The sequence below is a fragment of the Pinus tabuliformis genome, chromosome 4_1 (assembly GCF_031772625.1).
Source record: "Pinus tabuliformis cultivar Carrire ecotype Pingquan chromosome 4_1, CPIR1, whole genome shotgun sequence".
Taxonomy (NCBI): Eukaryota; Viridiplantae; Streptophyta; class Pinopsida; order Pinales; family Pinaceae; genus Pinus; species Pinus tabuliformis.
This window is the reverse complement of record NC_142303.1, coordinates 454,758,152-454,830,240: the sequence shown is the minus strand read 5'-3', so window position 1 is coordinate 454,830,240 and position 72,089 is coordinate 454,758,152. Positions and strand designations below refer to the sequence as shown.

The following is a 72,089-nucleotide window of genomic DNA, read 5'->3' as shown; positions in this document are numbered from 1 at the left end:
CCATTTGGCTGCCTTATCTTCATCTTTCGGTTTGGTTTCTTTGCCTGAGGATATTTTTTAAAGACCTATACTTCTAAGTAAATCCACAATGTAGGACCACGATTGGAAGTAGTTGGTGTTGTCAAGAATAACTTGGCATGGATTTTCCATTTTAACAAAAACTGAAGCTATAGATGCTGAAACTAAGTGTTCCAATGGAAGGATCTCGAAAAATTATGCTGATTAAAAAGAACGGCTCTGAAAACGGCTTCCGGATGAAGAAGTTATGGCATTTTGAAGAAAAGTTGTTGAAGATGCTAACGAAGTGCAGGAATGTGCGGAAATGAATGATAATGTTATATTAAAAAAGAAAAATCCTCCCCCTTTCCAAACTTAATCTAATTAGCTCAACAAAGAGAAATACTTGAACTGAAGACCTCTATTCTCATAAAATAACTTTGGACCAAGTGAGCTAGTTTAAAAGGTTAGTAATTTTTGGAAAAGAGGAAGGGTTTTTTTTTTAGTCACTGAAGTTTTGGGGTGTGTGCTTACTTGAGAAAGCTCTTTTTTTCCTGCAAAACAAAAACCACAAAACCCAAAACGGACATACAAAAAAAAGCCTTATGGTTTGAAGTTAGCTTTACCTAGAAACTAACAATTTCCCTCAATGTTTTTTATTTTTGGAGATCACACTAACGCGCAGCGGAAAAGAGCATACGCATGAGAAAAAAAACTTCCTTTCTGTTTCTGATTTGCCCAGATCGCATAGAGTTGCGGAGCAAAGAGCATACGCAAAAATGAAAGGTGTAGGTCCAGTAATAAAAAACAAAGAGATAAATAAACTGAAATAAACAGAGAGAAAATAACTAGACACTGCAAATAAACACTGTATACCTCCAGATCTTAAAAATGACGTAGCTAGGGCTACAAGAAACCTTTTCGCATGAAACGAAAGGGGTTCCTCACTAGAACAGATGCTCCTAACACAATAGAGCAGTCCTCTTGGCCTGAAAGCAGTCAGAAATAGTAGATCTAGGAAACGGCCGTCGGATGCAGTTCTACCGGCTTCAGATTTGGATCACCAATGAATGCGGTCCTCAAATAGCTCTGATACCATGTAGGAATTTACAGGGTAAGTTCCTTATACAAAACACCAAAGGACACCGTTCACAAACAGATCATAGATCAATACACCAATATTCTTGACATGGTTAAAACCCTCAAAGAGGGAAACAGTTCACGGCCTGAGCCAACGCGGCCACTTCAGGAAATTTATTAATAAAAGAATGAAAATTTACATAATCTTCTCTCATGAACGGTTACCCTACAAATGACCCTCCATGCTCTTTAAATAGAGATCATGGACCAATCAGGTGTTAAGCCATGGATCAAGTGTCAGTAATACCGAGGAGAGAATGAACCGTTGGATCATTACATATCATGACCGTCGGATTGTAAGTTACAAAAGTACATAGTAAAGAAACACACTTTACCTAACTCTACACTAGACCAAGTTATACTTAACTATTTCCTATGTGTCAAAATATCCTAACATAGGCAATTTGAATTCCATGCATGTCTGGGATACTTTTAGTTGATTGACTAGTTTAGCTGAGAGATCATTGAGTTAACAACAATTCTACTACTCAACTAACTTTCAAATGAATTAATTAATGCCTTGAGCTTAGTTAACTGAGTTCAACTGAAAAAACTGAACTAGATTGCTAAATTTTAGGAATCACCATATGAACAACTCTACTCCAAGCCTAAAAACTCGAATTAGCTGATCTAACTAGTAGACAAGGCCATGTCACACAAGTTAACTTCAATTCAAGCCATCCTGATGATGTGGAAAATCGAACTACTAAATTGACTTGGGCACAGGTCAATTTTTTCCTTTCTTGCTACAATTACTAACACTCCCTCTTAGCAAGAAATGGATTTTGCAACACCCCTATCTTACACCTATGGAATTCCAATTTGCCTCTTGACAATGCCTTTGTCAAGATATTTGCATCCTTTTCCTCAGTTCGATTGTATTCTAGCATCATAATTCTCCTCTACACACAATCATGCAAGTGATGGTACTTGATATCAATGTGCTTGGACCTATCATGAAATACTGGATTCTCAGAGAGTTTGATACAACTATGATTATCACAATAAATAACTGTCGACTCCATCTCCTAAATGAAAATACCCAAAAGTATTTTCCTCATCCACATGGCCTCACATGTTGCTTGACTTGTAAACATGTATTTAGCCTCTATTGAGCTCAGTGCCACATACCTCTATTTCCTGTTATACTAGGAAATAGTTGCAGACCCAACATTGAAGATAACACCTTTTCCTGTCTGATGGACTCCCTGCCCAATCTACATCAGTGAAGCCTTGGAGCTTCACTCCCTCTATCCTCTTGAACCATAATCCATACTCGGTTGTGCCTCTAAGGTATCTCAACACATGCTTTGTTGCCTTCAATAAAACTTTGTAAGATTCACCATGGCTTGACTCAGTTGATTAACTGCATAACATATGTCAGGCCTTGTGTTCACCAGATACATCAAGGATCCCATAAGTTATCTGTAGATGGTAGAATCTACTGCCTCTCCTGAAGAAGCACTATCCTTCCTCTAGTTTGTAGCTAGAGGTGTGTCAATAGGCTTTCAGTTATCCATGTGAAATATTTGTAGTATTTCAAAGGAATACTTCCCCTGACTCACAAACAACTCACCATTGCCCTGGTATACTTCCAGCCCAAGGAAGTAATGCATCAAGCCCATGTCTTTCATCTCGAATTCTCTTTTAAGGTCCTCCTTGTAAGAGTGAATCAACTACTTATCCCCTGTAAGTATCAAGTCATCAACATACAATACCAAGATAAACAACTTGCCATCTATCACAATGTGATAGAGATTGTCATCTTCTTCACTTTTGGTGAAGCCCAATCCATTGAGATATGTGTCGATCTGAGTGTACCATGCTCAGGGCGCCTATTTGAGACCATAAAAGGGCTCTCCTGAGTTTACACACATGTGTCTCCCTTTCATATGTCTCAAATCCCTTTGGATGCTCTATGTAAATTTCTTCCTCAACAAGACCATTGAGAAAGGCGGTCTTCATATCCATTTGGTGGATCTTCCACCCTATCTGCACAGCTAATGATATAATGGTTCTAATTGAGGAATATCTTGCCACTAGGAAAATGTTTCCTCATAGTCCACTTCCTCTACTTGACAGATCGTTTGGCCACAAATCTAGCCTTGTACTTCTTGATGCTCCCATTAGCTGCATGCTTCACTTTGTTAATCCATTTGGAACCAACCACTGACTTGTTCTCTAGTCTCGACACCACCTCCCATACACTATTCTTCATGATGGAGTCATACTCCTCCACCATGGAATCAACCCACATTGGTTGAGAATTTTCTTCCTCAAATGAAGAAGGCTTTGACTCAATGAGTTCTGTCATGAAAGCCATATACCCAGTGTACCTGTCTGGTGACATCCCCTACCTGCGCTGAGATGTAGGAACTCCCACATGCTCCTGTGCATCTTGTACCAATATTTCAACTTCTCTAGTTCTCTTCCTCCTCTCTCTAGAAGATTATGGTTGAGTGGGTGCCTCCATTTGACCTCTTGTTTGATCCTCCATTAGTGGTTGCTCCACAACATCCTAAAGCTCTGTCTAAGACTCCTCCTTTAGAGCTAGAAGCTCCTCCTCAGATGGGATACTCATCTCTCGCTCTAGAGAGCATCTCATAGCCTTCGCCTCATCAAATTTGACATCTCTCATCACCACTGTCACCTTGAGTGAGGGAAAATACACCTAGTAATTATGTGGTGTCTTTGTGTATCCTACAAAGAATCCCATCTCAATTGTAGGCTTAAGTTTATTCATGCTATCCTTGTTGATATGACAATACACAGTAGCTCCAAAAATTCAAAAATGAGATACATCTAGGTTCCTCCTAGAGAAAACTTCTTCAAGTGTGATCATGCCAAGTATTCTCTTAGGGCTCTTGTTTTGTAAATAAATTGCGGTGTTGCATGCTTCCGTTCTTCCTTTCCACCCCATTTTGTTGTGGGTTATGGGGTGCTACCAGTTCTGTAGGATTTATAGCCATAGACAAATAGTAAGGGGGAATTTTGTAATTTTGGGAAAGAAAATTTTGGGCTTGGTAGAACATAATGTAAATTTTGATGCCCTCATGTGGATCTGCACTATTTTGTAAATCTCTTGATTTTTAACTGCGTACAAACACAGATTAATAGATATCTCTTATTCTTTTCGATTAAAAAAAAAAATTCTTATAAAAAACAAATCAAAACTTAAAATAATTAAACCTTGACTTTCACTAAATTTAATCCTTGACTTTCACTAAATTTCAAAACTTTTATACTTTAACTAGAATTCACATTATTTTAATTTAATCCTTCCTCCTTTGGTATATCGTCCCAAGCGTTTCACAATTTTTTGGGCTTTCACTAAATTTCACATGTTTTTTTAACGTAATCCTTCCTTTCTTTGGTATATCGTGCACATGTTTATCTTTGGTGAGATACAACTTAATGCCTCTTACAACGTGTTGGTGCAACTTTTATGTGACGACATATCACACCTCAAACTTTTATTTCTTGCGACATCTTTATGAATTTGATAGGCTTTGAATTTGGAAAGCCGTACACATGTCCCAACACGTCCTAGGGGTTGGTATTTGAAACACTTCGATGGTTTTTGTTAATTTGATGGCTTTAACGCTGCTATCTGAAAAGCCATTCACATGTCAAGTGTACAGTTTTTGTTAATTTGACGGCTTTAGCGGTATTTGGAAAGCCAGTTTTAATGAGACTGTGATCTGATCGAATAATAAAGACTAATTCGAAACTACATTTCATTTTTTCTTTTTTCAAATTAAATTTAGTTTAAACAGACGTTTACATCATCACCATCACCTTAGATTTGATGGTGGTTGAGATAGATACTTTTTGAAAATATTTCATAAAAACAATTTGATTATAAAATTTTATATAAAAATATTACCGAAAATTCAATTAATATATGTTTTTAGAAATATCTAAAAAGACAATTTAATTATCAAATTATATTTTATATAATAAAAAAATTTAAAACAATATAATTTAAAATATACATTTTTATAAATACTATTTCTTATTTTTTATTTTAAATTTAAATTTCTAATCATTTTTACATGTTAAGAGAAAATAATATATATATTTTTTAATAACATAATATTTATATAACTTGTAACTTAACCATGTTTTGTTTAACCTTTTTTCATGAAAAATCATACTTCACTCATTAAAATTATTAATAAAATTATATTTAATTTGATTTTAATATTAAAAATATATATATATATATATATATATGGGGACACTAGTGAAAAACTTAAAATTTTTTACTTTATATTATTTGAAATTATAATCTTGTTTTTATAATCATAATCTTATTTTTTTTCCTTTTTGTTTAAGTTGTCTCTCAACACATATGTTTAGCAACCCAATGAGGTTTGAACACAAGTCACCTTATTAAGGAAACTTTTTCTCAATCGAACACATATGTTTAGCAAGCCCAGTGAGGATTGAACACAGGTCACCTTACTAAGGAAACTTTTTCTCAATCAGTTGTGCTACTAAGACTCGTATTTGAACACAGGGCGCCTTACTAAGGAAACTTTTTCTCAATCGGTTGTTCTACTAAGACTCACATAAGTCTCATAAGTCTCCTCCCAGAATACATGTTTAGCAGCTCAGTGAGGTTTGAACACAGGTCGCCTTACTAACAAAACATTTTCTCAATCGGTTGTGCTACTAAGACTCACATATTTTTAACTAGAACCTAGCAATACAATTTCAGAGTAAGATTGTGATTTCTTTTTCTTTATTTAAAATGCACTTTTGAAAAACTCCTAAGGCACTCAATTTGTATTGTTCTATTCATTCATTACATCAAATCTCAAAGCCATTATATCAAATTTCATCATGCCATCCATGAATATACTTTTTAATTATTAATTTTTATTTTTTATAATAAATATGTATTTTTTTTAATTAATAACAATGATGAGTCAGCATGCATTCATGGTTATTGCTCAGTGATGGCTGTCCCAGCTTGTTTAACAACTTAATTTTGATAGATTTTCCTATTATGTAAAAAAAATTAATAATCAAAATATCCTGCAATGAACAAATAAGTTAACTATCAAATTCCATCCAAAACCACAGGGCAAATTACAATAAAATGATGGATAAATAAATAATTTCTCCCTACATTTAATATGTCATATATGTAAGTGTATTTCCTATAAAGAATATCCTAACACATTAATGAAATGAACACGCCTCACTCAGTGTTCAGTGTTTCCATATATAGGGAAAAGAAAAGAAAATAAGTCTCACTTTACAAAAATATCTTTATTTTTTCAATTTACTTTTTTTTGCTTAAGCAAGAGACGATCCTACTATTTCATTAATTCAAAAATAATGTTACAAAATATACAAAAACCGTCCAAATTCATGGACTCGGAAAAAAACCAAAGGGCGTCCTGCCATAGACAAGCCCCCCTCACCAACAGTGATTACCACAACTCTCAAACTACACCAAAAGTTGGACAAAAGATTCTCCATCCGCATGGTAAATGCCGGAAACTTCCTTACCCCACCGCCCAGAAAGTCAACAACAGTTTCCACCCTCGATACTTCTTGCACCAAAACAATCCAATAAGACTCGTGGAGAGAAAGCCCTGGCCCCAAAAAACAACACGGTTGTTTGTGACCGTCGATTTGGACAACTAGATCCAACAGTCTGGAGCAATATCGCGCTGCCAAGTTGACCGAAAGTTAGTGCGCGATGGAGGGTGGTATTCCTTACCCCTCCACTGCCACGTGTTGGAAGCCTAATGGGATCGCTTCCAAATCTCCAATACCATTTACCACTCAGGAGCCATGCGATCACCTAGAAACTGCTCTGCGCGTGGTTTTCCGTTCCAAGAGTGGACAGAAGGTAGATTGTCGCAGTGGTTAATCCCGCCAACTTAGAACGATGACCTGCACGATCAATCTCGGCCGTCAAAACGCTTCGCTTGATCCTACAGCTGAGGATTAAATCGTGCCGACCAATATCATTGACCATTAGCACATCCCGCCAACTAAACCGATAACCTGCATGATCCATCTCGGCCATCAAATCCCTTCGCCTGATTCAGTAGCTGAGGATCATATCGCACTGACTAATTTCACTGAACATTAGTGTGCGATGAGGGCAGTATTTTAGCCGACCCCATCGCCACGCGTAGTACTCTGTATGGTATCGCTTCAAAAATTAGCAATACCATTTCCTGCTTGTGAGGGCCGCGATCGCCTGAGAACCGCTCCCGGCCCGAGAATCTGAACCCGGACAGAAAACCCCTGGTATTGCGGTGGCCGTGATTCCCTAGGATCCCACCTGTCGTTTCGTTTTCTCTGCCAAAAGCCAAGAGGGACAAGACCCCTGCCAACCAGGGCTGCTGGACTGAGTATCCGCTGAATCAACTGGATTCTGTCTCCATAGCCCTACTCCAAAACACAATCCTGTCTTCATCTGCCTGGTCATAACATTTCGCTTTTAACCTGTTCTGCGGCATTTCTTACCAGTCAAATGCAACCCTATTCTCTATGTTGATCACCCCTTGATTGGCAAGAAGATCCGCCAGTTTATTTGCCGATATTTGAACATGTTTAAAGCTGACAGTCCGAAGGCTCTAGAGGTGCTGTTGAATCCATTGAAAGCACTGGATCAAATGCCAGTTTCTTGAGACTTTTTCCGGCCTTGTACCCCAGCTGATTCTCGACTGATTCGATGATTAACTCATAATCAGCCTGAACAATCACATTTTTCTGGTTATCCAGTTTCAGGAAATATAAACACTACTCCATAGCCATCAATTTTGCCATGTTATTGGTGGCTCTTCCTAAATGACATTAGAAGATGAACAGTACTCCTCCATTCTCATCCCTTAACACACCTCCATAACCCGCAGAGCCCAGGTTGCCCTTTGAAGCCCCATCAATGTTGAATTTCAAAAAACCCTTGGGGGGAGGATGCCAGAAATCTTGCTCTGAAACCAGGGAGATTACTTTCCTATCCCATCCCTGAGGTATAAGTCCCTGCAAACCCAGTTCACCGAGAGTTCTCAAATCCTCTGCTGAAGGAGGATTCTTGGGGAGATTTCGCACAATAGTGCCAACCATTTCCTTGATTTGTTTTAAGATCTGCGTAAAAAGGCATTGGGATGGCCTCTTTACATTCTTGAAGATTCTGTTGTTCCTTTCTTTCCAAACATTCCAAATGATAAAACTTGGCATGATGGCCCATGCTGAGTTGAGAATCTCATTGTTGGAATAGGTTCTTCTCCATCTGTTTAGGGTGTTGATGATGCTTCCTTTGTCCCTGTCAGTCTGTCGGAAAATGATGGCAAAAGAGTCCCACAAACTGGAGGTGAAGATGCAATTGTTGAGAAGGTGCTCCATAGTTTCCTCTTGGGCTTCACAGAGCTGACATCTGGAAGGCCCCAGGACACCCCTCTTCCTGATATTATCCCAGGTCAGGATTTTCTTATGTTGAACCAGCCACATGAAGAGTTTAATCTTCATCCAGCCTTGATGTCTCCATAAGTCTTGCCACGTCTTATCTGGAGCTTGTGAGTTAAGGTCTAGGAGAATGAGTTTTGCTTCTTTTAGATTAAAGGTACCCTCATTTTTGTTGCCCCATCTTAGCTGATCTTGCCCCCCTGATTTCAAAATCTTCCTTTGTTCTAACCTGTTTTTTAGAGTTTCTGCTTTAGCCTTCAGGGGGCTTTCATCTCTGAAATCAAAGTTCCTCCAGGTTCTCCATTTTTCAGTGTTGTTGGTTTGGACCCAAAAGTCTTTAACTTTATATAACCCTTTAGTATCTGTATCCTCCTTGAGATCCCTCAAGTCTTCCTTTAACAAAATAGGTTCTTGTTGCCATCTGTCCTCCCAGAATAGGGCCAGGTTTCCTTCTCTGATTTCCCAGAAGCTGTTTCCTTGGACTAAGCCCCTGTTATTCCAGGATTTATTCCAGATGTGAGAGCCCTTGTTATATCCTGACATTCTTATTAGATCATTGTTTTGCCACTTGTGTGCATATTTTTCTTTCCATATCTTTGCCCATTGAGCCTCAGGGTCTTTAACCCATCGCCACCATAATTTAGCTCCTAAAGCCTTACTTAAAATCTCAGGATCATCCAAACCTAATCCTCCATAGTTTTTGGGTTTGCAGATTTTATCCCATGCCACCAAGGCCCATTTCTTTTTTTCTTCCCCCTTGCCCCAAAGAAAGTCTCTTTGCACGTTTCTAAATTGCTGCAGAACACCTTTGGGAGCTGGGAGAGCTGATAGCATGAAAACAGGGATTGATTGAAGGACAACCTTGGTTAGCACCAACCTACCAGCCAAATTTAAAGATCTGAAAGTCCATTTCCTGATCTTATCTTGCATTTTGCTAAGCACTGGCTCCCAGATGCTCTTGTGAAAAGGTTTGGCCGTAAGAGGGACTCCCAAATATTTTGAAGGGAGGGTCTCCCTTTGAAAGCCCAAAATTCTGGAAATATTTCTCTGAATAGCAATGTGAGTATTAAAGAAAAAAATCTTAGATTTGGAGAGATTAACTTCCATACCTGAAGCCATAGCGAAGTCCCTCAGGATTTTCTTATAAGCTAGAGCTTCTTTGACAGTGGGGATGCCCTGCAGCATGGTATCATCCACAAATTGTTGATGTGTTAAGGCTTGACCATCTTTAGAAAGTTGGAGACCTTTGACTGTACCAGCTTCTTTAGCATGCTTGATAGATCTACCCAACCCTTCCATCATGAGAATGAAGAGAAAGGGAGAGAGTGGATCTCCCTACCTAAGTCCTCTTAAAGGAATAAAAGTTTCTGAAGGAGAACCATTAACAAGAATTGAAAAACTAGGAGAAGTTACAAGGGCCATAATCCATCTGATCCAATTGTGATCAAACCCAAAAGCCAAGAGAACTTTTCTGATATAGTTCCAGTTCAGCTTATCATAAGCTTTGCCGATATCCAACTGCATGATCATTCCAGCTTTCTTCTTGGTTTTTAGTGAGTGCACCACCTCATGAGCTTGAATTATGTTATCGAGGATTTGCCTGCCTTCCACATATCCAGATTGTTCCCCCGACACTAGGGTGGGAAGAAGAGGTTTGAGTCTATTGGCCACAACCTTGGATATAATCTTGTAGACAACATTGCACAAGGCAATGGGTCTAAACCTATTAGGAGTTAGAGCTAAATCCTGTTTAGGGATCAAGGCAATAAAGGTGGTATTAAGTGCCTTTAGAATGGTTTTGTCCTTTCTCGAGTCTTCCACTACTTTTAGAACGTCCTGTTTAATGATATTCCAGCAAGCTTTGAAGAAATCAACATTAAAACCATCCGAACCTGGTGCCTTACCATTTTGCATTTCTTTGAGGACCTCACTGATCTCCTCTTCAGACACAGGTCTATTAAGGTTGAAATTGTCCTCTTTGGAAACCAGCTTAGGTATATGTCTTGATATAACCCTAATGGATTGTTCTCTATCTGAACAGGACTCCTGAGCAATACTACGAAAGTGCTGAACCAGCACTGCTTCTATTTCTTCATGAGAATGAAGAAGATGACCTCCTTCGTCCTTGATAGAAGAAATCTTGTTGTGAGTTCTGTTCACCACAGTGGATCTGTGGAAAAATATGGTATTACGTTCTCCTTCTTTTAGCCATTGTACTCTGGATTTTTGCCTCCAAAAAATCTCCTCGTGTTTGCAGAATTTCTCCCATTCTTGTTGATATTTGGTTGCCTGTTCATTTCTATCTTTATCAAAACCCTCCCTGATAAGGGTTTGGTTGAGTTCCTGCAATTTTCCTTCAACAGATTTTTTTCCTTCAAAAATATTACCAAACTCCTTCTTGTTCCACTCCTTGAGTCTGAGTTTGATATGTTTTAGTATTTTTTGAAGTAGGAACATGCTTGTGCCCTGCAAGTTTAATTCTTCAGCCCACTAGATGGCTATGTTGCTGATGAAATCTGGGTGGGAAAGCTAGATGTTTTCAAATCTGAAGGGTCTATTCTTGGGAGTGCCAATGCCTTGGATTTCCAGTTGCACTGGCCAGTGATCAGAGCCCCCAAAGGGGAGAACTCTAGCCACTATGTCCTTGTCCTTGAACATAAGATCCTCTGAGATGATGAATCTATCTAATTTGGAGGCCACCTGAGACTCTCCTCCTCTTTTATTGTTCCAAGTAAAGGTACCATTACTCATAACAATATCCACTAACCTCATATTGTCTATGAAGGATTGGAAAGCACAAGAATCTTTATTTAGAGCTCTAGTGCCCCCTTTTTTCTCCGACAAAGATTTGATCATATTGAAATCACCCCCCAAGATCCAAGGGATACTTGCATATCTTTCCCTGAGCTCCTGCAGGGAGTCTAAAAGCTTGAGTTTGCCATCCATTCTTTGGGGACCATACACATTCGTGACCAGGTAGACTTCCTTATCTCCCACTGGTTGAATGACCACTGATAGATAATCCCTGGCTGCCTCTGCATCTATAATGTCAATTTTTTGGGGATTCCAAAGCGTGAGAATGCCACCAGCTGTATTCTCTGCTTTGACTTCCAGAAACTCAAATTTATTGAGCCATTTACTGTGAATCTCTTTTATTTTCTAAATGGAACATTTAGTTTCCTGGATGAAGATTACATCTGGTGCTGCTTGTTTCATTCTGTTACTAAGTAATCTTTGTTTTCTTTTACTGCCTAAACCTCTAATATTCCAAGAAGTGAACTTCATAATTAAATATTTGTAAAGGAGTAACTGGATAGGTCTTTCATCTTACCTGAGTCTATCATTAGCTTTCCACATTCCATCAAGAGCTCGTTCTGCTTTTTCCTGCCTCTTTTCTTCCCTGGGTATCTGGGTGCCAAGCCCGGTGTGGTTTTCATCGCTTTCACACCTTCGCTGCCCTGCCTTTCATGATTCCCTTGCTTTTCCTACTCTATGGTCTGAGTTTTCCATAAGAACAGCTGTTGAACTCTGTTGAACTCCTCTGGAGGTAACGAATCTACTCCCTCCCTAGTTCCTTGTTTCAAGAATCCTTCTAGATCTAGATTCTCTTTCTCAAGAATCTCCTGTAGTTCGTGATCTTCCATTTCCATCTCACTCTGGGTCATTTCTAGATCCATGTCCAATTCTGTGTCACCCATCATATCTTCTTTCTGTATATTAATGTTTTGTGTTTGCTCATCCTCTTCTCCGTTCTCCTCGTTCATTGGACTGCCTCCCTTGGTCTGATCTGCTTTCATAATCCCCTCTTCCTCTTCTAGTGCTTGAAACTTGTTTTGACTGGCTTGTTGTCTTTCATTTTGATGTGTCTTCGATCCCCTCTTGCTTCCTTTTCCTTTCTGGATCACTCTGTGAAAGTTTTCAGTGTCTTTCATAGTGTTGGTTTTACTGTTGTTTTCAGTTTTACTGAGAGGGAAATCTCTGAATAGATGCCCATGTTCATGACATTTACGACATCTAAATGGGATGTGCTCATAATCCACAGTTTGAACCCATTCTTCATCAAACACTTCCAATATTATCTCATCCGGCAGAGCTCCAGAAAGATCCATCTCCACACATATTCTTGCAAAGGATGTGTATTTTCCCCTTCTGGTGGCCTCAGAAGCTTTGACAAAACGTCCTAACTTATTTCCTATGGCAGATAGGGATTCCAGTTGCTAGTAATCCAAAGGTAGAGAGTAGAGTCTTACCCAAACCGGGACCAAGGTGAAAGTTTCATGTTCTGGGACAAAATTCATGATCCAAGGTCGCATATACAGGCCTGCTGCTGCATAAAAGTAGGGCCCTCCTTCAAACACTCTGTCCTTATCTTCAATGTTTGCAAAGACTACAGTAAAGAATCCCTTTGACCCAAGATGTAGTTCTATGCTTCCTTTTGGTTTCCAGTGGTATTTAATCCATGTTTGTAGTGCTTTTTCAGTGGGCCATAAACCCATGAACTTACAAATGATTGCATAAGTCTGCATGTGGTCCCTATGCGCCTGCAGAGCAGGATCATTCAAAACAACTCTAGGAGTGATAGTAGTCTTGGGTTTGCATGGTCCCTTTTGGATTTTGTCTTTTGTGCCCTGTTCCTTGTCCGTTTCCTTGCTGTCTTTAGAGTTGTTATTCTTCTTGGATTCAAAGCCCTCCTGCTCCTTTTCTCTGTTGTTTTGCCTTTCAGCTGAAGGAACTCTGTCCTCTTCTATTGGTTTTTTTCCTCTGCTGGCCACTACCTGCTTGTAGGAGGGAGTGGAGCTCCCTCCTTTATGGCCTTCCATGGAGAACGAACTCTGCAAAACTGTAACCCTAGCTCAAAAATCGCCCTCCTGTGACCTCCTGTCCCTAGGTGAAATCCTTCCTAGAAGGATTCTTTATTTTTTCAATTTACATTTAATAATATAATATATGTATTTTTCATGTGGGGTTTGTTCAAGTAGTTGGGAAAGTAATTTGTGATTCTCTCCAGGCAAATTCTATTTTAGTAAAGTGACATGTTGGTCAATTACAATAAAGCTAGAAGGGTAAATGTCCCAAAATGAGATGTCTCTTGCTAAGTTATAAATTTTCCGCTAGGTATTAGTTTTAGTTTGTAGGTTTTTGGCACTAACTTAAGGATTATAATGATACGCACATTAGAACCTCAACCTCGCCCAAATAACCCCAATCAATTAATGATTTCTATATATTAAATAAAATAATGAATCTGTATTACAATACTAATCCTTGATTCTATTTAGGTATTCTAGATTAGATTGGTCTAATGTAGGCATCAATCATGTTATGCAAGTCCTTCTTCATTGTCGTGGGACATCTCTGTAATAGGTGTCCCCACTAACATTGAACTTTATCCTCGATGGAATTTAAGGCTATATGGAATTGCAATTTATGTGGCATCATTGTACCCACCTAGATAATTTGTTGACATCATTTAGATTGATGGGTGTATATTGATGATGATCGATCATTCTTCTCCCTTGCGCACTTGCAAGGTTCCTCCAATGATCACATTACATTAGGTGACAATGATAGACCAACTTGAAGTTGTAGGTTGCAAACATGTTTAAAGTGTGAGGGGGGCTCTCGTTTAATGCATGACCTAATTCTATAAACATTTATCATACTTTTTTTTTATCAATATTTCTTTTTTCCATAAATTATACCCAATAACCCCTTTTATAAACAAGTGTGCATTATAGATGGTATATCTATTGAACAAATAAAATATATTATGACCAAATTGCCAACCACAACTAGATTATTACCTAGTAGGCTTTGGGATCTACAAAATAGATCATATATGGTAATTCTAATCAACTCACACACCATTGAAAATACGGAAATTACACTGTCTAGATAAGAACTTTTCATGGTTTGGGATTATTCCTATTTGAAAATTTTGGAATATTATTTTACATTGGATTGGGATTAATCCCATTTTAACATATTGGAATTGGATCATTTCACATCAAAGGGTTACAGATAGACATTAGAGAAATTTTGAGGTAAAAAATGGGCCTCAAAACAAAAACGTACAACAAAAATCAGCGTTGTAAGAACCAATAGGACTCAATATGAATATGTCAACCATGGGGATGATTCACCATTTTTAGAGTAAAAATGTAAAAAGAAAAACAACAACAAAAACTTTTTCAACTCGTATTTTCAACTTTTTTCCCTACGATTTTACTCAAATTTTGAGTGGGAGCACTCGTTGGATGCATAATTTAATTTTACATCAAAGTAGTGCCAATGTTGCATACTTTAGATGGACCCTACTACACTAAAAATGTGAAATACATGAAAAAATGTGCAATCAAATTTTTTCATGTATTTCACAGTTTTTGTGTAGTAGGGTCCATCGAAAGTATGCAACGTGGGTACTCGTTGGATGCAAAAGTAAATTTCTCATCCAATGAGTGCTTCCTCTCGAAATTTGAGTAAAATCATAGGGAGATAAGTTGAAAATACGAGTTGAAAAAATAGTTTTTTCCTTTTTTCCCTCCAAAACTTGATGAGGTAATTTAATCTTATTTTATTATTTCCACTATTATTTTAATATTCCTTACGAGGTCCATTTTAGACCTAAAAAATTCTCTAATGATACTGCTTTCCAAAGAACTTCTATTGAATATCCACTTTATAGAAACACTCACAATGCCTATGAAGGGGATGCCTATGCAACTTTCGACGACCTTAAAAGACTAATTAGTACAACATTATAGTGATTTGTTTATATATTTTTTTAATTGTAACTGGAAAATTTTGCATTAAAAATCTACATCAAGCATGCAATAGTACCTCATTTGTACATTAGAGAACATAATGAGCCATAGAGTAGGAGAATTTGTGTTTAAAATAGAACATAATAGCAAAAAATACGAATGCTCTTCTATATACAATTAAGTGGGTACAAATTTATTTTTTGTAACAAAAAAACAAAATTTACATTTCAGTGGGTACAAATTTATTTTTTGGGTTTTGTTGTTGATAATTCCCTTTTCTCCACTTGACCTTTTACCTCCTTTGTTGGCATGTTGAGGTCTAGGAGCTCCAAGCAATCTCCAACTAGCCAACCGATTACTCCACTTGTTTTCATATTTTGAAAGGCTCTTGTGCTTTTGGGCATGATGATATTCCATAACTTTAAGGAATCAAACATTTATTTTTTAATGTCCCTTTTATTAGAAGCTTGATAATACTAAGAGGGGGGTGGGAAGAGGGGTGAATAATTATTGTATCAGATGGATAAATTTTACTACTTTACCCTTTTGTTACTGATCAACTGAATCATTCATTAGCAGTTACACTAAATATAGAAAACAATTATTAAATCATGAGCAATAACGCATGTGCACATGTAAACCATAAGCAACATAATACACGAGTAACACATGAACCATCACAAGTAAATCATGAAAACACCAAAGAGAAACACATAAATATCATCATGCACATAGAGACATTAGATGTAAGGTGGAAACCCAAAGGGAGAAAACCACCATCTACTGTTTTGTTTCACTCTTATTCTTATTATTGCAAATATTATTTTTCCATCATATGCACTGACCACCACCAGTGTGCAAGCTACAACTTGCAAATCATGCGAGCAACTCTCACTTCAGGCCATTACCCGTCAAAACTTTACAGACCACCATTTGCTGGAAGCCACCACTCCCATGACTTTGTAGGCCACCACCGGTTGGATGCCCTAACACCTAATAGTCTACTCCCAAGTTCTTAGGCCACTACCTAAAGGATGTTGCTACAACCTGAAACTGAAACCCACCACTTGCTATCATTGAATTCCCCAACCTTCAATCTCTCTTGTGGACCTTGTTTCACATTGTTTCAAACTAGGATCCACCTAACTCAAACTCAAATATCATAAGGCCTCGTTTTTTCCATTTTAACACTAGACCCATATATAACTTTAAGCTCATTAACTGAATACAAACTCTCCTTTCTGAATCAACCACTCAATGCTCTCACACCCTCTAAACAATATTCTCTCTCACTCAACAACAAACTTGTAGACACCTCTCATCAAACCCTCAACATACATAACCTTTATTCTCACACTCAACCAATACAACTCAAACACATAATGGAAAGGTACATACAAAGCCATAAACACATGGCATCATATATCTCTACAACAAATGACTTAGCCCTAAAAAATCAACCCATTACGTAGCAACATTCAACTCTTACTAGCAACACTAAACCCTCAATACATCAACACATACTAGGCTAATCATTACAAGGCAATACATAAGCTACAACATTCTATAAGAAAACCAAATTATTAACTCAACCATGTAACACCAATCTCTAATCCCTTGCAATAATGAATACAATCATTAGATTCACAAGCTCTGTCTCAAGCACACGGGTTCCTTGATCTCATCAACTATAGGTGTCATGCATGATCAACTACAGATCCATACACAATTGTTACTCCATCGCCATGCACACTCTGCTACAGGACATGTGCACTTTCTCTATCACCAATTGACCCATCATAGGCTATATTCACTAAAATTGTTTAGCTACAGGCATCGTTCTGCCCTTCAACGCACTATCCAACCATGGGCAATGTGTATCTTTTCCAATCACACTTATTCTGTAAAATATTCTCAGTTATACACACATGTATCACTTTGGCTCAATGCACACACCTTCCCATTGTATCTAGCTCTCTTTCTCTGTCCACATGTGCACTGGTGTATGAACTGTCGATTTTTCTAGTGCAACTTATACAAGCACTTATTTCTGAAACTTGATAATTGCTTCAAATGATGTAAATGATTACTTTGAACTTTTAATGTATCATAAGTAATTACACATTCATAAATTGAACCATTCCACTTGGTATGCATTGATTGAATTAACTATTTTGGTAGTGGAATGAATTGATAATGGTGGTGATCTAGTCCATGGAGCTCAATTTGGTTAATTGATAGTGGTTGAGACGTGAACACATTGAAATATGTGAGCGATCAGGCTATTCGGCTTGGTCTTCAACGTGTCACTTTCTATTGAAATGATTTGGTCTAAGGTCGATGTGTGAATGTATTAACGGTTTGATTACTAGAAGTGATAGCTTGATCAATTTGAAATTACCCATGAAACTCGTTTGAGATTGAACTATTGACTTGGTCTTCAACGCACTATTTGATTTTTCCCTTCAAAATAATGTTAATGCAATGATTATTAACATTATGATTTAATGAAACACATTAATTCTCCAAGTCGTGCATTGATCTGATCATTACTCCGTGGATGTGGTCCTTATTAGTGTAAACCCATTAAAGACTAATGCAGTGGAATGTTCATTTCAAATTTGAGCAATTGGGAAAATGAAATAAATATATTATGTCATTGATCGATCTAGATCGTTGTGGAACACATTCATGGCATTGATTTGGTCCCTCGTTGAGTTGTTGTGTGTTATTGTTAATTGGAAAGGTGTTGAATCAATTGGTTAATAGTTAGTATATGCATGATTTGTATATATAGCGAGATGGTTCTTCTCAAGGGTTCTATGAAGTGAGAAAGGGTGTGATCTGCTAAGAATAATGCAACGCACTTTTGACAGAGTTTGTGTGATCACTGTGAGCATAAAGTAAGGTGCTATTACATGCAAATTGGTCCATCAATTTGATGTTTACGTAAATTGTTTTTGATGGATACATCTTGGACTAAGTAGAGGTGAGGTTGTACACACTTAATGCTTCAGATCAGTCTATTAACCATAGAGCCAGTGTGCATAACTTAGATATATATGCCGTAGATAGAGATGAAGTTTTAGGGTGAACAAATAATGGAATGCTGTGCGCATAGGGAGTGAAGTCCATGTTGAATTTTTTGTAGTTATGGTCGGTCTTCATAATATTTTATTTGTATGTGTAATGATGAAATATAAATTATATGTGTAAAAATAAAATTTATTTGAAGCATGTTCTTCATGCATGCAAGAAAAGAATTATTTTTTTTTTCAAAAATATTTTTTTTGAATTTTTGTTTTGGCGCCAGAAGTTGTCCAAGTCGGCCCAGCTATTCAAGGCACCCATCTGGCCTATGGACCTTTATATATTAGAGTCACTCTTCCTCCTCTCCATCATCGTTCAATATGAGCATCATTCATTAGTATCTTCTAACCATATGAAGCAAATCAAGGAGCATAACAAAGGAGATTAAAGAAGCATATTAAGGACAAGTTTATTCCTTGTAAATAAGTTGGAGACTCTTATTTATCTCTGTATAAGAGGAGCAAAAAATTTTGTGGTTTGTCTCTGTGGATATCGCCCGAATTTCTATCTTACATCTCTATGGAAAAGGGTCGAACATTTGTGATACATATTTATGGAAAAGGGTCAAACATTTGTCGAAACGAGAGTTGAATTTCTTTGTGTTATTTTTGTACTCCTGTGGTTGCAATCATATTGAGGAGGGCCAACTTGGACACTTGGTGGAGGACCTTGCTAGTTAGTTTGACTTTGATGTATTTCTTGTTGCATTTATGCTCTAAGGGAAATGTTGGTCCGTTTTTCCCCTTAGTGGGTTTTCCCAGGGTAAAATCTTGTGGTCTCTTTTTGCATTGTGATCCTTATTGCTCTATTGTATCTATGGTTCAATTTAAGAATGTGTAATTGCTTAATGATACATTGAAAGTGAAAAATAATCTTCTACATCACTGGAAGTAATTATCAAGTTTCAGAAATAAGTGCTTGTATAAGTTGCACTAGAAAAATCAACATGGTATCAGATCTATGGATGAAAGAGTAACCTCAAGCTAATCTCTAGAGGTTGATCCATAAACCCTAGCTCGAAGTCCTGTCTATAAAAGAGACTAAATTCTCAGTTGAAGACATCAGAAGAGAGTTGTAGATATCCAAAATACTTGACCAAATCGAAGCATAAATTCCATAGATCAAGGACCTGTGAAGACCCAAGAGGCTAGCCCAAAAGTTCAAGTATAAAATGATTTCCATTTAAGGATGAATTCTGAAGCCTCAATCCATTTCAAAATAAAGAGGACACAAAACCTATTGCTAAGGTCAAAAACCAAATCTTAGAAAATATTGAAGGTATTTTTCTTAAATATGTGAAGGTCTTAGATCCCAAAGAACCTCATATTCTGTCTAAAAAAACCAGGAATCATTCTTAAGTTTGAAGGCCAAAATTTCTTATAAAATTGTGGAAAAACATTATTATATCTTGCCTTAAGATGCTATTACCCAAGCTAATTTCATATAATCAAGGAGGTTTTCTAAGCTAAAGATAAATAGTGGATAACATCATTTTGGTGCAAGAAGCTATTCACTCAAGCAAAAGAAGGAAAGAAAAATGAGGTTGATCATGTTAGAAATGGCTAATGCCTTCGATAGAGTTATTAGCTAGATAAAAAATTGCATCGAGGGCCTACTAATACCACCACTAAATTGGATTTTTAGGCCTTGTCAAGCAAGATAACTAACCCAGTGTATATCCATCTTAACCACAAGACCTATGGGCACCAAACCTCCCCACTTGACCATTGGACTACATCATCAAGACTAAATTTCAAATTTCATTTACCAAAAATACCATTTTTAGTAGCGAAGAAAATTATAATGTCACATTAATAAAATTAATAAAATGATTTATAGTATTAATTGATTTTAGAATTTCCATAAAATATGAATTCATTTTTTTTTTTTTTTTTCAAAAGGTGGAAAAACCTATCAAACTCAGTTTGTCAAACCATCAGTGAGTACAGCCATCTCTGGCTGCTATCCGCGAATGTCAGTTGACACATCACTGTTATCAAGGAAAACCACGCCACCTGAAATAACCCGCTGGTGGTCCGTAAGGGAGCAGGAGTTATCAAGGAAAACCACGCCACCTGAAATAACCCGCTGGTGGTCCGTAAGGGAGCAGGCTTTCACTCCTGCCAGATGCCTCTGGGTCTTGGGCCGTTACCCTGTTTCCTTAGGTCCGAGGAAGACGAGCTCTTAGCCAAGCAGAAGCAGTTTTAAATAAAATAAAATAAAATATGAATTCATTTATTCAATTTTGTAAAATTGAATAAATGAATTTAATAGAATACATATAAAAGAGAGAACAGATGGCGCCAACGTCATCGGCGGCTCTTCCTCCCATTCGTAATAGGTCAACTATAGCCATTCATTTGAACTTTCAGTTCAGTATCACCGGCGGCACTAAAAATAAATTAGAAAGCCCCCGGTCCACACTCTTCATTGGGCTGGAAGAGAAACCCATAATCCTCCATATACACATCTAACGGAGAAAAATCCTGTAAACTTACAGAGTGGTTACTGTCCAGATCTTCAAGAACTGAATCCCAAAATGTGGGACCTTGCTTCACTGAAATCTCTTGGCCTTCAAGCCCAGATTCAGCGTTCGAACAGTAGTAAGAGGACATTGCATGATCTTCGGAAGGCAGCCAGAATTCTTCTGCGGGGAATTTGGCTGCGGCGGACATGGAGAAGAGGCGTAGGGAATATCCACCGCGTTATCTTCCGAAGGAAGCCAGATTTCTTCGGCTGTGAATTTCGCTGCGGCGGTTTGAATTTGCAGCGGAGTTAGAGAAGAGGGGTAGGGAATATTACGTTCGGAAGGCAGCCATATTTCTTCCGCGGCAAATTTGGCTGCGGCGTCTTGAATTTGCTGCGGAGACAGAGTAGAGGCCTCGGGAATATCCGGGAGGGAGTAAGGAAAATTGAAGTCGGCCTCTGATCCTCTCAGACAATACACAGCAAAGTCGAAGGCACGCGCAGCCTTTTCCGGGGTGTCGTAGGAGCCCAGCCAAATTCTGTCCCTGGAATTGGGCATTCGAATTTCGGATACCCATTTCCCCCATTTTCTCATTCGAATGCCCTTGAATTGCCGTGACTTCAGTGAGCGGTTTTCGATTCTGCTGTGGTCGTTCTGATTTGAAGAGGGTTTAGCCATTGGGTGGTTGCGAAGGTTTGAGGAATCGAAGTGAGAGATTGGTGGTGAAGTTAAATAATTATATAGAACAAAGGATTGTGATTGTAAGAGGATTTGAACTCGGGACGCATAGTTGTGCTACTACAGTAGTGCAAGTGAATATCTGTTGAGGGTTGAATATATGTATAGAAAGAATGCGCGCGGATCTTGTTTTGTACAACTGGCCGATTAGCAAACGCGCAATGGACTTTTGAAATGCAAATAGGGGCATTTTATGTCAACCACGACTCTGATTTGATGAGCGCATCACTTCTAGTTTCGTTGAAGTCAGAGATCTTTTGCCTTTGTGAGTTTTAGTTGGCAGGCCAAATTTAAATATATGTATAGAAAGAATGCGCGCGGATCTGTTCTGTACAACTGGCCGATTAACAAACGCGCAATGGACTTTTGAATTGAATATATATGGGCATTTGATGTCAACCACGACTCTGATTTGATGAGCGCATCACTTCTAGTTTCGTTGAAGTCAGAGATCTTTTAGCTTTCTGAATTTTAGTTGGCAGACCAAATTTAAATTGACTTGGTTCAAGCCACCACAACCCAATCTTTTTTGACAGTGTCGTCTAACTCTCCAATGTCAATGTTTCGTTCCTTTTTTGGAGTCGTTTTGGGTAAATTGTGTACGAAATTTGATACGAATAACAAATTTTAGGTTACCTTTATCTCTCAACACCTCATTTTAATAGTTTTGATTTAGAAAGATGCATTTGCTTGTAATGGATTTGAATTTATGCCCAAACATATTTTTGTTATTTAAAAAAAATAGTTGCAAATTTAATAATAATAATTTTAAAATTAAATTATATTTAAATTATATTATAATCAGTTTTCAAAATAAAAATATTTAATCATAAAATGTTGTTATTATAATTATATGAAATTTGATTCAATTTAAATATTTCTTTAAACTAATATATATATAAACTAAATTTAAATATTTCTTTAAACTAATATATATTTTGAAATTTAATAATTTTGATTATATATATTAGAATTATTTAATAATATAATGTTTTTTTTTGTAAAATTCAGTTTAATCTAATTTTTTATTTTATTGTATATATATTGTAGATTGAAATTTGATCATTTTAACAATATATTCTAATTAATTGATATAAAACTAATATTACAATTTTTTTATCTCATTAACAATTTTCTTGAAAGCTCAATGAATTTTATCATATTAAGAGATAATGTGTACAATGTTTTTCTGTCTTCTTGAATTCCCTACTTTTGGTTAAGAGGATTTCCTAAACAATCAAAAATATATCACATCATTCTATATTCTAACTTTTTAAAGTTTTAAGTTCACTTCACTTTTCTCATGGCTTTGTGCACATGTATTCTTTTTTCTCTTTCTTTTAAAATTAGGTTAAGTTTTGGCAGGGGTTGTCTTGTCTATTGGATAGAAGAACGATCTATCCACATTGGGATGTTATCACCAAAGTTGTGAGAAGTTTAGTTGGGATAATTTAATTCCCACAAAGTAGCTTCCATCCTCAATCACTACCCATATTTGCATATATTCATTTGTTTCTAGATATAAAGAGATTATACTAATTACATTTGCATAATAAAAATAAAAATATAATAATATTTTTATTAATATATAAATATATATTTTATATAATATTTAATTAAAAATAGAGTGTATAATAATTTTAATATCTTCCATAAAATAAAAGATATGGGATTTTCTCTATTTCTAATGGGTGTTAATATATTTTTATGGAATATTTTGAAGAATTAACCTTAAACACATTTCATCTTGAATTAAGTGTTAGTTTGGATTTGTTAATGATACTTTTGTTGTTTGATATTATGACTAATCCACTCTTACCTCTTTTTTCAACCATCTTAAAAATATATTATGGCTAATCCTCTCTTGCCTTTTTTTTCAACCATCTTAGGGGGTAATGCGACAGACGAGAGAAGAGATATCGGTAGGGTGAGTCGGCAAGGCAGATATTGCAGCTTGGTCCAGATATTGCTGCAAGAACACGTGCCCTGCTAACAATGAAATCATATGTTTTGTGGTCAGAGCCATGTCTAGTAACAACGACAATGTCTAATTCAGAAACCAAGTGTGGCAAAATGTTGGCGATCGTAGTGATGTCTTGGGGGGAACAAATAGTATGACCAATGTATTTGTACTACCCACCTCGTGCATGGGTGACTTGCAAGACTGGGCTGACACGTGATATGAGAATTTCCTCTATTTGTGTTAGAGCAGCAAGGACAAACGGTTGGTTTCCAGGGTCCATGTTGTTTGCAAGCGAGAAGCGGTGGGTGGATTTTGTAGTTTCACATCGGGAGCAACAGAGGTTACCATGTAAGAATTTTGTTTTCATATTTGGGTATGATTCTTTGCATATGGCCCATACATGCAAGGGAGAGAGGTCATCTATCCTTTCACGAAATCGATGGTGTGCATGGTTAAGGGCAAGGTTGAGCAAAATATGGGGATGGTAGGGTAAAGGAGGATGAGTTGATGGTGGGGTGTGCGATGTATATGGGGAGGAAGTGCCAGTGAATGGAGAAAGTTGAAGGGTAGCTACAGTCGGAGCAGGGAATATTGAAGGACGTGGGTTTCCAAGTGAAGCTTCAAGATGTTGGGGAAGAGAAACATTATACGGGGGTATACCTGGAAATGTTTCGGTGTTTAAATCAACTTTATATTTTAGCTGTCTTTGTTTGTTGGAGGCGTATTTATTATGTGCATAAAGGGGTCTCTTGCGAACATTTATTGAGGGGTTTGCAGAAGATGTTGACACGTATAGAAATATGGGGACACAATTATTAGTGAATATAGGAGATGGGAAACAGTAGTCTTGAGCGCAAAGATAAAGTACATAGCCCCCAAAACCAAGAACTTCATTACTGGTTATATTTTCAAAATAGTGCCTTTTAGCTTATAAAGTAGATGTGTCTTTTGATAAAGTGGTTGTAGTTAATTGGTCGGACAAACCTTTTTATAATAGAGTTTATGTTTCTTTGACATTACACACTAATGTCGTGCCACTGAAATTTTGTTGTTGAAATCAATCTTATTTCAACGAAGTATTTTTTGGGGTCACAGATAACTATTTATCATTGATTATCAAATAGATTTAAGGTAAGTAAATGCCAATCTTTTATAAAAATCCAATGTTTGTATTTAGTTGCACAAAGCACACTTTAAAAGGATGCAACATTCTATTTTGTTTAGAAGGAAGAAGAAAAAAACATATATACTCCATGTAAAGGTAAAAGATGGAGAATTATGCAAAGGTGGAAGCTGCAACATGTAACATAGGTGTATATACATAAACGAGAGAAGTACAATGATGAAGTGAAGAGAAGAAGAGGGTGGCAGGGGACAAAACGACAATGAACGGAAAAGAATATAGAAGTTATTGTTTACACTTTAGCGTGGCATGGGGAAAAGAAAACAAGTTTCAAAGGCGGCAAACAACTAAAGTAGTAGACATTCTTTCGATATCCTGGAGGAGAACGGAACATGTAGAGCCATAGTTGATTTCCTCTGAATTGATTAGCACAAACTTCAAATGGTCAACACCATTGAAGCTATCTGTTTTCACAGATAGTGTGAAGAGGAAAGGACGGCATGAAACCCTTGCACGAAGCTCGTGGATAGCATCAGGATCACTGGAGAGTATGAACAAGTCTTTTGCTTGGACACCCATGAGTTCAGTTGCAACATCATCAAAAGCAGTAACATTTTCCAGTAGGCCTGTGTGGTCATGCATTTCAAATTTTAGCACATAACGATACTGACATTCTGGGAAGTCCCCACCACATTTTGTGTAGTGCCACATTCCTTTTGAGTTGTTGACAACTTTTTTTATGCATTGCATGCCATCAGATGAGAGAGGGCATGCGAGGAAGTAGAAATTTTGCATGTCAATAGAGGTGATGGTTCCACGAACAAAGAACCATGTTGCTTTTCTGGCGGGATGTGAGTCTATGAGGTCGACAATTGTACATTATGGGTGGCGCCGCTTGGAAGACCCTGAGAATTTTCTACTTAATGATGGTGAAGAGGCCAAGCGTCCTCTTTGATCAAACCATCACTGGAGCTACTCAGTCTTTGGAATGTCGGGATCTAGCACGAGGCTGGTGGTTAATATAGGCCTGACAATTCTTCCATTAAATCCAGCTATGCAGTCGCCTTTGATTACAGGCACGGTCGAAGCACCAGACGAGGCAAGTCCAAAAAGTTGCTTGCCTATAGTGTCACAATGCTCCCCCCATAGGGTGATGTCGATACTATACCCAGACATGTCTTCCAAGCTGAGAGTTTTTCTAGGTGTTTCAGAGCCATCTCTTCGACAAATGGTGGAAGTTGGAGAAGTGGACCTGACAATGCCAATGATGTCGACAATTGAGTCGAGTTTTGCAAATTTGATTTCATCTATAGATTTAAAACGGAAACGGTGGAAAGGAATTGTTAGAACATCATCTAGGGAAGGTTCAACAGTGGAAGTTGCAGAGAGCGAGACTTCCCATTTGCTATTGAGATGGTTGTAATTTGTGTTTGTTGGTTTCACTGTGCCATTTGAAACCATGTAAATATGCCCAATTTGGACAAGGTCATGCAAGGAATCTGCCAAATCATTGAAGGTAGAGATGGATTTCATATTTGGTAGAATTAACGATGTCAAATCCAAAGACCTTTCCAGAGGCGCGAGCATTGTTGTACGAGCGAACGGTTGTTTTTCCAAGGACCCTACCCTAGATTGACCATTTTTTACGGTAGGGGCTTAGCGCCATGAATGGAATGGAAACAGGCAGAGTAGAGGACAAATGAGTTGATGATGAAGGAGAAACCTGTGTCGAAGGAGAAGTATACAAGGCAGGGTCGTGTGACATTGAAGAGCCCGATTGGTATGTGGACGACTGTACAATTTAAAGAAGGGTTGGGTCCCCAATCAAAGGTACATGACATTCAAGAACTTCGAGTTCAATAACTTGGAGAGTCCTAAAAAGAAGGAAAGAAAGAGAAAAGCAATGCGACATTAGTCGGAGTGACAGTGGTGCAGAGAGGGAAGGAACAGAAAAACATGATGGATATGCTGAGGAGTGAACATATGCATAGTTTTGCAAAAAAATGTAAGTGACTTCTTTGAGAATGACAACCAACCCCAACTTGAGGGCATGAGAGGCAACATGGCCATTGTAAGCAAACAGAAGCAAATTTCTATGCTGAGAGGTACCATCGGAGAAGGATTCGGTAGCGTTGGGACATTGTCTTTGTAGAAGAAAGAAGGGTGAGTTTGACTATTTGGAGCGATGGTTGTATCCCTGTAGAGCCAGCCAACAACAAAGTGATGGTATTTTATGTCAAGGTAACTTCAATGATGAGGAGCAAAGGAGGTGTCATGAAAGGTGAAAGCACGTGAAATGTTGTCAACATTGGAAAAGAAACGAAAATAAAGCAACTAGCACAAATGAAAGAAGAATGATTCACAATCTAGATTGCTGCCAATAGTGAAAGGTAACAAAGAAGCAAGTTTGAAATGTCTAAGCATAGAAAGTTGGCTCTCTATATATGACATTTCAGAAACTCTACAGGCGGGTGTTTTGCACGTCGTGACAATGCAGATATTATTTTAAGCTATATATGCAGTGTGAAAACATTGATACTTTCCATTTGAGTGTACAAGGCGATATGGTTAACATGTTTTCGATTCTCACCTACTTGTGAATGAAATTTCGGGACAGTTATCCGGTTGAAGGAAGCAACATGACATGCAGTAGCAACAACAAGAACAATATCAAGAGACCAACAATAACACAACAACAACAACAACATAAACTGCAACTCGAAAAGACAACAGAATAGTGCGAGGTGAAGAAGCTAAATAAAGCAGACACCCATCTACCAACTAATCATAGAAAACAATAAATGAGAGTGAAGACACGTTACAGAGATTGATAGTCTTTTTAATAGTTTTTTAATTAAAAAAATACATTTACCTTGATTTGGACGTGGATTTATACAAAAACTTAACTTTATTATTTAAAAAATTAATATATATTCAATACCGTGCACATATTATTAAGATAGTGTGCCAATTAAATTTCCCTTCACATCACAACTCTTAACAGGATTCTAGAGCCATTTTTAAACTCACTTACACCGGTAGAAAGCTTTCCAATGAGTTACTCTTTCTTAATTTTAAGCTCCTATTTTAAATTATTAGTTTTTTTTTTATTAACATTGTGATTCCGACATAGCAAGTGAGCCTATGTGACATCATAGTGACACATAGTTACTCTTTCTTAATTTTAAGCTCCTATTTTAAATTATTAATTTTTTTTTTTTAATAACATTGTGATTCCGACATAGCAAGTGAGCCTATGTGACATCATAGTGACACATAAAGTGTACAGACTTTTACTAAATTTTATAGAAAAAATTACTTTCACTAAATTTCACAAATTTTTAATTCATCCTTGACTTTCACTAAATTTCAAAAATTTTATACTTCAACTAAAATTCACATTTTTTTAATTTAATCCTTCCTTCCTTGGTATATCGTCCCACGTGTTTCACAATTTTTTGGACTTTCACTAAAATTCCACATTTTTTTAATGTAATCCTTCCTTTCTTTGGTATATCGTGCACATGTTTATCTTTAAAGATAATATTACGTAATTTTCCGTAATATTACGGAAAATTTAATAATAATTGAAATATATGTTTTTAGAAATATTAAAAGGACAATCTAATTATCAAATTATATTTTATATAATAAAAAAATTAAACCAATATATTTTAAAATATACATTATTATAAATACTATTTGCTATTTTTATTTTAAATTTAAATTTCTAATAATTTTTAGATGTTAAGAGAACATAATATATATTCTTTTTAATAACATAATATTTATAGAACTTATAAATTAACAATGTTTTGTTTAACTTTTTTTCATGAAAATTCATACTTCACTCATTTGAAATCATAATCTTATTTTTTTCTTTTTTATTTAAGTCAGTTTCCCAAAACACGTTTCACAAGTTAGTGAGGTTTGAACATGGGTCATCTTAGTAAGGAAATCTTTTCTCAACCAATTGTGCTACTAAGACTCACATATTTTCTTTCATATTTTTAACTAGAATCTAGCAATACAATTTCAAGTAAGATTGTGATTTCTTTTTCTTTATTTAAAATGCACTTTTGAAAAACTCCTAAGGCACTCAATTTGTATTCTTCTATTCATTCATTACATCAAATCTCAAAGCCATTATATCAAATTTCATCATGTCACTTGCAATAATTGAACTTAAGTGGGGAGGATACAATCATTCCTCCCAACCACCCAAGATAGAGCCAATTGACAATATTTAATTATTTAAATATTTATTAATAAACAAGTAATTTAATTATCGAAATTCATCCATGAATATACTTTAATTATTATTTTTTATAATAAATATGTATTTTTTTAATTAATAACAATGATGAGTCAGCATGCATTCATGGATATTGGTCATTGATGGTGGATATTGGTCACTGATGGTTGTCCCTGCTTGTTTAACATCTTAATTTCGATAGATTTTCTTATTATGTAAAAGAAAATTAATAATCAAAATATCCTGCAATAAACAAATAAGTTAACGATCAAATTCCATCCAAAACCACAGGCCAAATTACAATAAAATGATGGATAAATAAATAATTGCTCCCTACATTTAATATGTCATGTTTAACATCTTAATTTCGATAGATTTTCTTATTATGTAAAAGAAAATTAATAATCAAAATATCCTGCAATAAACAAATAAGTTAACTATCAAATTCCATCCAAAACCACAGGCCAAATTACAATAAAATGATGGATAAATAAATAATTGCTCCCTACATTTAATATGTGATATATTAAGTATATTTCCTATGAAGAATATCTTGACACATTAATAAAATGAACACGCCTAACTCAGTGTTCAATGTTTCCATATACAGGGAAAAGAAAAGAAAATAAGTCTCACTTTACAAAAATATCTTTATTTTTTCAATTTACATTTAATAATATAACATATCTATTTGTCATGTGAGGTTAGGTCGAGTAGTTGGGAAAGTCATTTTTGTTTCTCTCCACACAAATTCTATTTTAGTAAAGTGACATGTTGGTCAATTACAATAAAGCTAGAAGGGTAAATGTCCCAAAATGAGATGTCTCTTGTTAAGTTATAAATTTTCTGCTAGGTATTAGTTTTAGTTTGTAGGTTCTTGACACTAACTTAAGGATTATAATGATAGGCACATTAGAACCTCAACCTCGCCCAAATAACCCCAATCAATTAATGATTTCTATATATTAAAAAGATAATGAATCTGTATCATAATACTAATCCTTGATTCTATTTAGGTATTCTAGATTGGATTGGTCTAATGTAGGCATCAATCATGTTATGCAAGTCTTTCTTCATTGTAGTGGGCCATCTCTGTAATAGGTGTCCCCACTAACATTGAACTTGATCCTTGATGGAATTTAAGGCTATATGGCATTGCAATTTATGTGGCATCATAGTACCCACCTAGATAATTTGTTGACATCATTTAGATTGATGGGTGTATATTGATGATGATCGATCATTCTTCTCCCTGGCGCACTTTCAAGGTTCCTCCAATGATCATATTCCAATAGGTGACAATGATAGACCAACCTGAATTGGTAGGTTGCAAACATGTTTAAAGTGTGAGGGGGCTCTCGTTTAATGCATGGCCTAATTCTACTAAACATTTATCATAATTTGTTTTTATCAATATTGTTTTTTTCCATAAATTATACCCAATAAGCCCTTTTATAAACAAGTGTGCATTATAGATGGTATATCTATTGAACACATAAAATATATTATGACCAAATTGTCAATCACAACTAGATTATTACCTAGTAGGCTTTGGGATCTACGAAATGGATCATATATGGTAATTCTAATCAACTCACATAGCATGGAAAATACAACAATTACACCGGCTAGATAAGAACTTTTCATGGATTGGGATTACTCCTGTTTGAACATTTTGGAATATCATTTCACATTGGATTGGGATTATCCCATTTTAACATATTGGAATTGGATCATTTCACATCAAAGGGTTATAGATAGACATTAGAGAAATTTTGAGGCAAAAAATGGGCCTCAAAGAAAAAATGTACAACAAAAATAAGATTTATAAGAACCAATTGGACTCAATATGAAGATGTCAACCATGGGGGATGATTCACCATTTTTTGAGTAAAAATGTAAAGTAAACAAAAAGAAACTACTTTTTCAACTCATATATTCAACTTTTCTCCCTACGATTTTACTCAAATTTCGAGTGGGATCATTCGTTGGATGCATAATTTAATTTTACATCAAAGGAGTGCCCATGTTTCATATTTTCAATAGACCCTACTACATGAAAAATGTGAAATACATGAAAAAATGTGATTGCAATCACATTTTTTCATGTATTTCACATTTTTCGTGTAGTAGGGTCTATTGAAAGTATGCAACATGCGTACTCGTTGGATGCAAAATTGAATTTTGCATGCAATGAGTCCTTCCGCTCGAAATTTGAGTAAAATCAAAGGGAGATAAGTTGAAAATACAAGTTGAAAAAATAGTTTTTTTCTTTTTTCCCTCTAAAACTTGATGAGGTAATCTAATCTTACTTTAGTATTTCCACTATTATTTTATAATATTCCTTAGAAAGTCCATTTTAGACCTCAAATTTTTTCAAATGATACTGCTTTCCAAATAACTTCTACTGAATATCCACTCTATAGAAACACTCACAATGCCTATGAACGGGATACCTACGCAACTTTCGATGACCTTAAAAGACTAATTAGTACAAGATTATAATGCTTTGTTTATATATATTTTTAATTGTAACTGAAAAATTTTGCATTAAAAATCTGCATCAAGCATGCAATAATGCCTCATTTGTACATCAAAGAACATAATGAGCCATAGAATCAAATAATTTGTGTCTGAATTAGACCATAATAGCAAAAAATAGGAATGATCTTCTATATACAATTAAGTATTATCTATTGGTATATAAGCATAAAGCTTATAGTAACCTTGTAACAAAAAACAAAATTTACATTTCAGTGGGTACAAATTTATTTTTTGGGTTTTGTTGTTGATAATTTCCTTTTCTCCTCCTCGCTATTTTCCTCCTTTGTTGGCATGTTGAGGTTTAGGAGCTCCAAGGAACCTCCAAATAGCCAACCAATTACTCCACTTGTTTTCATATTTTGAAAGGCTCCTTGTGCTTTTGGGCATGATGATATTCCATATCTTTAAGAAATCAAACATTTATCTTGTAATGTCCCTTTTATTGGAAGTTTGACAATACTAAGACAGGGGGGTGTGAATAATCATTGTGTCGGATGGATAACTTTTACTACTTTACCCTTTCGTTAATGATTAACTGAATCATTCATTAGCAGTTACACCAAATATAGAAAACAATTATTAAATCATGAGCAACAACACATGTGCACAAGTAAACCATAAGCAACATAATACATGAGCAACACATGAACCATCACAAGTAAATCATGAAAACACCAAAGAGCAACACATAAATATCATCATGCACATAGAGACACTAAATGTAAGGTGGAAACCCAAAGGGAGAAAACCACCATCTACTTTTTTGTTTCACTCTTATTCTTATTAATGAAAATCTTCTTTTTACATCATATGCGTTGACCACCACCAGTGTGCAAGCCAAAACTTGCAAATCACATGAGAAACTCTCACTTCAGGCCATTACCCGTCATAACTTTGCAGACCACCATTTGCTAGAATCCACCACTCCCACGATTTTGCAGGCCACCACCTGTTGGATGCCCTAACACCCAATAGTCTTTCTAGCCACCATTGGATATAAACCTCTACTCCCAAGTTCTTAGGCCGCTACCTGAAGAATGTTGCTACAACCTGAAACTGCAAGCCACCACTTGCTATCATTGAAGGCCCCAACCTTCAAGCTCTATTGTGGACCTTGTTTCACATTGTTTCAAACTAGGATCAACCTAACTCAAACTCAAAAACCATAAGGCCTCGTTTTGTCCATTTTCACTCTAGACCCATATACAACTATAAGCTCATTAACTGAATACAAAATCTCCTCTCTGAATCAACCACTCAATGCTCTCACAACCTCTTAATGAGGAGCATAAGGATTGAAGACAAATTCGAAGAATTATTCCAAAAATACAAAAAAATATTACAAGCAAAGGAGTGGGATCCTTTAGCCATCAATTTCCGTGTTTTTCTAGTTAAGTATAGAGCTAGAATATAGGATTTGATCATGATGTAATAAGTTTTAGTTAGTTAGCCGTAGTGGAGATTCTCGAGGAGAATGCCTCGCAGAAGATATATGGTTAATAAATTTTAGCCTTTGAATTAGGATTTGGTTGTTAGGATGAACCAGTACTTATGTAATTTTCACACTATTGTAAAGGGATTTTGACTGTTGAAGAAATTTGGCTTTCCTGGAGCGAATCTAGTAGATCGGGAAAATTTAGTTTCTGTGTATGTGAATGATAAATTTCCTGTCAAATACCGAAGGATAATCTCCTTCGAAACCTTTGTGTTTATTGTGAAATTCGAAGGTTAATTGGTATTCTGTGAGATGGAAGGAAATGGTGTTGACTGTGTTAAATTCTGTGTTTTTTAACTGTGTTTCTCGTGAACTCTGAGTGTGTGGAGTGGACAGTCGAGATCAGTGGAGCAGACGGCTGAGATCAACGGAGGAAGGCCAAAGACGCAGGGGCGTGAAGATTTAATTTGGACTGATAGATCTCAGTTGAGACAGATCAACGGTGTTCGAGCGCAGAAGTTAACCGACAGTTAACGAGCCGAAGCGGATTTGGAGAAAACCACAAGTGGATATCGGGCAGAGGAAAGGATGTAAGTGGTAATTCCCCCGTTGGCTCTGATTCCATACAGACGGTGACATGTAGCAGTGAAGAGAGAGAGGGAAACCACTTTTTCGAGTGGATTTGGAGGGCACAGGTTAGCTGGCCGATATGCATATGAGCCGTCAGATCTGGTGGAGCGAGATCGATAGTTGACAGACGTGGAGCAGGTTCGAAGTCGGGGAGAGTTGTGACCGTTGGATCTTGAATAGATCAACGGTGAAGAAGTGCCGACGAGTTTTAATAGGCGGATTTCAAATTTTATTAAGCTATGGTTTGTGATACCGTCGGGTCCGGACTAATGGTAGTTTAGCGGAACTCCGTGACTTTTGGAGGATCTGCTAACTTAGAGGAAGCTCTAAGGTTATCAGTGGATGACAGAGAGCCCATTGGACCAACAATTACACTCGCAAATAGAAGTAGAAGATATAATCTCACAGTTTGGGAGATTAACACTCCTGCCTGTACCCAGACCACCATCATTAGTGGTATCAGAGCAACCTGTTGACACTGAATTGAATCTCAGAAGCAAGAGAAGGAAATCCAATATGGCTTTCAGAGTTGGAAGAGGACGAGGACATGGTAGAAGAGGATGACCAATTGCAAATGCTGAGGTGATGGAAGCTATGCAACAGATGCAGGCTAGATTAGAAGCATTAATAGCAGGGAGAAATATAGATGATGGAGATGTTAGTGAGCCTGAGGTTGAAACTGAAGAAGAGGAGGAAACTATAGTAGTTACTCCTGAGATGAGATTCTTCCAATTAGTGTTGAGATCCACAGCTAGGCCAAAAACTGAGGTTTCAATATATGCAGGAGGATTGAATCCAGAAGAATTGATAGACTGGATTAATGGCATGGAGAAATTCTTTGATTATGAAGAAACAGAAGATGAGAAGAAAGTAAAGTTTGCTGTCACCAAGCTAAAAGGACATGCAGCACTTTGGTGGGATGGATTGCAGGCAGAAAGAAAGAGTCTTGGCAAGCAACCAATTAGAAATTTGAATAGGATGGTAGCAAAGCTAAGAGGTAAGTTTCTATCAAGTAATTACCAACAAACCTTGTTCAGATAGATGCAGAATCTTAGACAGAGGTCTATGACAGCGAGAGAATATACTGAGGAATTCTATAAGGTAAGTATAAGAGCTGGACAAATTCAGGATACAGATGAGAAGGTGGCTAGATATGTGAATGGTCTTAGGATGGATATTCAATATGAGATAAGTATACTATCTCCTAAAACATTAGAAGAAGCTTATCAGGTGGTACCGAAGGCTGAAGAAAAACTCATGAGGAAGCAGTCTTCCAGAGGAAGAGGTACTTTCCAAGGAAAAGGAAGTCAAGGTGGTAGAGGAAGATCTACAGCACCTAGAGATGGAGCTAGCAGCAGCTCAACCCAACATGCAACCACAGGAGGTGATGCAGGTGTTAGAGGGAATTTTTCTAGAGGAAGAGGAGGCAAAGGCAGAGAAAGAGAAGTAAGATGTTACATATGTAACAAACTGGGACACAAAGCTTTTGAGTGCCCAGAGAATGCGGAAAAAAGTCAAAGGAATGTAATTGTTGCTCAAGTTGAGGAAGAAGCAGCAGTAGTGACAAAAGAAGAAAATGTACCAGAGAGAGGAGAATCTTTGGTAGTCAATAAAGTTTTGCTCAAGCCAACAAAGGAGATAGTTCACAAAGAAAGACTTTGTTCAGAACAGTGTGTAAGGTTCGAGGAAAATGCTGTCAGATGATAATTGATAGTGGCAGCACTGATAATTTGGTCTCTACAGAAGTGGTGGAGAAATTGAAGTTGAAGACAGTGAGACATCCAACACCTTACAAGGTGTCATGGTTACAAAAGGGACATTAGTTGTTAGTGAATGAACAGTGTGAAGTAGAGTTGCAGTTGGGCAAATGTAAGGACAAAATTGTATGTGATGTCATGCCTATGGATGTGTGTCACATATTGCTTGAGAGACCTTAGCAATATGACAGAGGAGCTATGCATGATGGGAAAAGAAACACCTACAAGTTTGGTATATATGGTGTCAATCATACATTGTTACCTATGGGAGAAGAGGATGCATCAGGAAAGAAGACTGATCCAAAAACTCTATTACTAGGAGGAAAGGAATACTTACAGCAAATTGAAGAAAATGAGGTAAATTTTGCTGTAATTTGCAAGCCCAAAGTAATAATGACTTCTACTAAAGTTTCTAATTTACCCATTGAAATTTAAGAAATGTTGGACAACTATTGTGATATCATTATTGATGATTTTCCTAATGAGTTACCACCCATTAGAAGAATTAGCCATCATATAGATTTGATTCCTGGAGAAAATCTACCAAACAAAGCAGCTTACAGAATGACTCCTACAGAAAATGAAGAGGTTAGAAAGCAGGTTCAGGAACTGCTTGACAAAAGACTGATCAGAGAAAGTTTGAGTCCTTGTGTAGTACCAACAGTGTTGAGTCCAAAGAAATATGGAGGCTAGAGAATGTGTACTGATTCAAGAGCCATCAATAAAATCACAATTAGGTACAGATTTCCTTTACCTAGAATTGAAGATTTGATGGATTGTTTGAGTGGAGCAAAGTATTTTACAAAACTAGATCTTAAGAGTGGGTATCATCAGATAAGGATAAGAGAAGGGGATGAGTGGAAAACTGCTTTTAAGACAAATGAAGGATTGTATGAATGGAGAGTAATGCCTTTTGGGTTGTCAAATGCACCAAGTATGTTTATGAGACTCATGAATGAAGTTCTTAAAGAGTTTATTGGTAAATTTGTAATAGTATATCTGGACAATATATTAGTTTACAACAGGTCTAAGGAGGAGCACATGAGACATCTGAATTATGTCTTACAAAGGTTACAACAAGAGAAATTATTGCTGAATTTGAAGAAATGTTCATTCATGAAAGAGGAATTAGTGTATTTGGGTTTTGTTATTTCCGCTGAAGGGTTGAAGATGGATCCAGAGAAGATCAAGGCAATCATGGAGTGGCCTTCACCTAAAAGTATTTTTGAGGTAAGAAGTTTTCATGGTCTTGCTAGTTTTTATAGGAAATTCATAAAGAATTTTAGTAAGATCAATGCTCCTATTATTGAGACTATAAAGAAGGATAAACAACCATTTAGATGGACTGCTGAAGCAGAAAAGAATTTTCAGCTGTTGAAGAAGAAGATCACTGAAAAACCTATTTTGGTTCTACCTGATTTTAGTAAACCTTTCCAAGTGAAATGTGATGCCAGTGGAGAAGCTATTGGAGGTGTTTTAAGTCAGGAAGATAGACCTATAGCTTATTTTAGTGAAAAGTTGAATGATTCAAAGAAGAAGTATTCTTCTTATGATAAAGAGTTTTATGCAGTTGTGCAGTCATTGAAGAAATGGAGACATTAACTAATGTCAAAAGAGTTCATACTCTATTCAGATAACCATGCATTGCAGTATATTATGCAACAGCCAAAGCTTAACCAGAAACATGCCAAATGGGTAGAGTATCTTTAGGGTTTCCATTTTGTGTTAAAGCATATAAACAACCAATCAAACAAAGTTGCAGATGCTTTAAGTAGGAGAAATACATTATTTCAAGAGAGTCAAATTCAAGTGTTGGGTTTTGATTTTCTTAAAGAATTGTATGAGACAGATTTAGATTTTAAAGAGGCATTTGAAGCTTGTAAAAATCCTGTTTTGATGGATAGGAATAAATGGTTTGATTATTTATTACAAGATGGATTGTTGTTTAAGAGAAATCAGCAATGCATACCAAATTTTTCAATGAGGGAGAACTTAATCAAAGAGAAACATAGTGGTGGACTTGCAGGACATTTTGGTATAGATAAGACTTATGAACAGTTGAATAGATTTTATTTCTGGCCGAAAATGAGATCTGAAGTGGAAAAGTATGTGAAAACTTGCAAAGTCTGTCAATATGCAAAGGGAAGAAGCCAAAACACAAGTTTGTATGTTCCATTACCAATTCCAGATAGGCCTTGGGATATGGTAAGTATGGATTTTGTTTTGGGCTTACCAAAGACTCAAAGAGGAAATGATTCAATTTTTGTTGTAGTGGACATATTTTAAAAAATGGCACATTTTATTCCATGTTATAAAACTAGTGATGCTACTCACATTGCTAATTTGTTTTTCAAGGAGATTGTAAGATTGCATGGGTTGCCTAAGAGTATTGCCTCAGACAGGGATTCCAAATTTGTTGGACATTTTTGGAGGACACTACGGAAAAAACTAGGAACTAAACTGAGTCTCAATTCTGCCTATCATCCACAGGCTGATGGACAGACTAAAGTTGTGAATAGGAGTTTGGGTAATTTTTTAAGGAGTCTTACTGGAGAAAATCCAAAGCAGTGGGATCAAGTATAGACATAGGCTGAATATGCATATAATGACTCACCTAACAGGAGTACAGGGCAGAGTCCATTCCATATAGTTTATGGAATGCATCCAAGAGGAGTGTCTGAGTTAAGAAACTTGGGAAAAGATGAGATGAGAAGTGCAGAGGGAGAAGATTTTGCTTCAGAAATACAAGCAATACATGAACAGGTGAAACAACAACTATAGGATAGCAACATCAAGTACAAAAACAGAGTAGACATGAGAAGAAGAGAAGTGAACTTTGAAGTTGGGGATTTGGTTTTAGCACACCTAAGGAAGGAAAGATTTCCAAAGAGGGAGTATAACAAATTGAAGTTCAAGAAAATTGGACCATGCAGAGTATTAAGGAAATTTTCTGCAAATGCATATGAAATTGAATTACCCCTTGATGTTGGAATATCTCCAATTTTCAATGTTGCTGATTTGTACAAGTATGAAGGTGAAATTGCAAATGATACAGAAGAAGACCAAGAGACACAGGAAATTGACTGGGTAAAACAGTTACCTACAGCAAAGGAATTACAGCCAAAAAGGATTTTAGACAAGAAAGTGTTCAAGAAAACCAGAGGACAGGAGTACTTTCAGTATTTGGTCAAATGGAAGGATCAGCCAATTGTTGAAGCTACTTGGGTAACAGAAAACATGCTACAGAAATTGGGCAGTTCTGTAGAAGAGCTCATGGACAGGAGCCCATGAAGAATTTTGTCCTCAGGAGTCTGATGCAGGAGCATAAGGCTTGAAGACAAATTCGAAGAATTATTCCAAAAATACAAAAAAATATTACAAGCAAAGGAGTGGGATCCTTTAGCCATCAATTTCCATGTTTTTCTAGTTAAGCATAGAGCTAGAATATAGGATTTGATCATGATGTAATAAGTTTTAGTTAGTTAGCTGTAGTGGAGATTCTCGAGGAGAATGCCTCGCAGAACAGATAGGGTTAATAAATTTTAGCCTTTGAATTAGGATCTGGTTGTTAGGATGAACCAATACTTATGTAATTTTCACACTATTGTAAAGGGATTTTGACTGTTGAAGAAATTTGGCTTTCCTGGAGCGAATCTAGTAGATTGGGAAAATTTAGATTTTGTGTATGTGAATGATAAATTTCCTATCAAATCCCGAAGGATAATCTCCCTCGAAACCTCTGTGTTTATTGTGAAATTCGAAGGTTAATTAGTATTCTGTGAGATGGAAGGAAATGGTGTTGACTGTGTTAAATTCTGTGTTTTTTAACTGTGTTTCTCGTAAACTCTGAGTGTGTGGAGCGGACGGTCGAGATCAGTGGAGTGGATGGCCAAGATTAGCGTAAGAAGGCCAAAGACGCAGGGTCGTGAAGATTTAATTTGGACAGATAGATCTCAGTGGAGACAGATCAACGGTGTTTAGGCGCAGAAGTTAACCAACAGTTAACGAGCCGAAGCGGGTTTGGAGAAAACCACAAGTGGATATTGGGCAAAGGAAAGGCTGTAAGTGGTAATTCCCCTGTTGGCTCCGATTCCATACAGACGGTGACACGTAGGAGCAAGGAGAGAGAGGGAAACCACTTTTTCGGGTGGATTTGGAGGGCGCAAGTTAGCCGGCTGATATGCGTATGAGTTGTCAGATCTGGTGGAGCGAGATCGACGGTTGACAGGCGTGGAGCAGGTTCGAAGTCGGGGAGAGTTGTGACCGTTGGATCTTGAATAGATCAACGGTGAAGAAGTGTTGATGAGTTTTAACAAGCGGATTTCAAATTTTATTAAGCTATGGTTTGTGATACCGTCGGGTCAGGACTAATGGTAGTTTAGTTGAACTCCGCAACTTTTAGAGGATCTACTAACTTAGCGGAAGCTCTAAGGTTATCAATGGATGACAAAGAGCTCATTGGACTAGCAATTACACCCGCAAATAGAAGTGGAAGATATAATCTCACAGTTTGGGAGATTAACACTCCTGCCTGTACCCAGACCACCATCACCTCTCAACAATATTCTCTCTCACTCAACAACAAACTTGTAGACACCTCTCAACAAACCCTCAACATACATAACCTTTGTTCTCACACTCAACTAGTACAACTCAAACACATAATGGAAAAGTACATACAAAACCATAAACACATGGCATCATATATCTCTACAACAAATGACTTAGCCCTCAAAAATAAACCCATTACATAGCAACATTCAACTCTTACTAGCAACACTAAACCCTCAATACATCAACACATACTAGGCTAACCATTACAAGGAAATACATAAGCTACAACATTATATAAGCAAACCAAATTATTAACTCAACCATGTAACACCAATCTCTAATTCCCTGCAATAATGAATACAATCATTAGATTCACAAGCTCTGCCTCAAGCACACAAGTTCCTTGATCTCATCAGCTATAGGTGTCATGCATGATCAACTACAGATCCATACACAATTGTTACTCCATCGCCATGCACACTCTGCTACAGGATAGTGTGCTTTCTTTGTCGCCAATTGACACATCACAGGCTATATTCACTCAAATTGTTCAGCTGCAGGCATCATTCTTCCCTTCAACGCACTATCCAACCATGGGCATTGTGTATCTTTGCCAATCACACTTATTCTATAAAACATTCTCAGTTATACACACATGTATCACTTTGGATCAATGTACACACCTTCCCATTGTATCTAGCTCTCTTTCTTTGTCCACTTGCGCACTGGTGTATGGATTGTTGATTTTTCTAGTGCAACTTATAAAAGCACTTATTTCTTAAACTTGATAATTGCTTCAAATGATGTAGATGATTATTTTTCACTTTCAATGTATCATTAAGCAATTACACATTCATAAATTGAATCGTTCCACTTGGTATGCATTGATTGAATTAATTATTTTGGTAGTGGATTGAATTGATAATGGTGGTGATCTGGTCCATGGAGCTTGATTTGGTTAATTGATAGTGGTTGAGATGTGAACACATTGAAATATGTCAGCAATCAGGCTATTTGGCTTGGTCTTCAATGTGTCACTTCCTATTGAACTGATTTGGTCTCAAGTTCGATGTGTGAATGTATGAACCATTTGATTGCTAGAAGCGATAGTTTGATCAATTTGAAATTACCCATGAAACTCGTTTGAGATTGACCTGTTGACTTGGTCTTCAACACACTATTTGATTTTTCCCTCCAAAATAATGTTAATGCAATGATTATTAACATTATGATTTAATGAAACACATTAATCCTCCAAGTCGAGCATTGATCTGGTCATTACTCCGTGGATGTGGTCCTTATTGGTGTAAACCCATTAAAGACTCATGCAGTGGAATGTTCATTTCAAATTTGAGAAATTGGGAAAATGAAATAAATATGTTATGTCATTGATCGATCTAGATCGTTGTGGAACACATTCATGGCATTGATTTGTTCCCTCATTGAGTTGTTGTGTGTTATTGTTAATTGGAAAGGTGTTGAATCAATTGGTTTCTAGTTAGTATATGCATGAGTTGTATATATAGTGAGATGGTTCTTCTCAAGGGTTCTATGAAGTGAGAAAGGGTGTGATCTGCTAAGAACAATGCAACACACTTTTGACAGAGTTTGTGTGATTATTGTGAGCATAAAGTAAGGTGCTATACATGCAAATTGGTCCATCAATTTGATGTTTAGGTAAATTGTTTTTAATGGATACATATTGGACTAAGTAGAGGTGAGGTTGTACACACTTAATTCTTTAGATCAGTCTATTAACCTAGAGCCAGTGTGCATAACTTACATATATATGCCATAGATAGAGATCAAGTTTTAGAGTGCACAAATTATTGAATGTTGTGCATATAGGGAGTGAAGTCCATGTTGAATTTTTGTAGCTATGGTCGATCTTCATAATATTTCATTTGTACTTGTAATGAAGAAATATAAAGTATATGTGTAAAAATAAAAATTATTTGAAGCATGTTCTTCATGCGTGCAAGAAAAGAAAAATATTTATTTTTTTATTCCAAAGATAAATTTTTTGAATTTTTGTTTTGGTGCCACAAGTTGTCCAAGTCGGCCCAGCTATTCAAGACACCCATCTGGCCTATAGACCTTTATACATTAGAGCCACTCTTCCTCCTCTCCATCATCGTTCAATCTGAGCATCATTCATTAGTATCCTCTAACCATATGAAGCAAATCAAGGAGCAGAACGAAGGAGATTAAAGAAGTATATTAAGGACAAGTTTATTCCTTGTAAATAAGTTGGATTCTCTGACCTATCTCTGTATAAGAGGAGCAAGAAATTTTGTGGTTTGTCTCTGTGGATAACACTCGAATTTCTATCATACATCTCTGTGGAAAAGGGTCGAACATTTGTGATACATATATAAGGAAAAGGGCCGAAAATTTGTGGAAAAGGGAGTTGAAATTCTTTGTGTTATTTTTGTACTCCTGTGGTTGCAATCATATTGAGGAGGGCTAACTTGGACACTTGGTGGAGGACCTTGCTAGTTAGTTTGACTTTGATGTATTTCTTGTTGCATTGATTCTCTAAGGAAAAGGTTGGTTCGGTTTTTCCCTTTAGTGGGTTTTCCCAGGGTAAAATCTTGTTGTCTCTTTGTGCATTGTGATCTTTATTGCTCTATTGTCTCTATGGTCCAATTTATAAATGTGTAATTGCTTAATAATACATTGAAAATGAAAAATAATCTTCTACATCATTGGAAGTAATTATCAAGTTTAAGAAATAAGTGCTTGTATAAGTGGCACTAGAAAAATCAACATGGTATCAGATCTATGGATGAAAGAGTAACCTCAAGCTAATCTCTAGAGCTTGATCCATAAACCCTAGCTTGAAGTTTTGTCTATAAAAGAGACTGAATTTTCAATTGAAGACATCAAAAGAGAGTTGTAGATATCCAAAATACTTGACCAAATCAAAGCATAAATTCCATAGATCAAGGACCTGTGAAGACACAAGAGGCTACCCAAAAGTTCAAGTATAAAATGATTTCCATTTAAGGATGAAGTTTGAATCCTCAATCGATTTCAAAATAAAGAGGACGCAGAACCTATTGCTGAGGTCAAAGACCAAATCTTAGAAAATATGGAAGGTATTCTTTCTTAAAGATATGAAGGTCTCAGATCCGAAAGAACCTCATAGTCTGTCTAAAAGAACCAGGAATCATTCTTAAGTTTGAAGGCCAAAATTTCTTATAAAATTGTGGAAAAACATTATTATACCTTGCCTTAAGATGCTATTACCCAAGCTAATTTCATAAAATCAGGGAGGTTTTGTAAGCTAAAGATAAATAGTGGATAACATCATTTTGATGCAAGACGTTATTCACTCAAGCAAAAGAAGGCAAGAAAAATGTATGTTGATCATGTTAGAAATGGTTAATGCCTTCTATAGAGTAAGAAACTTCTTCCTATTTGTTATTTTAAAGAAATTTCACTTTGATAGTAGATTCATTAGCTGTTGCATCAAGGGCCCACTCATACCACCTCTAAATTGGATTTTTAGGCATTGTGAAGCAATAAAACTAAACCAGTGTAGATCCATCTTAACCACAGATCTCACAAGAGCCAAGAGGGATCAAATATCTTGAGGTGTAAACCTCTTTTAGAGTGCAAAACTTGAATAAAATGTTTGCACTTTGAAAAATTTGATCTCGTGGAAGCCCCATATATATATATATATATATTGTTTAATAAAAAAGAGAAAACTTATCATTGAAAAATAACAATGGCTCACTCCTCTGTTGCTCAAGACTTACCACAAGTCTTATTGGCACCAAACCTTGCCATTTGACCATTGGAAATTTCAAATTTGATTTACCTCAAAAGAAATACAAAATAGTGGAAAAAAATATAATGTCCAATTAATAAAATGATTCATAGTATTAATTGATTTTAGAATTTTCAATATTTATTTTGAAATTTAACTTTACAAATATTAATTCATTTATACATGTTTAAATAAAATAAAAAATAAAGGTCATTTTTCCATACTAGGGAATTTTGTAAAATTGAATAAATGAATTTAATAGAATACATATAAAAGAGAGAACAGATGGCGCCAATGTCTTCGGCGACCCGGCCTCCCATTTGTAAGAGGTCAAGTATAGCCATTCATTTGAACTTTCAGGGCAGAATCATCGGCGGCACTAAAAATAAATTAGAAAGTCCCCGGTCCACACTCTTCATTCGGCTGGAAGAGAAACCCATAATCCTCCATATGCACATCTAAGGAAGAAAAATCCTCTGAACTTACACAGTCGTTACTGTCCAGATCTTCAAGAACTGAATCCCAAAATATGGGACCTTGCTTCACTGAAATCTCTTGGCCTTCAAGCCCAGATTCAGCTTTCGAACAGTAGTAAGAGGACATTGCGTGATCTTCGGAAGGCAGCCAGAATTCTTCTGCGGGGAATTTGGCTGCGGCGGCTTGAATTTGCGGGGGACATGGAGGAGAGGCGTAGGGAATATCCACCGCGTTATCTTCCGAAGGAAGCCAGATTTCTTCGGCTGCGAATTTGGCTGCGGCGGCTTGAATTTGCAGCGGAGATAGAGAAGAGGGGTAGGGAATATCCGCCGTGTTACCTTCGGAAGGCAGCCACATTTCTTCCACGGCGAATTTGGCTGCGGCGGCTTGAATTTGCTGCGGAGATAGAGAAGAAGCGTCGGGAATATCCGGGAAGGAATAAGGAAAATTGAAGTCGGCCTTGGATCCTCTCAGACAATACACAGCAAAGTCGAAGGCACGCGCAGCCTTTTCCGGGGTGTCGTAGGAGCCCAGCCAAATTCTGTCCCTCGAATTGGGCATTCGAATTTCGGATACCCATCTCCCCCATTTTCTCATTCGAATTCCCTTGAATTGCCGTGACTTCAGTGAGCGGTTTCCGAGTCTGGTGTGGTCGTTCTGATTTGAAGAGGGTTTAGCCATTGGTTGTTGCAAAGGTATGAGGAATCGAAGTGAGATATTGACAGTGAATATCTGTTGAGGGATGAGGAAGCGAGTGTTTTTGTTGAGGAAGATGTGTATAAAAAGAATGCGCGGGGATGTCGTTTTGTACAACTGGCCGATTAGCAAACGCGGGATGGACTTTTGATTTGCAAATATATGGGCATTTGATGTCAACCACGACTCTCATTTGATGAACGCATACTTCTAGTTTCGTTGAAGTCAGAGATGTTTTATGTAATGAATTTTAGTTGGCAATCCAAATTTAAATTGACTTGGCAGACCACAACCCATTTTTTCGACAGCGTTGTCTAAATCGCCAATGTCAACGTTTGGTTCTTAATTTTTTGGGTAAATTTTCTACGAAATTTGATCGGATATTTTTAGAATAACAAAATTTAGGTTACCTTTATGTCTCAACGCATCACTTCAATAGTTTTTGATTTAGAAGGATGCATTTACTTGGACTGGATTTGAATTTAGACCCAAACATATTTTTGTGATTTTAAAATATTTAGTTACAGATTTATTAATAATAATTTAAAAAATTAAATTATATTTAAATTACAGTAAATTGTAATATTAAATAAAAATATAATTATTTAATAATAAAATGTTGTTATTATAATTATAATAAATTTGGTGTCATTTAAATATATAGTTAAACTAATTCTTTACTTTATTTTATTTATTTAAATAAGTTGAAATTAATATTTTTGATTATATACATGAAAATTATTTAATAATATAATGTTATTTCGCAAAATTAATATAATGTTATTTCGCAAAATTCAGTTTAATCTAAATATTTTTTTATTGTATATATATTTTGTAGATTGAAATTTGATATTTTAACTATATACTTTAATTAATTGATATAAAATTAATATGACAATTATTTATCTTATTAACAAATTTCTTGAAAGCTCAATGGATTTTATCATATTAAGAAATAATGTGTATTGTATTTTTCTTTTTTTTGAATTCTTTACTTTTGGTAAAGGGGATTTCCTAAGCAATTAAAAATATATCATATAATTCTATATTCTCATTTTTTAAAGTTTTAGGTTCATTTGACTTTGTTTTTTTTTTTTTTTTAAATTAGGCTGATTTTAGGTAAGGGCTAGCTTGTCTATCGGATAGAAGAATGATCTATTCACATTGGGATGCTATCACGAAGGTTGTGAGAAGTTTAGTTGATCTTGGATGCCTATTGAGATAGTTTGATTCCCACAAAGTAGCTTCCATCCTCAACCACTTCCCATATATACATGTATTCATTTGTTCAAGATATAAATAGATTATAATAATTGCATACTAAAAATTTAAATATAATATAAAAATATAAAAACATCTTTATTAATATACAAATATATATTTTATATAATATTTAATTAAAAGGAATGTATAATAATTTTAATATCTTCCCTAAAAATTAAAAGGTATGGGATTTTTTATATTTCTAATAGTTGTCAATATTTTTCTATGGAATATTTTGAAGAATTAACATTGAACAAATTTCATCTTGAATTAAGTGCTAGTTTGAATTTGTTAATGACATTTTTGTTGATTGATATTATAACTAACCCTTTTTTACCTCTTTTTCAACCATCTTAACAACATTTCATCTCACATCCTATTTACTATGGAAATCCAAAAGGATAATTCTTTTATCTTCTTAGATGTTCTCATTTCGGCACCTTAACTCACTAGGTTTATAGGAAAATGATACCTTTATGCTCATTCTCAACATCACCTAATGTAAAAATTTGTTGTTTTAAAAAGCCTAGTTACAATAAACATTATATTCACCACATTACAAGAAACATTGTATTCATGATTTACTAAATAGCAAATTGTTTTAAATGGAATGCCATTGTATATAGTTTTGAATGTAGGAACATATTATGACTTTGGTTTGTTGAAATTGTTTTTTCTAATTTTATCTATTTTAAATGTGTTTTTTCATAAAAATTTTAAATATCTTTTCATCCTCCATACTTTAGTAATAATATATGATTATTATTATTATTATTATTTTAATTTAATATTATGCATATGTATGACTCATTACTTCCAGAGTTTATATTGATAAAATACTAGTATAACTATATAAATTAAATAACTAGTAAATGTTGATAGACATCAATCCATGCTAAACATAAAAGAACTTACTTGATCATACATCTCACATTCTTGAGATTAAAAATATCATAATAATTAACATTGTTATTATTGTTATTATTATTATTATTATTAATTTAAAAAATATTAATATATAAGTTAAACATATATACATCTCCAAATTTACTATGGAAATTCGTAACTTATAATGCTACAAAACATTGGCCAATGCCATGGCTTATGAATACTACATGTCAAAAAAATCATAATTCATTTCATATGACACTTGTCCATATCATTCTTTTCTTTTTAATTAATCAAATTAATTAAAAAACAAAAAGACAACTATTTTTGAGATAAATTTCAACCTTGAATTATAAATACTACTAAGAATATTCTAAAATATTTCGTGTAAGTTAAATCCATATTATTCACATAATAAGTATTAATAGTTAAATTAAAATTCTAAAAAACACATTCCAAAATAAATACATCTATCAACATAATTACAATAAGTGTTTTTTAACATTATCTTAAATTAACCCTAACATCTCAAAATAAAAAGGACGCAGAACCTATTGTTGTTAAGGCCCAAGACTAAATCTTAGGAAATATGGAAGGTATTCTTTCTTAAAGATATGAAGGCCTAAGATCCCAAAGAACCTCATACTCTGTCTAAAAGAACCATTAATCATTCTTAAGTTTGAAGGCAAAAATTTCTTATAAAATTATGGAAAAACACTATTATATCTTGCCTTAAAGATGTTATCCCCTAAGCTAATTTCATAAAATCAAGGAGGTTTTGTAAGCTAAAGATAAATAGTTGATAACATCATTTTGGTGCAAGAAGATATTCACTCAAGCAAAAGAAGGAAAGAAAAAGGAATGTTCATCATGTTAGAAATGGTTAATTCCTTCGATAGAGTAAGAAACTTCTTCCTATTTGTTATTTTAAAGAAATTTCTCTTTGAAAATAGATTTATCAGCTGGATAGAAAATTGCATTCAGGGTCACTCCTACCATCCCTAAATTGGATTTTTAGGCCTTGTCAAACAATAGAACTAAATTAGTGTAGATCCATATTAACCACTGATCTCACAAGAGCCAAGAGGCATCAAATCTCTTGAAGTGCAAACCTCTTTTAGAGTGCAAAACTTAAATAAAGTGTTTGCACCTTGAAAAAATTGATCCCCTAGAAGCTTGATATATATATATATATATAAGAAAAAACTTATCGCTAGAAAATAACAATTGCTCACTTATTTGTTGCTCAAAACATGACCACAAGAACTATGGGCACCAAACCTTCCCACTTTACCATTACATCATGAAGACTAAATTTCAAGTTTGAAGCCTGAAAAAAATTATAATGTGAAATTAATAAAATAATTTATAATATTAATTAATTTTAGAATTTTCATATTATAAAAATTTTGAAATTTAACTTTACAAATATTAATTCATTTATACATGTTTAAATAAAATAAAAAATAAAGGTATTTTTCTATACTAGGGAATTTTGTAAAATTGAAGCACCCAAGTGCATGACGCAGCCGTCGGGGCAGTCGATTGCTTCGCACCCAGGCTGCGTTCCATCCCCATGGTGTCGCTGCGCTGCAGCATTTCCTACTCCATTGTGATTGTACTTCAGATGTGAAGGCTTGATGCGATGGTTATCAACTAGGCTGATATGTATAATGTATAAAAAAAAAACCATATAGCTTCTTCTGGGAACTAGCCCCTCTCATTTTAAAAATATAAAAGAGAAAACAGATGGCGCCAATGTCATCGGCGGCTCTGCCTCCCATGTGTAAGAGGTCAAGTATAAGGTCAAGTATAGCCATTCATTTGAACTTTGAGGGCAGAATCACCGGCGGCACTAAAAATAAATTAGAAAGCCCCCTCACCGGCGGCACTAAAAATAAATTAGAAAGCCCCCGGTGCACACTCTTCATTCGGCTGTAAGAGAAACCCATAATCCTCCATATACACATCTAACAGAGAAAAATCCTCTAAACTTACAGAGTCGTTACTGTCCAGATTTTCAAGAACTGAATCCCAAAGTGAAATCTCACTGAAATCTCTTGGCCTTCAACCCCAGATTCAGCTTTCGAACAGTAGTAAGAGGACATTGCGTGATCTTCGGAAGGCAGCCAGAATTCTTCCGCGGGGAATTTGGCTGCGGCGGCTTGATTTTGCAGCGGAGATAGAGAAGAGGGGTAGGGAATATCCGCCGTGTTACCTTCGCAAGGCAGCCACATTTCTTCGACGGCGAATTTGGCTGCGGCGGCTTGAATTTGCTGCGGAGATAGAGAAGAGGCGTCGGGAATATCCGGGAGGGAATAAGGAAAATTGAAGTCGGCCTTGGATCCTCTCAGACAATACACGGCAAAGTCGAAGGCACGCGCAGCCTTTTCTGGGGTGTCGTAGGAGCCCAGCCAAATTCTGTCCCTGGAATTGGGCATTCGAATTTCGGATACCCATTTCCCCCATTGTCTCATTCGAATGCCCTTGAATTGCCGTGACTTCAGTGAGCGGTTTTGGAGTTTGCTGTGGTCTTTCTGATTTGAAGAGGGTTTAACCATTGGGTGGTTGCGAAGGTTTGAGGAATCGAAGTGAGAGATTGGTGGTGAAGTTAAATAATAATGTAGAACAAAGGATTGTGATTGTAAGAGAATTTGAACCCGGGACGCATAGAGGTGCTACTCTACAGTAGTTTATCTGTTGAGGGATAAGGGTGCGAGTGTTTTTGTTGTGGCAGGAATATATGTATAAAAAGAAGGCAAGAGCTAACCAGCCATACATTGGGTATTAAATGCCCAATGTAGGCTGGCCCATCTCTATGTATATCATGGGGTATCCATGTACACCATGTCTGACATCCCGATCCCCGGCGAATTCCCGGCGACTCCACCTTTTCTATTCAGCGATAGTTTATTTAATGCGGTTTAAGAGTATTAGTGAAAGCAGCAGGATTTCCAGTACTCATTTATTATCAGCAGATTCCCATTTATATTTCCCACTTCCGGAGGCCATTTGAATTTGAAATTTGTTTTCCCGCTTTGTTTTGAAATTTGTTGTTCCACCTTGTTATCGCAGGGCATGCTCTCTTTCATACACTTGCGGCATGCTCTTTGGCAGACCCTGTGGAGACGAGATCACGAGATCGACGAGCTCTTGCTGTGGCCATGGTAACGGGGCTACTGCCTGTAAGCTTTCCAATCCATCGATTATCCAACCCACGATTATTGCTTTGCACTTGTTGAAAAATTACCCTCTTTTGCAGGTCCAGGAAAGACACGGACCACAAGAACTCAGGCGGAACGCACAAGTTGCAGGTCCAGGAAAGACTGATCAGATGTTGATGTTGTTGACATAGATAAACTCGAAGATGGGTTCCCAGTCTCAGTGCTAGAATTGTATCTTTGTGCAGCTTGCAGTTGCCGTTGTCTTCGTTTTATTTTGGATTTTCTGTTCTGGAACCAGTAAAATACATTGGTATCATGAACTTCTCCAAATTGCTCCAGCCGAGCTCTCATTGTTTTTATTTGTTCCCTTGGCGGGTTGACAATTCCGGAATTGAACATAGCCTCCAGGATCCGGATCTGTTCTGGTTTTGGAATCCATCTTAATTTTTCTTTTGGCTGAGCAATTTCACCCTCCTGCCCAGAACTATGTAATGATGTGCCTGCTCCATGGCATGTAGAATATATATGTTAAGATTACTGTCAAAATAATTATCAGATTCATATGCAGATATGACATCCGTGCATCATTTAACTACATGCAAGGATATATATATATGTGAGAAAACTACATTACATTCTTATATATAGTCACCATATGATTATAAAATCAACCTAATTAATAAGTAAAAATAAAATTTAAAACTTGTTTAAAACTCAGCTAATAATTTAAAATAAAAAAACATATACAAAATCTCATAAAACATCCTCAAAAATTTTAATCAAATGAAATGCTCCAATACTCCAGAAGAAAAAATGACGAAAACCTTTTTTTTATTCCAGAAAAGCCACTAATATGGTATGAACGTTTAAATTTGAATTTTAAGCTATATTAAAAATGAACTAGAGTAGATTTTGTTTATTAGAAATATATAGGGAAAATCTAAAATTATATTAAAGGCATTGTTTTTTAAAACAAAAAAAACCAGTTTCATTAATATATTAATATTATAATATTATTATTAATATTATTAATATTATTATTATTATTATACAATATAGGTATAATAATGGTCGTTAAGGGAGTAGACTCTTCTAAAATCATCAGTATTGTAAGAGATCTACAGATAGAAAAGAATTAATCCTTTAGATCGATAGTGGCCAAAGCCTGCAATGCAACATCTAACTGATGGAATGAAGTTGGTGAGCCTGCCAAACTTGCATAGAAACCCTAGCCTCGCATCAGAGTATCAACATGGAATTCAGTAAGAATTCATCGACAGAATGGTCCGAGAAGGGAGTAGACTCTTCTAAAATCAGGAGTATTGTAAGAGATCTTCATATAGAGAATAATTAATCCTTTAGATCGATAGTGGCCAAAGCCTGCAATGCAACATCTAACTGATGGAATGAAGTTCCTGAGCCTGCCAGCCTTGCATAGAAACCGTAGTCTCGCATCAGAGTATCAACCTGGAATTTAGTAACAGCTTTGCAAATAATCATGTTAAATAAAGGGAAATTTTAAATTATTCTTTCGTACTAAGAATGAATATTCATCCTATCAGTGTTGTTTATATTGGAAAATTACTCCCAACCAAGTCATTAAACGATTGAGAGCAGTTATTATCAAAAAGTACACAAGCACATCAAAGTTGTTTTTACAGTAAGGATAGGATTTTGTGTATAGGTTGAAGGAAGGTCAAGTTAATGTTTTGCAGGTCTGAGTAGGAAGAGTTGATGATTATTAAAGTGTTACTGTTCATTAAAATAAAATTACAAAAAAATACAATTTATGTGACTCAACTATAACTTGTCTTTATGTTGTCTCTTTGGCTTTGGATTGACATTGAATAGGTGCATTGTTAAGGCACTCCTTGCTATAGATCACTAGTTCAAATCCCTCGTGGATGCTTACCTACCAAAAAAAATAACTTGTCTTGATGTTTTTGTAGTTTCATGAAAAAGTTAACACAAAAAATTAGTTTATGTGACTCACTGCCATAACTTGTCTTATGTTTTGTCCTTTCATGAAAAAGTTAAGTGTGTCCCACAAGTGATATGAACTATCACAATTTGTATGTGTTTTTGGATAGTGAAGAGGAGCATAGGAGCAAAGTATTTACACTCGATTGAAGTTTTGGGGGAACTAGGATAGAGGGGTTTTACAATATGCCTCTCTATAAAATATTAATATAAAGTATTTTGTTTGCACGATGTAATTTTTAGCTTTAAAGTGTATGCATCACTTGTTTTACCCTATTTTAGTATATTTTACTTTGTTTTACAATGTGTTGTTACTCTCTTTTACTCTGTTGTTATTGTGTATGTTGTTAAATTTTTAGGTTTTACTTTTTACGTAGAAAATAAACACTCCTATCTAAAGGCGTTTTTTTCTTTAATAGTTAAATATGGCTGCAACATCAAGCACAAGTTTGAACAACCCACAAATACCTCAAGTCGATGGCAAAAATTATGATTATTGGTTTGTTAGAATTGAGGCCTTTTTTTCTTCTCAAGATATTTAGGATTTGGTGGAGAATGGATTGCCATAACCAAGTGATGCAACAAAATACAATGTTTTTTCACAAGAATAAAAATATTTGTTGAGAGAAAATAGGAAGAAGATTCAAAAACCCTCTTCCACATATTTCAAGTTGTGCATGAGAGCATATTTCCAAGGATTGTAACAACAACAAAATCTAAACAAACATGAGATATTCTTCATACAACCTATCAAGGCATGACAAAAGTGAGGATAACAAAGATACAAATGCTATGTAGAGACTTTGAGTCAATTTGTATGAAAGAGTCTCACAATATATACTCATTTTTCACACAATTAATTGGACTAGTTACTCAAGTTAGGTCTCATGGTGAGAGAGTTGAATATAGGAGGATAGTTGAGAACATTTTAAGAATTTTTCCATCAAGTTTTGACCCTACTGTTCTAACCATGGAAGGGACAAAAGTTCTCTCACAATTTTCAGTGGTTGAGCTTCAAGCACAAGTGATTTATCATGAGCATAGCCTCAATAGAACATCAAATACTTCATTGGAGCATGTCTTGAAGACACAAGTTTCCATAAGTCAAGGTAGAGGCAGAGGAACAAGAAGAAGTCCACATAGAGGTGGAAGAGGAAGCCCTTCAAGCTCAAGTGGAAGAGGCAACAATCAAAATACAAATCAAGTTTCAAGCCAAAATCAAGCTCAAGGTGAGAGATATGATAAATCTCAAGTTCAGTGCCATTACTGTAAGAAATATGGTCATTATGTAAATGAATTTAGGAAGAAACAACACAATCTTAGTAACAAAACAAATGAAAATTTCCCAAAGGAAAATCAAAACCAAGGCAAATGTTTTTAGCTTGCAACGTAGCACAAGAGAAGAAAAAGGATGTATGGATTTAGATTTAGGGTTTAACAATCAGATGACACGGAAAATATGAATTTTTTCCAATCTAAATGAAAGTGTGAAATCTCAAGTGACATTAGCGACTGATAATAAAGTGTTTATTATGGACAAAGCAAGAGTCAACATTCTAACATAGAAATGGCAGAAGAAAATATTTCACATGTATATTGTTTCCCAATTTTGAAGAAAAATTTCATAAGAATTGGACAACTTATGCAAAAGGGCTAAAATGTTTGTTTCAAAATTGGTGAATGCACAATTTTGGATAAATTTCCAAGCAACAAGTTGATTGTAAAAGTGAAAATGACAAGCAATAGAATGTTTCCCCTTAAAATAAAACCATATTTGAATGCAGAAGGTGCAAAAGAACAACTATCAGTGGATTGCCAAGATGAAAGAAAGATATCTATTGTTACGCAAACAAATTTTCAAGCAGAGGTTAAGGATGAAAACTAGTTATGACATGTTTGGTCATCTTAATTTTGGAGGTATAAATTTGTTGCATAAGAAAGCCATGGTGAAGGGATTGTCACTCATAGAAAAATTGAACACTTTATGTGAGGGATACGTCTTGTGAAAACAACATAGAGAATCGTTTCTTGCATGAAAGTAAATAAGAGGAAAGACACGCTTACACATTGTCCATTCATATTTATGTATAACAATACATACACCATCAATTGGTGGCAACTGTTCTTTTTTTGCATTCGTAGATGATTATGCTGGGAAGACATGGGTCTAACTCTTAAGGTAGAAGACTAAAGTGTTTGAGTTCTTCCGATAATACAAACAACTTGTTGAGAAGAAAAGTGGACACTACATCAGTGTCTTGATGACTGACAGAGGTAGAGAATACATCTAAAATGACTTCCTTCAGTTCTACAAGGAGGACAATATTCGAAAACAATTTACAATGTATACACGTGAACATAAGAAAACAAAAATAAGACCATTATGGAAATGGAAAGGAGTATGTTAAAGGAAAAGCATTTGCCAAATGATTATTGGGATGAAGTTGTCGCTTCCACAAGATATGTTATAAATAGGTTTCCAACTAAAAGTGTGAAGAATATGATTCGTGAAGAAGCATTGAGGGGAAAGAAGCATAATGTCTCTCACATGAGATTGCTTGGATGTGTGGCTTATGTGCATGTCGTGGATGAATTGAGGAAGAATTTTGACAAAAAGGGGGAGAAATGCATATTTGTTGGATATAGTGATGAATCAAAGGCTTACAAGCTGTATAATCCATTAACCAAGAAGGTCATAATCAAGAGAGATGTCCAGTTCATAGAAGAGGAAGCATGGGATGGAAGTTTGGAGAAAACAATCAATGTAACAACAAGTACACCACAAGAAAAAATAAAGAACTGAAAAAAACAAGTAATTCATCATTGGTGACTCCTCCTACACCAATTTGATATCAACAAACTAGTTGTGAAGTGAAATCATGAGGAAGAAATAGGACAATGTCATGCAATCAAGAAAATACTACTCCAAGTGCACTTGAGAGACTCACAACTTTGTGTTCTCCAAGAATAATTTCAAGTCATATGTCCTATCCATATTTTGCAAGAAAGAGAAGACAAAGATTTAAAAATTTAAGTGAAATTTATGAGAAAAATTAAGTTGACAGTAGTGAAGGCTTGAATTCTCTATTTGCACTATTTTGTCATGTAGATGATCTAATTCATTTTCAAGATGTTCTTACGGAATAAAAATGTGTTGCAACAATGAATGAAGAAATGAGAGAAATAGAAAGGAATGACACATGGGAGTTAGGAGACCTTTCGAAAGGGAAATAAGGCATGGGTTTCAAATGGTTCTGTAAGGCCAAAAACAATGTTGAAGGAAATATAGAAAGGCTAAAATAAAGGTTGCTTGTGAGAGGATACAAGAAAAAGTATGGAAGATATTATGTAGAGACATTTGTGCCAATTGAAAGAATGGAAACACTACATACATTGCTATCAATAGTTGCACAACATAGATGGAAGGTGTACAAAATAAATGTCAAGTCAGCATTCTTGAATGGAGTGTTGAAAGAGGAAGTATATGTGGATAAGGCATTGGGTTGTGAGGTGCAAGGTCAAGAAGACAAAGTGTATAGACTGAAGAAAACTCTTTATGGGTTGAAGTAATTACTGCGTTCATGGTACAACATGATAGGTGCGTACTTATGAGAAAATGGCTTTGACAAATTTGATGCTAAGCCTACTCTATACATAAAAGAGAGTGACAGTAAGATTATTATTGTTGTTATATATGTGGATGATATTATTTTCACTCTGAATAATTACCTCCTAATTTTTTATTTCAAAGAAGTCATGAAAAGTGAGTTTGAAATGATAGATTTCGAGTTGTTAAGGTTATTTTTGCACATAGAAGTTAAGACAATATAAAACAAGATCTTTACTTCTCAAGAAAAGTATGCCTCCTACAATTTGAAGAGGTTTAATATGCAAAACAACAAAACTACGCCAACTCGAACTCTCATGGGGTTGAAATTAAGAAAATAAGATTGTAACATAAAAGAAGGTTGTAACGACAAGGGGTAGTGTAATAAGAGTGTCAATCGAACATTATAAGAAAGTATGGTTGGTAGCTTGATGCATTTAATGACAACTAGGCCTGATATAATGTATGTAGTGATCTTGGTGTCAAGATTCATGGAGACACCAAAGGATTCACATTAGAAACACGCCAAAAAATTAGTAAGGTATGTCAAAGGGACAAACGAATATGGTGTTTTATACACTTTAGTAATTGATTTCAAGTTGATTGGTTACACTGATAGTGATTGGGCAAGAAGTGTTGATGATAAAAATAATATGTTAGGCTATGTATTTCACATGGACTTGGGATCCTTTTATTAGGATTCCAAGAAGTAGGCAGTAGAGTAACTGTCAACAACAAAAGTTGAATATGTCACTACAACAAATGCAGAATGTCAAGCAGTTTGGATGAGAATAATTTTGAACGATTTATGGCAGGAACAATAATGAATGACAATAGTTTACTCTAACAATAATTATGCAATTTTGTTCTCCAAGAATTTTGTTTTCCATAAAGCCAGCAAACACATTCACACTAAGTATCATTTTATTAGAGAGTTTATTAATGATGGAGAAATTGTTTTGCAACATTGAATATCATAGGAGTAATTTGCAAACATATTCATAAAGCCATTCGAAAGATATAAATTTGTCCATCTGAGAGATTATTTGGGTATGGTGAATATCGGTGGTTGTGATTAAGGGGGTGTCTTGGAAGATTACTCCCAAGCACCTCATTAAATGACTCGCAACAACCATTCTCAAAAAGTACACAAGTACATGAGCAAGTTGTCTCTTGCAGCAGGGCGCAGATTTTGTGTATCAGGAGAAGGAATGTCAAGTTAATTTGTTGCAGGCTTGAGGACGTAGAGTTGGTGAATATTAGATTAGGTTGTTATTGCGGAGTAAATGAACCCATATAAAATCAATATAAGTGATTCACTACCATAACTCACCTTTATGTTTTTGTCATGTTATGAAAAAGTTAAGTCGGTCACACAAGTAATATGAGGTCTCAATATTTCTAAATTAACATATTAGGAAAATTCTTTTGGACAATGAAGAAAAGAGATGTATTTATAAGGGATTGAAGGTCTGCAAAACAAAAGAAGAGGAAAATGGGAGATCAGTTTTATAGGTTGATATAGTATGTTACAACACAACACACAAAGTAGTTACAGTGTGTAAAATTTCTAGTTTTCATAACAACGAATGAGTTGAAGTCTCAATTTTTGTTTGTCATTATTCTTTCCATCCATAAAATATTAATATAAAGTACATTATTTGCATGCTCCAATTTCTAGCTTTAAAGTGAATCTGTTATTTTACTATATTTTGCTACTCCTCTCAAGGAACTACCCACTAAAAACAAAACCTGATATTTGTCAATGTACGCCAAGAACATCATTAACTATACTGATGGAAATCAAATAGTCACCATCCTCCAAATAATATTTGTTCAAAATATCTATCCAACTTGTACTTCCAACAGTTTTTCCAAAATGGAAGAGTGTTATCAAATTTTCACCTCGAGAGAAAAGGTCCAACACTCTGAGTAAATCCTCACCAATACATATGTAACTTCCTATTACATATAAGAGAACATAGTGAGGGATCCATACAAATATGCAAGATTTTTATGGCTTTGTATAGAATAAAATTGAGTTCCTATTTCGACAATGAATACTAAGATTACATTCTCAGGTCCCACAATAATATATCTACCAATATGTGGTTGAAAACACACTTGACTCACACCACCATTGAAAAATCTTGAGCACCCACCCTCGCTAACATTTAAGGGATGCCACTCTCCCATTAGAATGCATTATTTAGAGACAAATCAAGAGACATTATAGTTATGGTATTATTAAAGTAGGTGCATAATATATATCATTAGATTCTCTACATACCAAAATTTAATTATAATGTCAATAGATGTATCTCGGTTTGTCAACATACGGTTCCAACACACATCAGTGATATAAAATAACTGCTTTTCAATGGGACCTTAAGCTTTGAGAGTCAATGTTCTGAAACACCATGTTCTTCTCATGTCCAATGTTTTTCTCATGTCCAACACTAAAATTTAATTTCCATTAGAGGAAGTGTCTCCACAGAAATGTATTTGCATTGGACCAAATGCAACTAAACCCCAAAACTAAAAACCTTTGCTAATATCCATACACTAGACTTTTGTATCCATGGCATCAATAAAATGAATATAATATTGAGATATAGATGACGCAACATTATGACCTAAAAATCCATCTTCCAAAAAATAATCTATATCTATTGAAGTATTAGATAGTGAGGCAAGACCCCAAAATTGTTGTGTTGTGATGCGCAAACCATGGGCATCATATCTCTATGGTTATTAGTAGATGTGGTTGAAGGTTCTAGGCTTTGGGAGGAATCACTAGTACAAGTAGTTCATGAAATATTAGATGGGCTAGAAGATAACTTGGATGTTTTATTTTGTTTCCATTCGTTTTTTAGAGTTTATTTTGTTTCCATTGTGACTTTTAAAGCATACCAATGGTTACTATTAAAACAAATGTGATTGACATATTCACACGAGCTAAAACACTAGCAACACTATCATAATCCACAACTTCCAATAACATAGTTGTGAAAGGTAAATAACATTTAGAGTTACCAAAAAAATCAAATCCACTGTGAAGTCTGCCAGCTAGAAATAAGGTGAATGATAGATAACTCAAACGCTCGAGGAGGATGTGAAGCATGCAGGAAAGAGATGTGGTATTTAGAATGATAATAAGGGATAACATGATCTTTGACATGGCCATATCTATTATAGGAAGTTTGTTGTGGTTTCCTTGTATCATAGTTGTTGCAAGGGTAATGTAAGCATGGACAGTTTCTCGAGAGGGCCCTATTTTAATACGTCATTTCTACGAAAAGCAATAGTCAATTTTGAAAATTGGTAGCGGAATGAAAATATTCATGAATTCTAAAAGGTGTATGAATTGGCACCTACATCATATTGAGAAAAAATGAACATGCTAGTAATGTGACCCAAATTTAATATACATGGTCAAAAATACCTACATCCTAGAATGCCATATAAGCGACAAGAAAACTGGTAGCCTCAATTCACTTACATGCTCAAGAGGATATACATACTAGAATTCTGTATCATGGAAACGTAAACTAGTAACCCCAATTTACTTTACATAGTCAAGAGAAACTACATGATAGAACATCATATCGTGGAAAAGTAAACTAATAGATAGTGTGATAATGTAAGTATGCCATGCCAATGCAAAACTAGCATATCATAGACCATCTTAATGCTATGGTTGTGGATGTGTTGTGATAGGGAGGGTCAATGATTTAGGAAGAGTAAATGATATTAATTTCTTACTTTTGTTTTATATCATTAATGTAACCATCCATCCCTTCAATTGAAAATTTCAATGAAGCCATCACTCTAAAAATAGTGTAATGGAAATGAATGATAAGAGTTGAAGGTCATGTGTAGTAGACTTTCCCACATCAATTAGTGTTAGACGAATTATAGTAGAAGGAATTGGTTACTGTCAATAAACAAAATATTATACTAGGGCATTACCCTAACCCACTTGAGAAGATAAATATATATTTAGATATCTAGGTAATTATTAGTAATGAGGCATATGTGTAATAGATATAGTGTAAAAACTGTAATTTTAGGAAAAGTTGTTAGAACATTCATCCGAATAGAAACTCATAGTCCTAATGCTTGCAAGGAATAAATTATTGGGAATATCCTTTGGAAAAGTTACTATTCAAATTGATCAATAAGGGACATGAGGATGACATCTTGGCTATGAGCATCATTGTTGAATATATTAGGGATCATTTGATTCCTTATATTGCTGAACTCAAATCCTCCAAGCAGATGTATGATTCCCTCATTTGATTGTACACGATCAACAATATCAATCAACCTATAACTCTAAGGGGTTAGATTTGTGATGACACGATGCCAAAGAATTATACTTCTTAAGAATATATCCAGTAAGATATCAGCTCAAGGCTATTGATGAATAAGTATTCTACAAAGAATTAGTAGTTGTGGAAATGGGTGGTTTGCCTAATCTTGTGATCCCTTTGTCATAGAGATAGAAAGTGAACCTTCCTTCAATAATATATGGGATACTTGCACTTAAGAATAATAAAGGCTCCTATACAAAGGCAACATTTTAAATCTAGGTGAATATTCTCAAGATTTTGTAGCCTATTCAAAGAACATCAAAGGTAAGAGAAAATTTTGAAGATTTCAAAGAAGTACACATAGCAGACCTAGTTCAAGAACTTCTCCAAGACCTCCTCAAAGACTAGGACCTACTCCAAAAAGAAAACCTCCTCCTCCCTCTCAATATAGAAGAGACAGGCTCACCAACTTCATTCCATCAGTTAGATGTTGCATTGCAGGCTTTGGCCACTATCGATCTAAAGGATTAATTCTTTTCTATCTGTAGATCTCTTACAATACTGATGATTTTAGAAGAGTCTACTCCCTTAACGACCATTATTATACCTATATTGTATAATAATAATAATAATAATAATATTAATAATATTAATAATAATATTATAATATTAATATATTAATGAAACTGGTTTTTTTGTTTTAAAAAACAATGCCTTTAATATAATTTTAGATTTTCCCTATATATTTCTAATAAACAAAATCTACTCTAGTTCATTTTTAATATAGCTTAAAATTCAAATTTAAACGTTCATACCATATTAGTGGTGGCTTTTCTGGAATAAAAAAAAAGATTTTCGTCATTTTTTCTTGTCGAGTATGGGAGCATTTCATTTGATTAAAATTTTTGAGGATGTTTTATGAGATTTTGTATATGTTTTTTTATTTTAAATTATTAGCTGAGTTTTAAACAAGTTTTAAATTTTATTTTTACTTATTAATTAGGTTGATTTTATAATCATATGGTGACTATATATAAGAATGTAATGTAGTTTTCTCACTTTTATATATATATATATATATATATATATCCTTGCATGTAGTTAAATGATGCACGGATGTCATATCTGCATATGAATCTGATAATTATTTTGACAGTAATCTTAACATATATATTCTACATGCCATGGAGCAGGCACATCATTACATAGTTCTGGGCAGGAGGGTGAAATTGCTCAGCCAAAAGAAAAATTAAGATGGATTCCAAAACCAGAACAGATCCGGATCCTGGAGGCTATGTTCAATTCCGGAATTGTCAACCCGCCAAGGGAACAAATAAAAACAATGAGAGCTCGGCTGGAGCAATTTGGAGAAGTTCATGATACCAATGTATTTTACTGGTTCCAGAACAGAAAATCCAAAATAAAACGAAGACAACGGCAACTGCAAGCTGCACAAAGATACAATTCTAGCACTGAGACTGGGAACCCATCTTCGAGTTTATCTATGTCAACAACATCAACATCTGATCAGTCTTTCCTGGACCTGCAACTTGTGCGTTCCGCCTGAGTTCTTGTGGTCCGTGTCTTTCCTGGACCTGCAAACGAGGGTAATTTTTCAACAAGTGCAAAGCAATAATCGTGGGTTGGATAATCGATGGATTGGAAAGCTTACAGGCAGTAGCCCCGTTACCATGGCCACAGCAAGAGCTCGTCGATCTCGTGATCTCGTCTCCACAGGGTCTGCCAAAGAGCATGCCGCAAGTGTATGAAAGAGAGCATGCCCTGCGATAACAAGGTGGAACAACGAATTTCAAAACAAAGCGGGAAAACAAATTTCAAATTCAAATGGCCTCCGGAAGTGGGAAATATAAATGGGAATCTGCTGATAATAAATGAGTACTGGAAATCCTGCTGCTTTCACTAATACTCTTAAACCGCATTAAATAAACTATCGCTCAATAGAAAAGGTGGAGTCGCAGGGAATTCGCTGGGGATCGGGATGTCAGACATGGTGTACATGGATACCCCCATGATATACATAGAGATGGGCCAGCCTACATTGGGCATTTAATACCCAATGTATGGCTGGTTAGCTCTTGCCTAAAAAGAATGCGCGAGGATGTTGTTTTGTACAACTGGCCGATTACGCGGGATGGACTTTTGAGTTGCAAATATATGGGGCATTTGATGTCAACCACGACTTTCATTTGATGAACGCATACTTCTAGTTTCGTTGAAGTCAGAGATGCTTTATGTAAGGGAATTTTAGTTGGCACACCAAATTTAATCTGACAGCCACAACCCATTTTTTGACGGCGTGGTCTAACTCTTCAATGTCAACGTTTGGTTCTTTTTTGCAATCTTTTTGGGTAAATTTTGTACGAAGTTTGATAGGATATTTTTAGGATCACAAATTTTAGGTTACCTTTATCTCTCAACGCATCACTTCAGTAGTTTTGGATTTAGAAGGATGCATTTACTTGGAATGGATTTGAATTTATGCCCAAGCATATTTTTGTTATTTTAAAAAAATTAGTTACAAATTTATTAATAATAATTTTAAAAATAAAATTATATTTAAATTATCATAATTGGTAATATTAAATAAAAATAAAATTATTTAATAATAAAATGTTGTTATTATAATTATAATAAATTTGGGTGTAATTTAAACTAACTTATTTTATTTTATTTATTTAAATAGATTAAAATTAATATTTTGGATTATATACATTAAAATTATTTAATAATATAATGCTATTATGTGAAATTTAGTTTTATTTAATATATATATATATATATATATATATTTTGGAGATTGAAATTTGATAATTTTAACCATATATTTTAATTAATTGATATAAAACTAATATGATAATCTTTTATCTTATTAACAAATTTCTTGAAAGCTCAATGGATTTTATCATTATAAGAGATAATGTGCATTGTGTTTTTCAGTCAAGAGGATTTCTTAAACAATCAAAAATATATCACAACATTTTATATTTTAATTTTTTTTAAGTTTTAGGTTCATTTAACTCTGGTCATTTTTTCTTTCTTTTAAAATTAGGTTGAGTTTAGGTAGGGGCTAGTTTGTCTATTGGATAGAAGAATGATTTATCCACGGGGGATGTTATCACCAAGGTTGTGAGAAGTTTAGTCGATCTTAGATGCCCCTTGAGATAGTTTGATTCCCACAAGTAGCTTTCATCCTCAACCACTCCACATATATACATATATTCATTTGTTTCCAGATATAAATCTATTATAATAATTAAATTTAAATATAATATAATAATATAATAATATTTTTATTGATGTATAAATATATGTTTTATATAATATTTAATTAAAAAGAATGTATAATAATTTTAATATCTTCCATAAAAATTAAAAGGTATGAGATTTTCTATATTACTAATAGTTGTCAATATTTTTTTATGGAATATTTTGAAGAATTAACATTGAACAAATTTCATCTTGAATTAAGTGTTAGTTTGGATTGTTAATGATATTTTTGTTGTGTGATATTATTGCTAACTCTTTCTTACCTCTTTTTTCAACCATCTTAACAACATTTCATCTCACATCCTTACTATGGACATCCAAAAGGATAACTCTTTTATCTTCTTAGATGTTCTCATTTTAGCACTTTCACTCACTAAGCTTATAGAAAAAAGATACCTTGATGCCCATTCTCATCATCACCTGGTGTAAAAATTTGTTGTTTTAAAAACCCTAGTCACTCAAGTCTTTCAAATCTCTATTGTGCAGTGTCTTACTAGAAACATTATATTCACCACATTAAAAGAAGCATTGTATTCATGGTTTACGAAGTAGCAAATTGTTTTAAATGTTGTGCCATTATATATAGGTTTGAATGTAGAACATATTATGAATTTGGTTTGTTGAAATTGTTTTTTCTAATTTTATCTACTTTAATTCTGTTTCTTCATAAGATTTTAAAATATCTTTCCATCTTCCATAGTTTAGTAATAATATATCATTAAAAAATAATTTTAAACTTTTTTTTCTTAATACTTTGCATATGTATCACTCATTACTTCTAAAGTTTATATTGATAAAATACTAGTGTAACTATATAAATTAAATAACTAGTAAATGTTGATAGATACCAAACCATGCTAAAGATAAAAAAAAAAACTTACTTGATCATACATCTCACATTGCTTGGATTGAAAATATCTTAAAAATTAACATTATTATTATTAATAATTAAATAAAGATTAATATATAAGTTAAACATATATACATCCCCAAATTTACTATGGAGATTCTTAACTTATAAATATGATTTACTACAAAACATGGGCCAATACCATGACTTACTAATACTACATATCAAAAAAATCATAATTCATTTCATGTGGCACTTGCCCATATTATTCTTTTCTTTTTAATTAATTAAAAAACAAAAAGACATAACTATTTTTGAGATAAATTTCAACCTTGAATTATAAAAAATACTAAGAATATTCTAAAATATTTCGTGTAAGTTAAATCCCTATTATTCACATAATAAGTATTAATAATTCAATTAAAATTCTAAAAAACATATTCCAAAATAAATACATCTATCAACATAACTGTCAGGCCAGGCAGTAACTCTCCAAAGGCAGTAAAACTGATTCGTCTATTATTCCATAGGTAGGCTATTGTTATATACAATAGGAGTGATTGTTCAGTTCATCTCCCGATGACTGTTCACATTCCTAATTTATTTATTTATTTACAAATTCCCCCAATCATGAAGATTAGGTGTCAACATTCCCCCCCTTAATCTGAAGGGATGTTGGTGAGTCCAAGCATCATTCTGAATCGTTCAAGCTTTTCCTTTCCAAGTGCTTTGGTGAAGATGTCTGCAATTTGCTCATTTGTGGAACAATGACGGAGATGGATTGTTTTGGCCTCAACATGATGTCGAATCAGATGATATTTAGTATTGATATGCTTTGTTCGATCATGGAACTTTGGGTTCTTGGCCAACTTTATTGCAGAGGTGTTATCAATCATGAGTGGAGTTGATTGTACTTGTTTTACCTACAAATCTTCAAGAATTTTCCTGAGCCACACAATTTCTTCCGTTGCTTCAGCTGCTGCCACGTATTCTGCTTCTGTTGTGGAATCTGCTGGAACTGATTGTTTGCGTGATCTCCAGGAGACAGCGCCTGATCCAAGACTCATAGCATATCCTGAAGTAGATACCCCAGTTTCTTTGTCTCCATCGAAGTCTGAATCAGAGTATCCAATCAAGCTGAGGTCGTCCACTTGTGTATACTTGATTCCAAGGTATTGAGTTCCCTTCAAGTACCTTAGAACTCTTTTTGCAGCAGACCAATGTCCTTCACAAGGCTTTTGCATGAACCTGGAGAGGATTCCAACAGTAAATGAAATGTCTGGTCTGGTAGTAGTGAGGTAGAGGAGACTTCCTACAAGCTGTCTATACTTTGTTGCATCCTCAAATTCCTTTCCTTCAACAGATGTGAGCTTTAAGTTTTGTTCCATTGGAGTAGAAAGAGGATTGCACTCTGTCATGCCAAATCTGTTTAACAAATCTCCAATGTATTTCTTTTGAGAAAGAAATATGGATTTTGGATGTTGGGTTACTTCAATGCCAAGATAATAATGAACATAGCCCAAATCAGTCATTTCAAAACTTTTCCCCAATTCCTTCTTTATGGATGCAATGTAACTTTCATTGTTCCCTGTCATTAAAAGATCATCTACATATACCACAAGATATACAACTGTTTTGCCAACTTTCTTGACAAATAAAGTTGCATCATCAAGATGAAAATGATTGAAGTTGAGTTTCAGAAGATGCTCAGTTAGTTTTTCATACCATGCTCGTGGTGCTTGTTTGAGGCCATACAAGGACTTCACAAGTTTGCATACTTTTTGTTTGTGTCCTTTCATAGCAAATCCTTCAGGCTGGGACATAAAAACATTCTCTTTTAGATATCCATTCAAGAAGGCAGGTTTTACATCCATTTGATGGACTTTCCAACCGTTCTGAGCTGCTAGTGCAAAGAGTGTCCGGATGGTGGCCCATTTTGCTGTGGGGGCAAAAGTTTCCTCATAATCGACCCCTTCCTTCTGTGCAAAACCTTTTGACACAAGCCTAGCTTTGTGCTTGTCAAGTGAGCCATCAGCTTTCTACTTGTTCTTGTAGACCCACTTGCAGCCTATTGGTTTGGTTCCAAATGGAGGATCAACCAGCTTCCAAGTGCCATTTTTTATGAGGGCATCATACTCCTTTTGCATCGCTTCTTTCCATTCATCATGAGAAGTAGCTTCTTTGAAGGAAGTTGGTTCAAAATCTATAGACAAGTTCAATTCACAATCATAAGTAACATCCATATCAACAGGTGAATTAGAGTCATCAACATCACCTCCATTTTGTCGGTTTGAATTTCTGGTTCCTGTTTTTCCAATTTCATCAGGATGAACACTTTCAAGTGTCTTTGTCAGCCACTTCGGGGGACCTTTCTGAGATGGTCCAGGCTGATCTGTTGATTGAGTTGGGACTGAATCAAGATTGAGTCTCCCAATTCTATCAATTACATCACTTAAAGCATCATCCGTTGTTGGAGTTTCATGCAGGGGAGATTGTTCTTCAGAAGAAGATTCCACATGTTGATCTAGTATAGGAATCCCCCCTTCAAGATGTGGAATCTGATTATCAAACTCTTGAAATGATTTCGTTTTTGCGAATCTATCCAAGCGATCAAGTTGCCGCTCAACAACATTGTCAGATTTGGATGATTCAAGAAAAATTACATCTCTAGATACAACAAACTTTTTATTTACTTCATCATAGAGGCGGTATGCTTTGGAGGTGTTTGAATACCCCAGGAAGATACACTTACGACTTCTAGCACCAAGTTTGTTTCTATGTACCTTTGGTATCAAAGCATAACAGATGGAACCAAAGATACTGAGATGTTTTACCGAAGGAACATGTCCATACCACAATTCATAAGGAGTCTTGTTTCTTATAGCATTGGATGGACATCTATTCTTTATATATGCAGCACATAGAATAGCATCAACCCAAAACATTATCTTTACATTTTTGAAGAAAAGCATGGATCGTACCATATTCAAGATTGTTCTATTCATTCTTTCAACTACACCATTCTGTTGGGGATTATAAGGCACAGTTGTTTGATGTTTGATCCCATGTTGGCGAAGATAGTTTTCAAATTCATTTGATGTATATTCTTTTCCATTATCAGTGCGAATAGACCCAATATGAGATTGTGCATCATTTTCAATCCATTTATGAAAATTCTTGAATGTTTGAAAGGCATCAGATTTGTTCTTCAAAAAATAAACCCAACACATTCTGGTGTAATCATCAATAAATGTCATGATATATTTATTTCCATTTGCAGAAGGAACAGGCATTGGACCACATAAATCTGAATGAATGAGTTCAAGCTTCCTATGTGCTCTTGAATGTGAATCATGAAAAGACTGTTTGCTATGCTTTCCTAGAATGCAAGCATCACATTGCTTATGTTTCCTAGGAATTGTAGGCAAACCAGCAACACCATTTTTCTTCAATAAGCGGAGACTGTCATAGTTTAAATGTCCAAATCTAGCATGCCATAATAAACTTGATGGAAGTGTACCTTCTTCATGATGAGAAATATATGAGAAATGTTGTGCATGAGCAGAGGTTCCTTGCAGTTTGAGAAGCCTTTCTTCTTCTATTCCCCTCATGACAAGTGAGTGGTCAGATGCTTTTCTTACCTCAAGCTTGCCATCAAACATATGAATGGAGTGACCTTGCTGACGGATATGAACCAAGGACAGCAAGTTTCTTTTGAGCTGTGGGAGATATAGAACATGATCCAGAAGAAAGTCTGGAAGACCAGGCAGTTTAAGCCTGATTGTGCCAAGCCCTGATGGCTTGATTTTTGACTGATCTGCAAAGTATATTGCTCCATCAACATTGTCAGTGAAATCTTCAAAAAAATCTTTTCTATGAGTCATGTGACAGGTTGATCCTGAATCAATCAACCAATCATTTTTCGAAGAAGCAAGTGAAGCATTAAACAAATCTTCATTTACTCCAATGTTACATTGTGCCTCAATATAGTGAGCGGATTCAGGTGCTTTACCGTTGTCTGTATCATCAGTTTTACCTTTCTGTTGGTTTCTTTTCTGCTCAATTTTGTCCCATGGTAGCTTGCATGTAGAAGCATCATGTGATCCATTTCATTTGCAGCGAATGCAATGCAGATCTGTCTTTTCTCCTTGAGAATGTCTGCCCCCCTGCCTCTGAAGTATCTTCCTCTTCCTCTTCGTCCACCTCTTCCTCTTGTAGAATCTTGAGCAGGATGCTTTTCTTTATGAGAAAGGCACACAGTCTCTTCAGAAGATTCAGGGACTGTCTTCTTTCCAAAGGCTTTCTCTCTTTCAGCAAACTTTTTCATAAGAGAGTCAAAGGTTATATCTTTAAGATTTCCATTTGCTTGTAAAGACTCAAGATAATTGGAGTAAGTAGGATAGAGTGCCTTGAGAAAAGCAATAAGAGGGATATCCAGCTCAACCTTAGTGGATTTGATATCATGCATTATAGATTTTACTTCAGATGCAAGAGCAAGAGGATCATTATTTTTCAGTTCAAGAGTGAAGAGTTTAATCATGAGCTGAACAACTTCAAGTGCAGAATGTGAGTCATAGAGTTCTTTCAGCTTTTGTAAAGCTTCAAAGGCAGTTGAATATGATGAAATATGGCGACTTACTTCTTCATTTACAGATGCTGCGATTAATGCATAGGCTTTGTTGTTCTTGTTTTCCCAAATGACGAGCTCTTTGTCTGATGTAGGCTGCACTGGGTCATTGTCTGCTTCTCCGACACACACTCCTTTCCACAACTCATTGAAGATGAGGGTGTGTTTTATCATCCGGGACCATTCAGGATAGTTCTCCTTGCCAGTGAGAACTATTCCTACCATAGATATGATTGAATGCATTCTGCAAAAAATACTTCTGCTGATAAAAAAAACTTTTGCTGATAAAAAACTTCTGCTGATAAAAAAACTTTTGTTGATGTACAGTGAAATTGTACTCAGATATATTAAAAAACAGAGGTATTATTTTGTCGTGGTATATGGGAAGGTGTATATGGAGGAGGCTTAACGTATATGGGCAATTTGGTGAACCGAGTTATATGGAGGCCAACACATGTATCAAAAAGTGGTGTATTTAAAAAACAAGCATTATATGAAAAACGCAGCAGTGTATTAACACCGAAATGGTGGGAGGTGTATTTAAAAAACAAGCATTATATGAGAAACGCAGCAGTGTATTAACACCGAAACGGTGGGAGGTGTATTTAAAAAACAAGCATTATATGAGAAACGCAGCAGTGTATTTGCCAAAGTAAGCAACACGACCACGATTTACAACGCGTTGTTCCAGTATCGTATAACCTTTGACTATATGCAGTGTGTATGCTAAGGGTGGTGGCACAACGATTTGGGAGCTGACTGTGTATGGAGGAGCAATGCTATATGGCAGCGTTCAAAATCGGGAAGGGAGAAGGCATAAAATGTGGTATGCGGATTATGAACCGGGATTCCGATTGAGGCCAACAGAATGGTATGGGAAGAGTTGCGTATTAAACCGAAGGAGTGGTTGTCGCATGATATGAGCCAACAGTGGTATAAGAATTTGCACCATGAGCCAACAATTGACTGTGCATTTGTTGCGTAGTGGTTGCAACGTTCAATGTAAAAAAAACTGGAACTGTATGGGCCTCTGAAATATCTTCTGGGCAAAAAAAATGTTGCGAGGAAACGAACCTCTGACCTGACAGAAGAAACGGAACAAACGCCTGAACGGAGTAAAATAATGTAACAACTGAGATATACCAAACAGCGCCTCCAGCTTCAATGCATCAACATTCAATCCTTCATAATATTTCATGCAGATATGGAGGCCAGCAGCGTGGAGAGAGCAGCGTATGGAGGTAGCAGCATAGAGAGAGAAACGTATGGAGGCCAGTAGCGTGTGGACTATGTCAGAGGAGCATGGGAGGTTACAAAAATTGGCAGAAAATGCAGGACAAACTGACAAATTTCTGAAGAAATGACAGAAGGGAGTTACAATGGCAGATAGAAGCCAAAAATGGTGCTGGCTCTGATACCATGTCAGGCCAGGCAGTAACTCTCCAAAGGCAGTAAAACTGATTCGTCTATTATTCCATAGGTAGGCTATTGTTATATACAATAGGAGTGATTGTTCAGTTCATCTCCCGATGACTGTTCACATTCCTAATTTATTTATTTATTTACAATTTCCTCCAATCATGAAGATTAGGTGTCAACAATAACTACAATGTTGTTTATTAACACTATCTTAAATTAACCCTAACATTAAAATACATCAAACTATTTTAATTACCAAAAAATTCCAAAAAAAATCCTTCATTATGTGCAAAGAATTACACTAACCAAAATATGCTACTGCATCATCGATAAAAGGAATTACTTCAACCACACAAAAAAATGGTGCGCAATCACATGTCTCATTTTTAGTCCCTGACGTCTGGCATGGGACTATAGGAATCGAAATCGATGGCGTAACATTATTTCGTGTTAGCATTAAGTGAGTTTTAACCTGTCATTGTACTATGTCATCCGCGGACCATATTATAATTTTTTTCATTGTCTTATTTGGCCTCTTCCCAAGGTGGAGAGGCGATAAGCATTTATTATTTTGGGTTTGTATTTTTCATATTTCAAAATTGTAAACTAATGCTAACATTAGTCTACAAATATGAAATGCGAGCAGGGTTTGGAAGTGCCAGAGAAGGTAAAGTTTTCAAGAAAGGTAAAGCCATTTATTAGTTTGTTGAAGTTGCCACATGTTGATGCGTTGTCGTCTACAGAATGGGAGCTAGCAGAACGGGAGGATCATAGTAGATCGAGGGTTTTTTGTTGTGCTATGTTTCTTCAGATGCGCAGTGGAGACACTGCTTCTTGATCTAGACTTAGAAGTGAATCTGTTACGATATTATTCATAAGCAGGTCTTTGGTTCTGTAAAAACCAAGGGAGAAGCTCAAATTGGCTAGATATACTAGATACGCTAGGATGTGCAGAAACCCTCCACATGTTAGCATGGCTTCTTTTTGTTGCTTTTTTCCTCCTGCTACTTGGTCTCAGTCTAATATGGTCAACTGAATAGTTTATTGATAGGGGAGAAGGACCACATCACTTCTCTGAACATTGTTAACATGGTTACTATGTTATTCTCATGGGGATATTTTCTCTATGAATGGGGAGTATTCTGTTATACTCATCTATATCTACGAATGGGGAGCTATCTGTTCTCTCATCACCCAACTAAAAAACAAGGTTACTCTTTGATACAAATGGATATAGATTCTATTATGTGAATGGGTCTATACGTGTTTGCCATGAAACTACGTGCTCGAATCACCAAGCTCCCAAATGAATGGTGTGGTGCTCAAGGGGATCTATTCTTCGTGTTATTAAACAGATTCATGCATGCACCGAGAATGGTTATTCCATTTGGGAGTCATGGCTCTCAATGGAGACAGAACGATCATAAACGATGGTTACTAGTAGCCAGCTAAGTATCAACCTTCGCATACATAACTATGTAAATCCCATATGCCTTGCATGTTCACAAAAATAAATCAATGACTGTAAACAAGCAAAAATAAAAAATTTGTTAATGAAAACTGTTTGCTCACCCTAGCCCCCTTTGTCATTTAGTAGCTTATTTTCTATTTGATATTTAATGTACTAAACAATTTGCAATCAAATTCAATGATCTATTTGATATTTACTGTCTTGCTTTGAGACCCATGGTCAATAACATGTAGCTTAGATATGACCTAATTGTAACCATATTGATCCAAATTGGCCAGGTGAGCAAACCAACATGAATAGTACAAAGCTTAGTTGCAATGCCAGCTAATTGATGCAAGAATTTTGTAGTTTGATTATGTTAGGAGATTTTTTTT

At 35.5% G+C, this 72,089-nt stretch overlaps 3 protein-coding genes and 1 pseudogene across 3 annotated transcripts; all 4 read right to left on the bottom strand.

Moving 5' to 3' along the window:
* Positions 1 to 20,672: 20,672 nt before the first annotated feature.
* LOC149176332 (ethylene-responsive transcription factor ERF016-like) lies at positions 20,673 to 21,772 on the bottom strand. The gene is made up of 2 exons (XM_089423094.1): positions 21,228 to 21,772; positions 20,673 to 21,069 (listed from the first exon to the last, which is right to left on the bottom strand). The coding sequence occupies exons 1-2, from the start codon at positions 21,568 to 21,570 to the stop codon at positions 20,828 to 20,830; spliced, it is 585 nt and encodes a 194-aa protein (XP_089279220.1). The 5' UTR covers positions 21,571 to 21,772; the 3' UTR covers positions 20,673 to 20,827.
* Positions 21,773 to 25,046: 3,274 nt separating this feature from the next.
* On the bottom strand, positions 25,047 to 25,427 carry LOC149176331 (replication protein A 70 kDa DNA-binding subunit E-like). The gene has a single exon (XM_089421440.1). It carries the CDS (start codon positions 25,425 to 25,427, stop codon positions 25,047 to 25,049), a length of 381 nt encoding a protein of 126 aa, XP_089277566.1.
* An 18,577-nt stretch (positions 25,428 to 44,004) lies between these two features.
* On the bottom strand, positions 44,005 to 44,895 carry LOC149176330 (uncharacterized). The gene has a single exon (XM_089423093.1). The coding sequence runs from the start codon at positions 44,825 to 44,827 to the stop codon at positions 44,060 to 44,062; it is 768 nt and encodes a 255-aa protein (XP_089279219.1). The 5' UTR covers positions 44,828 to 44,895; the 3' UTR covers positions 44,005 to 44,059.
* A 4,000-nt stretch (positions 44,896 to 48,895) lies between these two features.
* Positions 48,896 to 49,554, bottom strand: LOC149176329 (ethylene-responsive transcription factor ERF018 pseudogene; annotated as a pseudogene).
* Between the last annotated feature and the right edge of the window lie 22,535 nt (positions 49,555 to 72,089).

Excerpts from the sequence above, each read along its gene's own strand:
- LOC149176332 (XM_089423094.1), bottom strand. The coding sequence starts at position 21,570 with ATGGCTAAACCCTCTTCAAATCAGAACGACCACAGCAGAATCGAAAAC. Across the intron at positions 21,070-21,227 it reads AATATGGCTGCCTTCCGAAC|AATTCTGGCTGCCTTCCGAA; the intron begins GTAATATTCCCT and ends TCCCCGCAGAAG.
- LOC149176331 (XM_089421440.1), bottom strand. The coding sequence starts at position 25,427 with ATGTGGCACTACACAAAATGTGGTGGGGACTTCCCAGAATGTCAGTAT.
- LOC149176330 (XM_089423093.1), bottom strand. The coding sequence starts at position 44,827 with ATGGCTAAACCCTCTTCAAATCAGAACGACCACACCAGACTCGGAAAC.